This window comes from Notamacropus eugenii, chromosome 7, assembly GCF_028372415.1.
Source record: "Notamacropus eugenii isolate mMacEug1 chromosome 7, mMacEug1.pri_v2, whole genome shotgun sequence".
Lineage (NCBI taxonomy): Eukaryota > Metazoa > Chordata > Mammalia > Diprotodontia > Macropodidae > Notamacropus > Notamacropus eugenii.
Window position 1 is genome coordinate 152,457,793 of NC_092878.1, and position 72,089 is coordinate 152,529,881.

Below are 72,089 nucleotides of genomic sequence, written 5' to 3' on the forward strand. Positions count from 1 at the left end.
ATCAAGGATCCATGATGAAAAGTCATACAGGTCCCCTGGACTCTCTTGTTCCTTATGATGACCATATCCTCAGGTCTGTTGGCAGTTATTACCTGAACAAAGGTGAGATCTGGTCCCCTTAAAAAATTATTGACCCTCTTTCTACAAATTTTCTATCTTCCAAGTACTAGGTGCTATGTTAGCCCAGGCATCACTCAGTCTAAACAGGGTCTTTGATTTGGAGGTTCGTGCTTTTGTATTTCCTTGTTTCCTTTCAACAGGTGTCCAGCCCTCAAACATGCAGTCTGTTGCTCTCGGCAGCAACCCATGTGGATTCTTGCAGAACATGTTTCTAGAAAAGAAGAATAGAGAATCCTACACTTTATTTCTGAGTGTATGCAGAAACTCTGCAAATATTTCCTATTGGCTTACTGTGTGCTGAAAGAAAGACTTTTAAATGGTTGCTGGGCTGGATCTAAGTGTCTATACCAAAGGCAGGGACAGGTCAGATCTCTTACTTATCCCTTCCTGCTGACCATAAATATGACCAAATAAAAAGATGACTCTCAGAGCCTTGGACAGCTAAGAAGGAAGTGCCCCTTCCTCATCTCTCCCTCCAGTCAGTTAATCTGTGGTCTTCTAGGAATAAGGTCAGGAGAACAGAGGACCATGACTGTCTTCAGTGGAGCCAGCCCTTGAGAGCAACTTGCTTGATGTACCCCCGTAATGGATTAGCCCAGTTTGGGGAGATGTCAAGTCCTACAAGTCAAATCAGCAAACTAGCATTTATTAAGTACCTACTACATACTAAGCATTATGGCCTGAGGCTACCAAGACAAAACTGCCTCCATGCTGTCAAAGAGCTCACAATATATAATTAGGTAGAGAAAACACAAACAATTATGTATAAACAATATACAGGGTACATTGGGGGATATTCTCAGAGGGAAGGCACTAAGATTAAAAAGGACTAAAAAAGACTTCCCAGCTTTGGCTAAGTTTGAAGAAAATTTAGAGATTTGTCTATTACCCATGTGGAAAAACATATGTAGCTATCAATTTAAATTTGGGCCTGCTTTTTGCAGGAACCAAAGTGTGTGTGTGTGTGTGGGGGATTGTGCCTCTGTTTTGGGGGCACTTTTTGTACTTTAGTCATTGCTATATCTGTCAAGAAATATTCCTTTATAAAAGCAAATTTATGTTAATTGACTAATGAATATTAAGGAGATATTACTTGGTCAAGTTGATAGGAGGGCACTAATCACTCTAATAATGATAATGAGGAGATAGAAATTAACTGGCACTTGATGACTGATTTTGGAGAGAAAAATACTAGAATGAGATTTTTAACTAACAGTGTAAGAGAGAACCTCACCAATCCTGATAGAGAGAGATAGCCAGTCACCCTTTTGGAATCTGAATTGCTAACCAGTAGGAGAGAGAGTTGGAATAAGGGCTCCTATATCAGACACAGGCTTGCCTAGGAAACCACATACTTGTTGGAAGACAAGTAGGGCAAGGAAGGCCATTTCTCCTTCATATCTCCCATCTCTCCCACTTTGGCCCCCTAGAGCTCAGTATCATTCTGAGGTTTCATGGAGAGCAAGAAGGGAAAAGAGATTCAGTCTACTAGGGCATTTTGTGGGTACACTCAAATGCAGTTCAGCAGCTAATTAAATGGCTTTCTTTCTGCATCTGGTAAGCCAACAGGAAATAGGCACAGTATTCCAATGGGTTTTGAAATGGAGTGTAAGGTTTTTCATTCTGTTTTTCTGAAAGTTAACTCCTCAAGCATGCAAATAGGTTACTATCAGGAAGAGCGAACTATTAATGCTTGAAAGTTTGGGCCCCACTTACCAGTCCTCATTGTATTTATTTAATTTTTTTTTTCTAGACTTCTCCCCTCCTCCTCTTCTTTCAATAATTTGCCTAGTTAAGTTCTTACTATGCCCCCCACCCTTGCAGCATTTCCATATTCCAATTTATATGTAGCAACCAAGACTTAGTTGGGGAAATGGTAGCACTGACACAAAGCCCAGTCAGTACAGCTAGATATGCCTTCACCCATGACAGTTATCATTATCTCATCTACCCTGAGGATCAGTCCTATCCCTTTCTTGAGCTTCCCTTTACCTGAAATAGCTTATTAAAAAAATCCACACCCTTTGTTATACTTAGCTTTCCTTGTCAGTCTTTGGTCCTCCTGATCTTTGACATTCTCTATGACATTCTTTTTCCATCCCATTTTTGTAGTTTTATTCCATTATCTGTACTGGCTTTCATCTTTCCTACATATCTTTTAGAAATCTAGGTTGGCTGGTGAATTCTCTATATATTTACATTTGTTTCTTTAGGTAACAAACAATCCCCGCAGTCAAGTGACATATTGCCTCTTCCAGCCATAAGCTACCTCTCTCATCCTCCACTTCTGCTGCTAAGACAATTAACTTAATACTGAGTCACATTGGGTTTTTGTTTTTACTATGTGGACAGATTTATTGAACAGCTCAGATGCCACTTAGGTGTGCAGACACAGCCTTAGTATAACTGCTAGAGAGAAGAATCACCCCAGTTTCTTCACTGCCTGTTCCACCTTAACCCACTCCCACATCCCAGACCAAGCCCATTTCCGGAGACATAAAAGATAATAAACAACCTCATTTCTGTGAGTGAAAGAGAGCATTGTTACAGTTCGGCAGGCACTAGGACGCTTGCTACATTTCTCTCCAAAGAACAGATACGGTACAGGGGCCATAATGCTGACTCTAGCCTCCATTTCCAACTCTCCTCCAACTCTGCATCTCTTGGACTCCAGACTACAAACTGGTGAAGCATCCATATAACTAGCCTTGACCTCAGCTTAGCAGTGTGTCAATAAAACAGAGAGCACTCTGGGGTAAATGTGCACTCCCGAAACTTTTCAGTTTAACTTGCATAATTAGCATTTTGTCTATCACTTTCTTGTCTAGACAATTAACAAGACAATTAATTTAATATTTAATAACTATAAATCAAACCTTGATTCATAGTGTCTGCCAGTTTGCAGGGTGTAAATGTTCACACTGAAGATTTAACAATTGGCTCTTATGAGCGGTCGTGAGCCAGTGGAAATTGACTCCAGCATACCCTAGCCCTAATGTTACCAAGGTACTGCTCCCTGGTCATCTTCAATCCATATTATCATTGCTGAGTTTTCTCCATCCCTTCTACCTCTAGTTTTGGGAACAGTAATTAAATTCATTCTTGGAAAGTAAACATCAATTTATTGCCCTATAGCTCCATTCAACATCCCTCAGATATTTCTGAGCATAACAATCTCCAAGGCTACCATGCCATAGTTTGTGTTGACTGTCTCTATTAGACTTCAAGACCCTTAAGAAAATGAGTCACCTTGATTTTTTGCATTGGTGTCTCTAGAGTGTGGGCAGCTAGGTGGTGCAGTGAATAGGGAATGGTGCCCAGCATCAGGAGGACTTCTCTGCCTGAGTTCAAATCTTACCTCATACACTTAATACCTGTATGACCCTGGACAAGTCACTTCATCCTATTTGCCTCAGCAACTCATCTGGAGAAATCAATGGCAAACCATGCCAGTCTCTTTGCCAAGAAAATCCCAAATGGGGTCATAAAAATTTGAACCCAAATGAACAGACCATCTCTAGAGATTAGCACAGTGTCTGTCACATAGTAAATGCTTAATAAATATTTTTCATTCATTAAGTTATGGAATGTATAATGCAAAGGGGAAGAGGTCTAAGAGTTCATTTAGTTCAACTCCTTCATTTAATGGATGAATACATCGAGAACTAAAGAGATTAGAGAGTTTGTCTACAGCTTGTTAATAGTCAAGTTATTGAGTAGAAGGCAGACTTCTAACTGTGAGCTTAGTTATCTTTTTTCTCTTGCTGGTCAGCTGGAATATAGATTTTTTTCACCTTTTGGGGACTACACAGGAGTTTGACACTATTACCAAATTCCTGGGTCAAGTTGCAATCTAGGATGTGCCTCATTCATGGAGTTTTCTAGAGCTTCTTACAAACAAGGTCATATAAGAAACTGGAAACTTGGAAAGGAGTCTCTCCCCACCCCCACAACACATTCTCAAAGAAAAGTCCTTCAGGATAGCTGAACTGTTCTTATGCAGCCTTAAGATAGTTATCTTCTCTTGAGTGGGTAGACCAGAGGGAGTGGCCCGACTGGGAAGGTGCCAAGAAAGTTTCATGGACAAGGATTTTAAACTGTCTGCAATTAACAGAAAAAGAATAGAAAGTCACACTTAATCGTCAAGGGACATAATCACATCAGAGGGAAAGGTGAGTTAAGGAGGGTAAATTCCAAGGCTTGGACAATGAGTCAAAGGTGCTGCCGTTTCAGAGCATACCAGGATCATGACGACGTTCCACCGATATCACAGTACATGAAAATGAAAATGACATTTGAAGAGTGTGTCTTGAGAAAAACCAGAAGCAAATGGATGAACTTTACACACCATCCAAATGTGACATGAGAGGTTAACTCATTAGAATGGCTCCTCCTTTTCTGGTCTTGACACATTTTGGAAATCTTTTCGGAATGACTAAAGTGAACTCTTGCCAAAAAGAGTTAGTCTGTCATCACTTTGGAGAGTTTTCATGCCCCAGGAAGCTCAGGGAAAATATAAAAGCTCCCTGTGTTGATGATTCTCAGACTTATTTGTCCAAGCCTAATTCCTCTCCTGACCTCCAGCCTCACTTTTCCAAATGTCTGTTGGATTTCTTGAACTGAATATCTTGTAGATATCTTCAACTCAACATGTCCAAAAATAAACTCATTATCTTTTCCTCCAAACCTTCCTACCTTTCTATCTTCCTTGTTTCATGGACTACCACAATCCACCCAGTCACTCAGGCTCACAATTTATGTGTCATCCTCAACTCTCACTCTCAATATCCTATCAATTGCCAAGTCCTGTCATTTCTTCCTTCATAATACCTCTCATTTACATGCACTTTTCCTCTCTGATGTTGCTACAACCCTACTACAAGCGCTCATTACCTCATGTCTGGACTATTTCAGTAACCTATGAGGCCTCCAGTTTAAGCTCTGAAGATTTTCATTTTTTAATTACAAAGTCTTCATATATATGGGGAAGGTATTCTCCAAGATGTAATCTATAAATTGAACCGTTAGAAGTTTGAAAATGATGCAACTGCCTTATGATATCAGAGCTACAGATAGCACTATTTCTCTTGCAAAGTGAAGTTTTTGATCCTTACTAATAGTGACACGTGTAATAAACTTATTAGATACCACATAAAGTCATCACTCTGCTGTGTTCATCATCACTGAAGTTTGTTCAACTTCTTTATCTTGCATTTGTGGCTTGATTTGAACTTTGTGTTCAATGACAATCATGGCGATGGCTTTGTGGGAGTTGTATTAGAAGATATCCAATAATTTTGGGCACTCCTTTGGATAGCCCATAGTTTGGAAAACTTTGATACTATAACAGTGTGTGGCCAGTGTTTGAATTAGGGGGCACACAGTATGGCTGGGCTGACATAGGTGGGGCATGCTGCACAAGATGCCAGGCTGAACCTTCAATTTGATCATTGCCAGCACACTGAGGGACCAGGCTTGACATCACTACCCTGGAGGTGTTGTAATGGCCAACCTCATCATAATTGTATCCATTCCTAGTTCTGATGAGTCCTGTGCTCAAATTCTTCTCCAGGCTAAACAACTTGGAATCATCCATCCAAAAGACAGCCCAGAAGTGAAAATCAGAGGATAGAGACTGGCTCAAAACATTGGAGCAGTGTACCCCATGCTTTAGCATCTTCCCAAGGGATTTGGGGATCACATGAATTGGATTCAATCCTGTGAAGCTAACACAAGAAGGATAAGTTTACCTAGATTTATGTTATTGTCCTGAAGTAAAACACAAGGGAAATCTTTTTTAAAAAATGCAGATGTGGCTCACATTTAATTTTCTGTCAATGTGAGTGCAAACCAGCTTTAATATAATCTTCCACAGAGTATACATATTGTTGCTGCATTTTTAAGAGGCAGTGGAATTTTGCAGTGACAGTTTGAGAAGTCTGTGAGTTGGCTGAGTTTATTAATTTTTTTTATTTAAGTTTTCAACATTCATTTCTATAAAATTTTGAATTTCAAACTTTCTCCCCATCTCTCCCCTCTCCCACCCCCAAACTCCAAGCATTCTAATTACTCCTATCACCAATCAGCTGCCCTCCCTTCTAACATTCCTCCCTTCCCTTAACCCCATCTTCTCTTTTGACCTGTAGGGCAAGATAAATTCCTATACCCCATTACTTGTATTTCTTCTTTCCCAGTTGTATGCAAGAGCAAAACTCAACAGTTGTTCCTAAAACTTTGACTTCAAACTTTTCTTCCTTCCTCCCTCCCCACCCATCCCCACTGGGAAGGCAAGCAATTCAATATAGGCCATATAAGTGTAGTTTTGCAAATGATTTCCATAATAGTCATATTGTATAAAACTAACTATTTCCCTCCATTCAATCCTGCCCCCCCATTTCTTCTATTCTCTCTTTTGACCTTATCCCTTCCCAAGAGTGTTGACTTCTAATTACTCCCTCCTTCCATTGCCCTCCCTTCCATCATCCCCCCCAATCCTGCTTATCCCCTTCTCCCCCACTTTCCTGTATTGTAAGATAGGTTATCATAGCAAAATGAGCGTGCATTTTATTCCTTCCTTGAGTCGAATGTGATGAGAGTAAGCTTCATTTCCTCTCTCATCTTTTTCCCTCCACAGAAAAGTCTTTTACTTGCCTCTTTTATGAGAGATAATTTGCCCCATTCCATTTCTCCCTTTCTCCTCCCAATATATTCCCCTCTTACCCCTTAATTTCATTTTTTTGATATGATCCCATCCTACTCAACTCACCCTGTGCTCTGTGTGTGTGCGTGTGCGTGTGTATGTAATCCCACCAACTACCCAGATACTGAAAAAAGTTTCAAGAGTTACAAATATTGTCTTTCCATGTAGGAATGTAAACAGTTCAACTTTAGTAAGTCCCTTATGATTTCTCTTTGCTGTTTACATTTCATACTTCTCTTGATTCTTGTGTTTGAAAGTCAAATTTTCTTTTCAGCTCTGATCTTTTCATCAAGAACGTTTCAAAGTCCTCTATTTCATTTAAAGACCATTTTTTCCCCTGAAGTACTATACTCAGTTTTGCTGGGTAGGTGAGTCTTGGTTTTAGTCCTAGTTTCTTTGGCTTCTGGAATATCCTATTCCATGCCCTTCGATCCCTTAATGTAGAAGCTGCTAGATCTTGTGTTATCCTGATTGTATTTCCACAATACTCAAATTGTTTCTTTCTAGCTGCCTGCAATATTTTCTCCTTGACCTGGGAACTCTGGAATTTGGCTATAATGTTCCTAGAAGTTTCTCTTTTTGGATATCTTTCAGGAGATGATCAGTGGATTCTTTCAATATTTATTTTGCCCCCTGGTTCTAGAATATCAGGGCAATTTTCCTTGATAATTTCATGAAATGATGTCTAGGCTCTTTTTTTGGTCATGGCTTTCAGGTAGCCCCATAATTTTTAAATTGTCTCTCCTGGATCTATTCTCCAGGTCAGTTGTTTTTCCAGTGAGATATTTCACATTATCTTCCATTTTTTCATTCTTTTGGTTTTGTTTTGTGATTTCTTGGTTTCTCATAAAGTCATTAGCCTCCCTCTGTTCCATTCTAATTTTGAAAGAACTATTTTCTTCAGTGAGCTTTTGAAACTCCTTTTCCATTTGTCTAATTCTGCTTTTGAAAGCATTATTCTCCTCATTGGCTTTTTGAACTTCTTTTGCCAATTGAGTTAGCTTATTTTTCAAGGTGTTATTTTCTTCAGCATTTTTTTGGGTCTCCTTTAGCAAGTTGTTGGCCCACTTTTCATGATTTTTTTTGCATCTGTCTCATTTCTCTTCCCAATTTTTCCTCTACCTCTCTTACTTGATTTTCAAAATCCTTTTTTAGCTCTTCCATGGTCTGAGCCCATTGAATATTTATTTTGGATGTTTGGGATACAGAAGCCTTGACTTTTATGTCTTTCCCTGATGGTAAGCATTGTTCTTCCTCATCCAAAAAGGTGGGAGAAGATATCTGTTCACCAAGAAAGTAACCTTCTATAGTCCTATTTTTTTCCCTTTTTTGGGCATTTTCCCAACCAGTTACTTGACTTTTGAGTCCTTTGTCAAGAGTAGGGTATACTCTGGGGATCTGTAAGATCTCAGTTCCTCCAAGGTGGCACAATCAAGTGTGTACACTGATCTGGGAGCAAGAAGAGATTTTTGTGCCCAAAATCTTAGTAGAGTTTTCTCTTCACAACCACCTTGCCTCCAGTTCCACCAAGCCAGCACTGAGGGCTGAGATTCAGATAAGCTGCAGGGGCAGGGCTGCCATTCAGTGTGAGATTAAAGATCAGCTGCTTCAGGGCCTCTACACAGGGCTGAGGTAAGAATCAGCTGATCAGTGCCCCCAGGGGTTTTATGATCCAACAAAGGATGCAGGCTGCTGTAGGGGCTGCTGTGGGAATGACTGCTGCATGCCTGATGTGGCTCTGTGGCCGCTGCCTGAGGCCGGAGCTATGGGAAGGCCCTTTTCCCTTCTCGACCAGCTGAAAAAGCCCTGTCACTGACCTTTGGCACCTGTGGGTTGAAGGATCTGTGAACTGCTGCTACTGCAACTGGGGATTCCTACCTCGAGACCTGCTTGAGTCCTCCACCCAGAGCTGCACCATGTGGCCAAGGCTGGGCTAGGCTCCGCTCTGCGCATCCAGTGCAACAGACATTTCCTGTTAGCCTTAAAGGTCACCTTGGACTGGAAATCTCCTCCACTCTGTTGTTCTCCACTTTTGCTGCTCTAGAATTTGTTGAGAGTCTTTCTTTACAGGTATTTTATGGGCTGTGAGGGAAGAGCTAATATACGTGCATCTTTCTACTCTGCCATCTTGGCCCTGCCCTGACTGAGAGTTTAACTGACATTCTGCAGAGACTATTAATTGTGACATTTGAAGAGAAGGCAAAGAAAAAGAATTAAGAGAACTGGTGTCCTGAGAGAGCTGAGTTAGACACTTCTCTTATGAAGAAATGTGAAGAGAAGAGACCTTAACTGGTATCTCCAAGGGATCGAATGAGACTGTGTTTCCAGTATTGAGAGGGTAGAAGTTATAGTGATGGTTCACAGTGATTTTGGTTGTGATCTTTCTCAAAAGTGATTCGTTGAACATAATTATGTTTTTGTTTTATTTTTTGTTGTACTGTTGATAAGTGGTATAGCCAGTAACCTTCATTATTTAGTCTACTGAGATTAGGGAATTTCATGTATACAGAAAGATGAGGAAAAACTTATGGGAAAAGAGGCTTTTCTAGGTTATTAAATGAATAATAATTAGTAAGCCTGAGCAGGAACTCAGATGTAGCCCATTAATTAATAAGAAAAATATTGCAATTTTGGAAATTAATTTGGCAATATCAGAACATAACCCCTGAACAACCTGAGAGCCTGAGATGAAAGTGAATAATGAATGAATGGCCAGTGGAAAGAGAGAGGTAATCACTTATCTCAACTATACAATCCCTTTTTCATTGGTAATATGTTTTCTCCTGATAAAGGTTCTTAACATATAATATAGGTGTCAAGTATGAGACAGCTTTTATTTCATTCACTAAAAGAAATATATAAGACACAAAGGCCTCACAAGAATGAATAAAAATGCCTGAAAAACAAGGTTTAAAATCCATTTTACTCATTTCCTTTTCCAAAGAGTATTGCCAGGAGAGCCCCTCTGCCTGATGCTCATACCACTCCTGCTATGGCACTTCCTCATTTGTGAAGATCGCCATCTCATGGAGAATAGAACCCTTTGTCTACCAGGGGTAGGGAAGTTGTGGCCTCAAAGTCACATATGGCCTTCTAGGTCCTCCAGTATTGCCTTTTGACTGAGTCCAAGTTTTAAAGAGAGGATTTGTTCTGTGAAGTTTGGATCCAGTAAAAAGACTGCACTTGAGAACCTAGAGGACCACATATGACTTTGAGGCTGCATGTTCCCCACCCTTGGTTGCCCAAGAAAGGAACAAAGACAACATAACATAGGGAATCCTCCCTACCATCATTATGATGCTTCCTAAGGATGGCCACACTCTTGATCTCATCATCATTTATCAGGTCAACAACTTGAAAAGTCTTTCATCAGATTATAAACTCCCATTGTTCCATCTTTCTACGTGCCTTACTCCTCCTAAAATTATTCTTCAACCTCACTGACACCTCAAAATACCCCATTCCCCAATATTCGTTCAGAATGCCAAACATCTTGTTCCAATCTCAAAACCATAGTAAATTAATTCACCTCTACAGTATTCTCTCTCATCCCTGAGCATTTCTTGACCAACTACAATGTTGAGTCACTCAAACCATTTGCCTCTTCTATTCCTTATCATGTATTGCTTTGTGGAACTAGAGGACCATATAACCCAATAAACTAACTGATCCACTAACAATTTATACCAATTTCAACAGTTCCTTCTCTATAGCAAGGTATAAATCTTTTATGGTTGCCTAATAAATTCTTTATGCCATTCCCTCCAGTGGCTATTCCAAACTTTACCTTCTCTCCTTAAGCCTCCCACATTATCTCTTTTCCCCACACTGTCAGTTAAGACCCTTGTCTCATATTCTACTGAGAAAATAGAAACCACTCACAGTGGAATCTTTTTCTCTCCCCTTTTCTACATCTGGGCACCTCTTGGCATCATCCACAATTCTATTCCCTTTAACTAGAATTTCTGATGAAGAAATGACCTCTCACCAAGGCCAATCCCTTTACCTTGTCTTGTCTTCTCCAAAAGATTGCTCTTATAACCACCATGCCTCCCTCTCTCATCACTGACTCTCAATACTTTCCTATCTACTGTTTTCTTCTGTGGGAGAACCATAATTATCTTTGTAACATCTTTATGGAATAACTCCCTAGTCACCTGGTGGCTTAATATTAGAAGGCCCCTAACACCTATTGAATGAGAAATAGGGACATGTTAAACATAGTTTCATCCATGCTTGTAATAACAATCTGTCCTCAGATAAGACAACTGTTGGTCATGGAAGAACTGCTGTGGGAGGTATGGCCCCTGTTTGGAGTGGTCTTGAAGACTGGATGATTTGATTTGAGGTGAAATGAGGCACTCTTAAGCCATTAAACAGTTAAGAAAAGGAGATTTATTTTGCCCTAATATAGTAAAGATAGACATGAAGGATATACAGTGACACTCATCTTCGATAGCCTGATCCCCTTAATGTCCATTTAGAAATGCATTTGGTCAGCAAAGCAGGTTATAATGACTCGTTCCTGGTCTTCAGACACTCACTAAGTTGGATTTGCCTGGCTTTCAGAGGTGGGACCTTTCGTATAACTACATGATCATGATACCACATCAACACAACCAGATGCTACCAGGATGGTCCATCAAGGGAGACACAGCTTGAATTTTGCTCCATCCCTAGTCTAGTCAAGTTCTGGTTTTGTCACCTTTCCCAACCCATATGGAGGGAAGAAGACACTATTAGATATTGGACAGTTTGTGCAAAAAATAGAGATGGGAAAGGAAATGTTATGAGTGAGGAACAAAAAGAATGCCAGTTTGACAGGAAGGAGGCATGTGTGAAAGGAAGTAACGTATAGTAAGTCTAGAAAGGTGGTTGTGAAGGGATTTCAGTGTCAACCTGAGTCATCAGTCTACTACCCTAGGGGCAAGAGGAAGCCTGATGAGCAGGGGAAATAACATGTACTGACCCCTGCTTTTGTATCTCTCAACATCTCTTGCATATATAAGGCATTTAATAAATATCTGTTGAACAATGCATATTTCCAATGTCAAAGTGAATTATGGAAATAGGAAATTACTTATGAATAGGGCATCCATATGAAATACATATCGGGATCTAAATAAAAGGATAATATTCTGTACACACTCTTAAAAAGAAGAGTGCATCTGAATTAGTGGGGAATTATCTTCTCATAGCTCTGTGTATAACATTAGAAAGGATTATCACCAAAGAATGAGGCAATTGCTAAGTGGTTTTGAGCAAGTCTCTCCTGCTGCCAAAAACCTGCTGTAGAAGCTCTGGGTGGAAACAAGGTGGGATGAGTGAATAATCTCACCCAAACCTGCACAGGACTCACTCTACCTGCCTACTCACGTAATTCTTCCACCGTGTTGTAACAAAGGGCCTTCTTCTGGTGTGATAATTATGCCCATGTTTTCAAGGACTTCATTCCTACACTCCTCTCTTTTTTCATGTGTATGTGGTAACTAATATCTTCATTGCTCTATTTCTATCTCTAACTTCTGGTGAAGAGTTCAGACATGCTAGGTATGTCATTTTGTTCAGCACTAGTTGCAGATTTGGAGTCAAGAGTTTATGGGTTCAAATACCAGCTCTGCTACTTACTATGTGTAATCTGGGAAACTCTCTTCACGGCTCTGAGTCTCCATTTCCTCACCCATGAAATGAATGCTAGCAATGTCATGCAAACTAAGAAGGTGTTTGTGCATGCTGCCCTGTCTGGTTTCAACACCATGGAACAAGATGCCCCCAGTCCTCAGGGTGCCCTAGCACTCCCTAACACTTTTTTGCCTTCTTTTCTGTATTGTTTTCCTTTTTCAACTATAATCTCCTTGAGGGCAGGGACTGTCTTATTTTTTATTAATTGGATCCCCAGATTTATTCCATAAGTTTTCATGAAATGGATATTTATTGTTCATAGTGAGTCCTCTCTCATGTTCTCCTGTGTATGTGGAAATGTTCTTTTTTTTCTTTTGTCATTTTGTATTTAAATTAAATAAAAATAAAAAATGTATTCCCAGGGCTTAAAACAGTGCCTAACACATAGGAGACATTTAATAATTTTTTATTAGATTAGATTGGATATGTATTGTCTTCTCCACTGAAATGTGAGCTCCTTGAGAACATTCAGGTCTACCTACGAATCATTGCTAAGGAAATTTCTGGAAAATTGGCTATAATTTGAGACTAATTCATTTTCATTTTGCCAACTAAAAAGTGCCTTCTAGCATTATAGAAGCTAATAAAACAACATGGAAGGAGGTGAGATGACCCTTTTCATTGGTCAAGTTAGTTTTAATGGAGAAAATGTTCTGAATTCTCTAGATCCCCAAAATGATACATCAAACTTTCAGTTTAATTTTTTAAAAAGTTTAATGAATTATAAAATAAATATACTTCCATTAAATAATAAATAAACTATTTACAAATGGAAACATATTACTTTATATTCCCATGCTTCTGTATGTACAGAAATAATAAGACTTTCAGCATAAAAACTGACATTTGAAAATCAAAAACAAACATCAGAAAATAACCAGTTTTCTGATGACCCACAAGAAGAAAAAGAACCCTTGGCACTTGTGGTTGTGATGTGGCAGTTACTTCATCTTCAGTTGGATAGCCTGTTGAGAAATAAAATATAGGTGTTATCATGTGAGATCTATGAGTTTCTCTCCAAACTAGCATCAAGAGAAAAATAGTAAAAAAAAAAAAAAATGAAGATTAAGTAAAATTGTTGGCTAGTGGAACCCCCTGGTGGCCTTTCTCCCTACTATTTTGACCTCCATCCTACTACCACAGCTATCTTTGTTGTGATATGTGCCTTCTTCGATAAAAGAACAGCATATGTTTAAATCATCCATCCAACTAGGTCCTCAAGTGTGACCCTATGACTGAATTCAAACTTCACGGAATAAATTCCCTTAATAGAAGGGTTTATTCCATAAAATTTGGACTCAGTCAAAAGGTCTCACCCAAGGACCTAGAAGACCACATGTGGCCTCGAGGTTACAGGTTCCCTACCCCTGGACTAGGGTACAGTAACAAGGTCAGAAGAAACAATTATTTCCATTTTAAAAAAGGAAATGTATTTAATTTAACAGCACAGAACCAGGAGAAAACTACTGAAGTAGCTCTGAATATTGTCAAGTTTATATGGAATTCCCCCACTCCCCATAAGACAGTATTCTAGGATAAAATGGCAGGTCTCACTTTCTCTTCCCACAGTCATTCATTTGTGTCTTATTTCTAGGAGTTTATCCTGGATTTAATTCAATACCATTGTAGTCAAGAGCTCTCCTTCAAAGCTGCTGCTACCCACACTCATCCTCTTAGTTCCAGTCCATGAGAATATAATACTCTATCTGCTGAATCTATCTCAAGTACAAAGAACCAGAGCAATCTTGTTCCTTCTTAAAATTGTGATGAGACCAGAAGGAACTTGCACCCAACCCACCATGGGATGCTCCACTTTGAGCACAGGAATTAGCCCTGACCCTTAGGCCATAGTCAACAACTCTATATGTACAAGAGAACATTTCTTTGTTTAAATGATCACCTTATTAGATACTTCCCACCTTCAAAAAATTATTAAAACTAATGTTAAATATTAAAAAAATATATTAAAAGAAATGATAAAAGCAATCCCACGTAAAAACACAGACCTGGAAGTCACTTTCAGCTATACGATAATGGGCCCATTTCCATTTTCTTGCTTAAGGTGTTTTCTCTCTTCAGCTTCTTGATCATGAGCATTGGAATGTGCTTTACGAAGCCTATGGAAAACAAAAATATTTCATTGTCCTTTAAGGCTTATTCTTCTACTTTTACGTAGTTAATGTGGGCAACTGAATGGCTCAGTAGATAGAGTTCTGGGCCTTGAATCTGGAAGACTCATCTACATGAGTTCAAATCTAGTTTCAGACATTTGTCAGCCATGTGACCCTAGGCAAGTCACTTAACCCTGTATACCTCAGTTTCTTCAACTGTAAAATAGAGATACCAATACCATTTGCCTCCCAGGGTGTTGTGAGGATCAAATACACTAATATTTATAAAGCACTTGGTATAGTGTCTGACATATAATAAATGTTTAAGAAATGCTTGTTTCTTTCTTTCTGCCTCTCAAACCCTATTCATTTTTAAGGTCCTGATCAAAAATTGCCTTCATAATATCTTCCGAGTTTCCCAAAGAATATTTCTTCTCCCTCTTCTTCTCCCTGATTCTACTCAGTTTGTATTTTTTTCGAAGGAACTGGTCAGGTTCTGCCTTGTACAATAAGTATCTGTATACTTATGTTTTCCCTACCCCTACCTCTTCTTGACTCCTTCCCTCATGTAAGTTCCTCGAGGGAAGACACAAGGTTATTTACTTTTGGTACACACTGTCTTAGATATACTAGATGAATAAGAACATAAGCTCTGAGAGGATTGGGTTCATTCTTTTGGTCTTAGCATCTTCAGTGCCTAGCATGCAGTAGGTACTTAATAAATGACTGCTTTATTGAATGGTGGAAGTTGCATATTGCCTTTCAAAATAAGCTCCTATAGAATGGAGTGTGTTAAGTTCCTCTTAGCATAAAGGCTTGAGATTTAAATTGAAAGAATTTATAAGAAATCTGCTATTTCGAGATCTCCCCCCCTTTTTTTTTTTACAAATGAGGAAACTGAGGCATAAGAGAATTAACCATAGCTAAACAGCTGGGAATTAGAATCTGAACTCCAGTATCTGATTTCAATGCCCTCTGTCGCTAAAGTTTTATACTCCTAGAAGGCAAGGACCTTATTAAGAATCTAGCATACTATCATACATAATCAATCAATCATTCAGCAAGTATTAAGCACTTAATGTATGCTGATCACACACAGTAGGTTTTGAGGATACAGAGATGAAAACCAAAATAGCCCCTGCCTTCAAGGAACTTATGTTCTATTAGAGGGCACAATATAGAGATGATTATATGTGTTTATGTATGTATATATATGCACAAAAATATATATGTACATAATATCTACATATAGTCCTAGAAGGTGTATGTGTATACACATATACATTTATATGTAAGTATGTAGCTATGGGGTATTTATTTCTTTACAAAGTCATTACAAGATGCTATGCTGGAGAGAGGTGGGTGAAGAGTTATATGAGACTTCACATAGAAGATCGTTTTTGAGTTCCGTACTGAAGGAACTTAGGGATCATCAGAGGCAGAGAAGAAGCCAGAGTGCATTCGAGACATGCCAACTAGCCAGTGCAAATGCAGGGAGACAGGAAATAGAACGTCATGTAAGCAAAACATTAAGAAGGTCAGTTGGTCAGCGCCATAGAGTATGCGAAAGAGAGTAATGATGAGTAAGTCTGGGAAAGTTGGGTAGGGTCAGATTGTGAAGGGTTTTAAGTGTCAAACAGAGGAGTTTATGCCTGTCTAGAGGTAATGGGGAGTAACTGAAATTTGTGACTTTGGGTAGGGACCTCATTGGACCTGCACTTGAGGAAAATCCCCTTGGCAGCTGCGTGGAGGATGTTTTGATGTGGGAGGGAAGAGATTTGAGGCAGAGAGACAGTTGGAGGTCATTGTAACAGTCCAGATGAGAGGTGAGAAGGAACTGAACTATAAATGTCTTTTGCTAAAGATAAGGAAGAGAATAGAAGGGGATAACGTCCATTTTTGAAGGGAAATAGATTTTTCACTTCCAGTCTTCTCCTTTAAATAAGACCTACTTGCATGGGTGCACCTTGCCTAAAGATTTTTCTCTGTCTGGTCTGAAATAGTAGCAGAAAAAAACCAGACTCTAGATGTCTACACAACAACCTTAGATTGAACCTCTGGTTTGATGTGAATAATAAAACAACATTGGGTGTCATTTCATCATCCTTTGCAATTAAATCAAGATTTGCATATGCAGTAATAATAAACAGTGACCATGAAAGAAGAATGCTTCATTTCCTGAATGGCAGGAGTGGTGTGGTACGAATATACACAATCCACTTGTCAAAGTAATTTCTGAGACTTAAAATTTAGGCTCATGAATCCATAATGTTTCCCAAGCTCTTTTAGCAAGAGCATGAATCACCTTGTTGAATATTTAGCAGCCTGCTTCCCTGACAGTAACTTCCCTTGGCCAGAACAAAAAATGTTGGTATCCCTAAAAACAACTAAGTAGACTCTGTGAGTATGACCCTAACTTGTTATTCAGTCGCTTCTCAGTCATGTCTGATTTGCAACCCCATTTGGTGTTTTCTTGGCAAAGATATTGGAGCGGTTGTTATTTCCTTATCCAGTTCGTTTTACAGATGAGGAAACTGATGCAAGCAATGTCCAGGGTCACATAGTTAATAAATTTCTAAGGCTGGATTTGAACTCAGATCTTCCTGACTTCAGGTTGGGTACTCTATCCACAGAGCCACTTAGCTGCCTGGATGACCCTGACAGTGTATTCTAAGAGTATTCACTGACTTTGGAGAGGACAGCTTCCTAAAGCAAATCTCTTATCTTTTGTAATTGTCAAGTTACTGGAGATTGTAGGATTATAGACTCAGTAATGTGAGGGACCTCAGAAGCCATGTAGTCTAATCTCTTCATTTTAAAGATGACGAAACTAAGGCCTAATAAGACTGTGACTTGCTACTGTGACTTGCCCAAGAGCATACCAGCAACAAGTGCCAGAAATGAGATCTTAACCCAGGCTTTCTTCCCCTTTTGAGTTACAACTCATTCCATTGCACCACAATTAATTTAGAATCAATTAAAACTTTGAAGTGTTAGACCAGCCTCTTAATTTTGTAGATGAGGAAACTGAGATCTACAGAGGTTAGGTGACATGACCAGAGCCACCCAGCTGGTAAGTGTCTAAACTGTTATTCAAATCCAGGTTCTCAGGGCTCTGAGTGAAGTATTAGATGTATCCAGAGAAATGACAGCAAGGAAATTTGTTCCTCACCTCCCCAACCCTCTCTATAAGAGCAAAGGAAATTGACATAGGCTGCATACCTTCCAAAATTGCTAAATAAAATAATAATAAGATAAGTTATGACACACAAACAAATCAGGTGTGGCTCACTAAATTTTTTTAGAGGATGCCATTTCAATAAACCCCTCTGTTAATAGTCATATAAATGCCAGTTTGATACTTTGCACCAAATTTCAGTGTCCTTTACACTCTTCCCCCTCCCCCCACACTTACTGACTGTGTGACCATGGGCATATCACTTAACCCTGTTTGCCTCAGTTTCCTCATCTATCAACTTAGCTGGAGAACGAAAAGGCAAACCACTCTGGCATTTTTGCCAAGAAAATTCTAAATAGGGCTATGAAGAGTTGGACGTGATTTAAAAAATGACTGAACATGAACAACAATACTTAGGAGGACAGATAGATACAGTTGTACCCCAGTACTCCTTCTTCTCTTAGGAGAATAGAATGTCCAGCCTCGGGGTTCCAGAGTCAGACATGACTGGAAAATGACTCAACAACAACATAGTTGTTTGCCTGTTGTCTCTTCTATCCCCTCCCCCACGATTAGAGTATGAGATCCTTGAAAGTCTGTTTCTGACTTTCTTTGTAGCTTAAGTCATTAATACAATTCCTGGAAGAGAGTATGTGATTAATAAATGTTTTTTGACTTGATTCTGGAGAGGAAAAAAATCCCTTTCGATGCTTTCGAAGGTTTTCATGGAAGCAGGATTTCTTTTTTTCAGTACTGGAAACCTTTGTGATCAGAGTGGGGAATAGGTGTATAGCAAGAACCAATCAATTTTCTATATTTCACCCAAATAACACTGTCTACTTTATTTTCACTATAGTCCAAATGTCATTACAACTCATGCAGATGATGCCAATAGATGTTTCCATTTTATATCCAAAGTCATAAAATAGTACTTAACCACTACGATTTACTGAGGAACAAATTTCTGACACAATCCTACAGTAAGTCTTGGAAGTGACTTTAGGAAAAGTGTCTCCTCTTCTAGATGTTCGGAAACAGAAATTTGCATATTGTCATACTTACTGGATGGCAATGATGACAATCGCTGAGATGCAAAGAGAAAGAAAAGCAGTCACTATCGCCAGTACTGTGATGGAGTGATCTCCATCTCCCATGCTATGGGTCTTCATTGACTGCTCCCCACACCGTTCACCAAAGAAATCCGGATGACATCTACAAATAACCCATGAGCATACAACGTCATTCAGATTAAAATGTTCAACTCCATCATATTATCTACAAAGTCTCTCAAGTCTTGGAAACATGAATTCAAGCATAATTTTGAAGGGAAGGTGTGTTACTACCCTACAATGCAATACTAGATATTAGAATGCCTGTCAGTAGTAGAACAAGTTGAGATTAGTTTGGGTGTGATATTCTAAGAAGACACACCTTTTTGTTCTTCATGTTCTATTTTATGACCTACTGATGAGTTCAATGATTTGTTATGCAGCTTAAAAATTGTGTTATCATTTAATTTTCATGACAGACAATTTTTCAATGAAGAAATCAGAAAAGCATGAACAGAAGTAAATTTTTTCTTTTCGGAAAAATATTGACATTAAAGTGATGGACTACTCTGCAAAGCAAAGTGGATAGTCATGGATCTCTGACTTGGTTTACAGGAAATGCAAATATTACCATGACACAGAACAACTTACTTGCAAGTCACTGCTTCTAGGCTTTCAATGTATTTGCATTCACCATGAATGCAGTAAGTTTTGTATTTTTCATCACATGGATTAGCCATCTTTTTGGGTTTTCTCTTTCTGCCTTTATTTTTCTTTCTTCGAGTCTTGGTTTTTTTTCCACTCTCTGTTTCATTTTTCTTGGGTTTAACTAAATGTTCAACTGGAGAAAAAAAGAATATTTTGTTAATGGAAATATTCTTGATTCCATTTTGATGTACAAGAAGGTTCTTTCAGTGGTTCTTTCAAGTGAACAATTTCCATGCCTTATGAAATTTACAATCATATATATATATATATATACATATATATATATGTATGTATCTGAAATATATAAATAATTAGCTTCCCACCCCCCAAAAAAGAATAGGAGCAAAATGTTTTAAAATCATATCTTTATTGTGTTCCAGTTTTACAACCAAGGGATTAATTTTTCTATTGAATACTTTCAATTTTCAGATTACTATTAGTGATACAAATCAAGCTTCTTGACTAAGAGAGACCCTTAAATGATTCTGATAATTAGCAGGACTAGAGGAAGCTCATTCATCATCATGGAATCCAACATCCTCATTTTATAGATGAGGAAAGAGACATTGAGGTGGAAGGTAGTTTGCCCAAGCTCACACAGCTAAAAGTGCCAAGGATGAAACTTGATCTAATTTAGGTCTCTGGCTTCCTGTTCAGTGCTCTTGCCCTTTTATAATTCTTTTTCATGAGTTAGAATGAAAAAAGTTAGAATTAAGCGAATCATTAGAGAATGAAATTGAACTTTTGTAATAGACTTTGTTCCTTACATACAGGACTAAATTGCTCTGGTATAACTGTTTATTGAATTACTTAAAGTCAGCTTTCTTACAGTACCTACACCAAACAAATGATGAAACCCAAAGTAATTGATTTTATCACTTGTTAGGAGTTAGGATTTCCAAAAAATAAAAATGTGATAGGAAAAAAATTTCAACAATGACCAAAATTGAAACTGTCAATGAATTTCATTTTTCCCTCTCCTATGATGCCAGAGAGTTGAGTTTGATTTTTTCCTATTACCGTCCATTCTTTAGCTTTATGTTAAAATTTATTTCCAATTACTTTTCCTAACTCCATCCAGCATAGAAGCAATTCTGTCATGGTGTGTGACTCTCTGGATTTGCCCCCCCCCCAAATGTCTCCATGTGCATACCCCTCCCCCCCCATTTCACCTCCTTATATTTTGTCTTCCTCTATTTGAATGTAAGTTCCTTGAGGCCAGGTACATGTATTTGCATTCCCAGCACTTAGTTCTTGGCACAGATTGTGCATTACTGATAATGCAGAGACAGGGAGAGTAGTATGGTTGATTGTGAAGTGGGGAGGAGAAAGGGGAAAGCAATAGGAATTCTATTTCTATTAGTTTCAGGATCAATGTATTTGTAAAAGCAATAAGTAAATCATATGAGAACAATTAAAAAGGAAAAAAAAAAGAACCCAACATCCCCACCCCTACAGTCAATAAGTTTCACCAAGGCCCCATGTTATACAAAGCATTAGATCAAGCATGTTGGAAATTATACCAAGGAAACTGAAGAAAGCTTATACTTAAGGAGATGACAAATTGACATGTCAGCTATCTCCTAACAGATAAAGTAAATAACATGGAGCCACCAGTCATAAGTTTAACCCTAAAGACTGACTCTAGATGCGTAGAGAGTTGGGCACACAGACCGGGTCCTAGGACACAATTTACAAACCAAAGTGAGTGGACATTGTTTTATATAGCTAACAGATGAAAGAAAAGAGACAGATCATGAATAATTTGTGAGTCACTGAAATGTTGTAAGGGATGGTTAACCCCACAGATATTTAATATAACAGCTTTTCAGTGGTGTTCAGAAAAATGAATAGATCATCCCTTCTATGATAAACACTTCTACTTCATAATAAGCTGCACTTTTTAAAAAATATTGGCCCTTTTCCCACTTTTAATATTTTACCTAGGTAGTTCAGAAGGTAGAAAATTGTCAAATCTGAAGGAAGATTTTTTTATATAATTAATCAGATATCATTTCTCCAAAATCAAATTTCATATAAATTAAAAACAAATTCTGACCCCTTTTACCCTTTATAACATAAACTCTTATCCCCTTCCCCTTATTTGCCCAACCTCCTACCCCTAGGATCTACCAATATACAAACACATGGTCAAAAATGGGATAGCAAGAATGGAATCCCTATCACATGTCTCTGACATATATTTTCCCCCATTTATCTCCAACACCAGCCTTTGTCAGTGCGGTGGTTGTTAGGTACCAAATGGAAACCATTGAGTCAGTAACAGATAATTAGGGTTAAGTCATGGGGAATTGTTAGAAAGCCATAGAAAAGCATGATGACATGGTCTGTGGTGCCCAGGAGCCATTCAAGAACAGGGTGGATAATCTCTTGCTGTGCTCCAGGTCGAGATCAGTTAAAGCAACTGATAAGGTACTTTCAAACTCTAAAAGTTGATGAATCATCATTTTTAAAATTGAAATTTTAGATCCAATTTCATGGCTCCCTATTTTCTCAGGGAATGTAAAAGTGGTTAGGTAGTATTTTATCTCTTTGTCTTTGTTCCTTTGATTTAGAAAAGAAAGTCAAGGGTCAGTATCCTAGGTATGATGCAATTGTAGCAATTTGTAATGATCTATCTGTCCATCCATCCATCCATCCATCCATCCATCCATCTATCTATCTATCTATCTATCTATCTATCTATCTATCTATCTATCCATCTATCTCCATATCTATCATCTATCATCTATCATATATGAAAATCAACTTTTTATCTTTCAGGTATTTACAAGACTGAATTTTTTAACTCAAAATCAAAAGTTTAAAATCTTTTGTAGATTTGACTAGAGTAGCAATTCTATGTTTCACTGGCAAATTCTGCAGCTTGTTTTCTCCAGACCCATTCTCAACATCCCTTGTAGTCTGATCACTGCACTGCCTAGGAACAACATAATTATATTCAGAAGAAAAGTAGAAAAATGAAAGACAGAAAATAGATCACATTTCCCTAGGACCCTTGAGTTTAAAAGGGCTTTCCTAATAAAGACTATGTGAAGTCGTTATTGCAAATAATTTTGTCCCATTTAACACTGAGCAATGAGACTCAGATACACGAAAAGACTCGCCAAAGTCACAAATGCTGGAGGGAAGACTTAAAGCCACATGTTCCCATTTCAAAGTAATTTGTCTTTCTGAAATACAGCACGACTATTCAGAACATAGCAAATAAAGTCATGGGTCAGAATATGGGAGTCAGATATAACAGGGATCTTAGAGAACATTCTAATCAAGTGTCTCCTTTTACACATGAGATAAAAGATTTACCCATAATAAGTGGTACAGACAAGACATGGGAGCCCTGACTAAAAATCACCATACCACACTGAGCACTAATTTCTAAGAAATCGCTGCTGTACTTTGAAACTGACAAAGAAAATGTTCTGTTTGGCATCCAAGGCTCTTCCTGACCTGGCCCCTCCCTGGCTCTCTATTATTCTCACACTTTCCTCCCCTCCCCCTACTTAATAGTTCAGCAACACCTGCCTTCTTACTGTTCCTCCCAAGGGTCACGTCATCTCCTCTGTTTGTACCTTTGCCCTCACGGACCTGCATGCCTGGAATACTCTCCCTCTTTTCCTCTTCGCCTTCCTCCAAGACTCAGTTTAAATTCTATACTCTTTGTGTGGCTTTTGAGAGTCTCCCTCCTCTCTCACCCCTTCCTTGCTAGTGTCTTCCCTCTGAGAATCCTTTGCATCTACTCTCTATATAACTTGTTGGTTACATGTTTTCTCATGCAACAGAAAGAGTTCCCTGAGGATGGGTATCATGTTTTTGCCTTTTTTAAATATCCCTTATCCTTGTTCAGTCATTTGTCAGTTGTGTCTGATTCTCTGTGACCCTATTTGGGGTTTTCTTGGCAAAAATAGTGGAGTGGCTTGCCATTTCCTTCTCCATCTCATCTTACAGATAAGGAAACTGAGGCAAAGAAGGTCACACAGCTAGGAGGTGCTTAGTACATGGTAAGCACTTCCTGAAAGTTTGCTGTCTGACTCCTGTACCAAGCATGGGAGATAGTTAAGTGTTTGTAGAAGGCCCACTAGGAAACCTGGTGTTTGGTTTCTCTTAGGAGGATGTTTGGTCAATCCATACTCCTCTACCACCTTTCACTTGATTTTTTTACTCACCTTTGATTGAATCATCTATGATATATCCAGCCAGTTGTAGGTTTTCCTCATACTCTTCATAGTAGTCATATTCAGTCCCTGAGGATACTTCACTTTCTGAGAATGCTTCAGTCACTGAAGATGGCTGGAACCCATCTGTGCTATGGTCCCCAGAAAACATGTCATTTTTCTCAGAGTAAGTATCATTGGCATCCAATGCAGCAACATGATGGTACACTGTGGAGCAGAACAAGAAAGTGAAGCAGGATTCTGTTTAGTTGATCAGCTACATCAAGTGAAACAGAGGTGTGAGGCTCTTCCTACCCAAGAGTCACAGCATGTGCACTGACTACAACTGAGTCACTCATGAAAGCAGCTTCACATTTTGCTCACAGGTAAATTCCAATGCTCCAATGATCATTCTTTTATTAGTGCTTTCCTTTTTCCCACATAATATGGTGGCAGGAACACTGGTTTGGAAGTCACAGTTCTTAATTTTCTAGTCCTAGGTTGGTCACTTATAGACTATGGTGAAAACACTACTATTTTGAGCCTCTGTTTCCTTATAAATTTCAGTTGAAGCTCAGTTTCATACGAACCTCTTTCCTGTAAAATGGTATCGAGTCTCACTATTACTAGCTATCTCATAAAGAGGAAAGAGTTCCACAAACTACAAAGCCCTATCCAAATATGAGTTAATATTGCAGCACATTTAACTGGAAGAGATCTTAGAGACCATGTAGTTCAAACTTTTCATTTTACAGTTGAGGAAACTGAGGCCTGTAATGTAATAATTTCTATTAAATAGAACTGCTAGAAGCTTTTAGTAAGAACAAAATTATAATAATATAAAAAGCTGTCATCTGCAATGACATTATTTTTTGCCTCCCTTTTTTGAAGAAAATGCTTCCAGTTGTAAGAAAGAAATACTGAAAGGGGTTTAAGATGTAACTGCTTCATCCAAAATGAAATTATTACAGGGAATGGCTCTATATGCTTTCCAATGTCCTTAGTCCTGCCTTTTGCTCTCCGCTAGGATGCTGAGTCCCCTTCTTTTAGGATCTGTACTGAGCTCTGGCTTTTCCATGTTAGAAAGCCAGATCCCTCCCCTGGTTTTATTGGGAAAATGAGAGTTTCCACATGTTGCTAGCAGGTATATGAGTAGTACAAAAAGCAATGGGAACGGAAGTTACAAAATTTCACCTTTACAGGATAATTAGCTCATATTCAATCTAGAACCAGAAAGGACCTCCAAAGTCATTTTGTTCTACACCCCTATTTTACAGCATGGCCTGGTTGACAGTGATGGATTTCGAGATGGGAAGGTAAGTTCAAATCCTGTCTCAGACACTTACTAGCTCTGTGACGCTGGGTAAGTCACTTCACCTCTCTGCCTCAGTTTCTTCATCTGTAAAATAGGGGTAATAGTAGCACCCACCTCACAATATTGTTGTGAGGGTCAAATGATAAAACTGATAACATATATGTAAAGTACATTGCAAACCTTTAAATACTTGTTATTTTAGTAAGAATAATAAGGAAACTGAGGCCCAAGAATGTTAAGCAACTTTCCAAGGCCACCCAGGTAGTCAGCCTCCTGACTCTAGCACCAGGATTTGTTTCACTCTATCAGGCTACTTCCTCAGTTTATTCACCTGTAAAATGGGGATACTGTCAGTCCTAAAACTCTGCCTAGTGATCAGCTGTTATTATTTCACTCTCCAGTTCCATAGTCACTACCTGGCACTCTTTAACGAGGTATCCAACCAGTGCTTGAAAGAAGCATGCCCCGGCTAGGACCAAGGCTAAAGTTAGGAGTCCTCGGAGGCTCTGGGCCAGCTGCCACCTGCAGTAGGTGCGCTCGTCTCGCCAGTCCCGCCTGCCCCCCTGCCCCGCCTGTCCCTCCCTGCCTGCGCTCCCAGGAGGGACCTAGCTAGGGACTAGCCCGTGGGAAGAAGGCGGCGGCTGCCGCGCCCCGCACCCCAGCGCCTCACCTGCGCTCAGAACCAGGAGGTACAGGAATAGAAGCGACGTCGTCGGTGGAGGTGGCTGCGGCGGCGTTCTCATTGGCCTCTCGGGGCGGCGACTCCGAATGTGGACAGCTTAGATGCGCAGTTTGGTGGCGGAGAGCTGGACAGGGTGGCGTCTGAGCGAGACGAAGGAGTGGCGGCCTCCCACTCTAGTTCATCTCCGAGGGCCGTGCCCCTGGTTCCCTGAACGGCCGAGTCCCCGACAGCAGCGACAGTAGGAGGGGCAGCAGAGACAGCAGAAGCAGCAGCTGGAGAAGCCGCAGCTGGAGGAGCAGCTGAGACGGCCGCGCGTAGAGGTGTGCGCATTCCAGAGGTGCGACCGCACCTGCGGCTTTATAAGTCCCTGGAGGGGGAGAACCCCAGTTGGGAGAAAGGGCTGGGCTCCGAACGTCACCCTGCATGGGTGCGGTCAGGGCACTTGTCAGAGAGGAAAGATTGCGCCCCAAAACCACACACAGACCGAGACAAGCCTTTCTCGAGTCGGAAGGAAGTCTCAAGAGAAAGCAAAATCGAATTGTAGAGCTAGGAACCTGGAGACTATAGTTAAAGTTTTCTAGAGAGTTTTATGGTGGGGCAAGCGCTTCACAGATGTTAAACTCATTAGATCAGCTTCTCGGAATGGTTCCCAAGGGCTCTGGGCCCTAGTTTCTTCTGATTATTGGCCCCTAAAGTTTTTTTCCAGGGACACAGCATTGTAGTATAGATGGGACCCTGGACTTGGAGAAAGACGTGGTCCCTGAAACCCTGCCTCAGAGAAGTATTAGCTGTGTGACCCTAGGCAAATCCCTTAACCTCTCTGTGCCTCAGTCTTCTTATCTGTTAAATGAAGGAGTGTTGGATTTCATGGCCTCATAACTCCCTTCCATCTCTACAAGTCTGAGACTTGTGACCCTGGACAAGTGCCTTAACCTATTTTTTTCTGTTTCCTTATTAGTAAAATGATGAGTGGCACTGGACTTGGCCTCTAAGGACCCTTCTAGCTCTTATCTATAATGTTATGATGGATTCTATGACTTTTGTATCCCCTATGAAATTGATTTCCTGTAATTCCTAAAGCCAGAAATACCCTACTAATCTTTTGCTAATAAAAACAAAATTCAAAGCACTGTGAAAATAGATGACTCTAACAATAAGATGAATTTTTTATGGATTCACTAAATTAGAGATATTCAAGGAGAAATAAGATGGCCATTTGTTATGGGGAACATTGAATTAGATCTTTGAGTCTCAAGGATTTTTGTTGTAGGACCGCTTTTACACTGTTAAAAATTACCAGGAACCTCCACCTTCCCCTCCTACACACAATGATTTTTTTCACTTAAGTGACATATTTCTATATATTTTTGGAAAGAATGTTTTATTTTTCCAATTACATTAAAAGATAGCTTTCAACATTTATTTTGTATAAGATTTCAATTTCCAAATTTTTGTCCCTCCTTCCTTTCTCTCTGCACCCCCCAAGACAGCAAGCAATCTGATATAGGTTATATATGTGCAATCATGTAAATATATTTCCACATCAGTTGTGAAAGAAGAACCAGAACAAAAGAGACAAGCCATAAAAAAACAACAACCACCAAGTGAAAATAGTCTGCTGTGATCTGCATTCAGGCTCCATAGTTTTCTCTGGATGTGGGTGGTGTTTTCCATCTTGAGCCATTTGGAACTGTCTTGGATCATTGTATTGGTGAGAAGGGCTAAGTCAATCATAGGTGATCATTGTACAACCTTGCTGTTACTGTGTTTATTGTTGTCCTGGTTCTGCTCACTTCACTTAGCATCAGTTCAGTAACATATCTGTGTTCGCCCTTTGTTGCCCAAGAAGACCATGCCATCAGAGAAATAATGACATGACGGGCACTTGACTTTGTTTTGAGTGAGGGTGGGCTGTGCAGGTCACTAGAGTCCCTTTCAACTTTGTTAGTGTGATTTTAAGGCATCCCTCCACTGGAAAGGGTTAGTCTCCAAATACAGAAGGGACATTCTTCCAGAGAGACAATGTGAATGCTGTGGAAAAGGTGCTTCATGGGGGGGAGGCTGGGTGCCCTGAGGACCTTAGTTTTTCCATTTACTGCTTGATGACTTCAGGCAAACTCCTATGAACCTCAGTCTTCCCTCTTATAATATGAGGGTATTCGATGAAAGACATAGAACTGGTTGGTTTTGCTAAGAAAAAAATTCCCTCTCTTTTAAAATCTTTGTTGCAGGAGTAGGGGAAGTGATATATTCAGAAATGAATATTGTAAAAATGAAGGCATCACTTTTTTGAAAGAAAAAAACCTTTTGGAAAATGAGGGGATTGGAAGACAACCTTTTAAATTCATTTCCAACCCCATATCTGTGACTATAGACCCCACCCCCCCACTCCTGTTCTCTACTGGTGACTTTAAATTGTGGTTGCACCTGAACAGGAGGGATCTTTTTGGACCAAGGACTTCCTAGAGTTCTTCAAGTCACATCTGAGGAGTGGGGAATTTCTTACTCTGTTGACACCTATTGTCATTTCTACTGATGAATTTAGAGTCTATTGAGGTATTTAATTATCAGCCTTTGTCACCTGCCCAGCAGTCTATATCAATACATTAAGAGGAAAAAAAAGGATGAAATTGAATCTGACTTTTTGATCATGTGACTAAACCCTAAATTTGGATTGCTTATTATTTACTCTTTTCAAACTGTTTCCTTGACCTGAAGATCTATATCTACTCCTGATTAGTCCAGTAAAACAACTTTTTTTAGCAATGTTGGCCACTGTGCATCTCCTAATATTTTTGTGAAACTTCTTTTCAAATGGTCTCTTCCAGTAACTGGGCTAAATACCTCACCATTTTAGCATGAAATGAATAAGCCAATGAGGAATTCCTTGAGTTTAAACAGCCCTTCCTTTATGAAGAGCACAGAAAGGTGAATTGGGGACATATATTGTATTCCCCTTTTAACTGGTGAGAAAACTGAGATTGACAGATTAAGTTGCTATTGTACAACAATTTTAGTCATGTATCACCCTTTGTGACCCTATTTGGGGTTTTCTTGGCAAAGATAATGGAGTGATTTGCCACTGTCTTTTTCAGGTAACAAGAAGGTGACACAGTTAGACAGTGTCTTAGATTGGATTTGAACTCAGGTCTTTGTGATTCCAGGCCCACTGCTCTATTCACTGAGCCTCTGACTTGCCTGTTTCACGGTAGAGTAAAAATTAAAACAAGTTTTCCCCTTACCTTCTATAAGTGATGTGTAGTTTAAAAGTTTTGATTTTCAGAAATAGTTCATTGCTCTTGGCCTATCCCTCTACTTTTCTCTAGTTCTCAGTTTTCCCACCTATCAAATGAAGAAATTGGACTTAAATTATCTCTTAGATCCCCTTTACTCTGATAGTCTATGACTTGATGGTCATGAGTTCTTTGTTGTTATTGACTTGGGTACAGGGTAGGTCTCCTAGTGACCTTCAGGACCTGTTGCTATGTTCTAGTTGAAACTGGATCCCTTCCAGTGGGAATGACTTCATTTTTTTCTCTTGTGACATAGGAGATAGAATACTAAACTTGCCATGAGAAGTCTGGAATTCAGATCTTGTCTCCTATGGTTACTAAGTTGTGTGACCCTGGAAGAGTCACATAACTTATGTCAGCATCATTTTCTTCATCTGTAAAGTGAGGATGTTGGTGGTCCCTGATGTATCCTTCAGCCCCACATCTATGTGGAGAATGTTTGCAATGAGTAGGAAACCTGCTCCAAACATATATGGAATTCTTTGCATTCTGCTTGCTGAGCTTAGAAGAAGGACCATTTAAAAAACTTTAGGAAGGATAGCAGACCTCCTTCACTTGTCCTCCTGGAGCTGTGGATGTGATGGGTGGTCAATACAACATAGGACAGGCTTGTTTCAAAGTACTGACAAGTCTGAAGTGGGTGATTCTGTGTCCTTCTGTTTCCCATTTCGTTTTGTTCCATATTTAGAGCTGGAAGTGACCTTAGAACTCATCTTGTTCAGACCCCTCATGGGGAAACTGAGGCCCAGAGAATGACTTGCCCTAAATCACTTGTAAAAAATCACTCATGTGGCAAAAGGAAGGTTGGGATTTGAACCCTGGGGGTCCCATGTCTCCCATCTATGAGTGACTATTTCATTTCAAAGCTTGTGGAAGAGTTTTAAATGAAGCATTCCTCACTAGGCACAAACATAATTCATTTTAAATAAAGCAGTCAATCAATAAACATTTATTAAATGCCTGCTATGTGCTTGGCACTGTGCTAAGGGCTGGGGATACAAACACGAGGAGACCCCCTACAAACAAATATATACAAGACAAACTGTATAAAGGATAAATTGGAGATACTTATCAGAGGGAAAGCTTCCGGTAGAAGGTGGGAAGTAGGAAATTAAAGAAAGCTAGGAAGATCATTAGTTAGAGATCAGGGAGGAAAGCAGTTCAGGTATGGGGAATAGCCAGAGTGAACGCCAGGAGCCAAGAGATGGAGGGTTTTGTTCATGGAACAGCTAGGAAGCCAGTGACCTTACATTAAAGAGTACATGTTGGAAAGTAAGGCATAAGAAGGCTGGAAAGGTAGGAGGAGCCTAGGTTAAGAAGGGCTTTGAATGCTTAGCAGAACATTTTGTATTTGATCCTTGAGGTGATAGGAAGCCACCGTAGTTTATTGAGTAGGGGGTGATGGTGACATGATTGTACCTGTGATTTAAGAAAACCATTTTAATGGCGGAAGGGAGAGTGGATTTGAGTGGGGAGAGACTATAGGTAGGCAGACCCACCATCAGCTATTGCAGTAGCCTAGGCATGAGGAGCTAAGGGCACAGACCAGGGAGGGGGTGGTGTCAGAGTAGAGAAGGGGGAGAGACAAACTGAAAGTGACACAAAAAAGCAGCACATTGGACAAGTCCTCAAATAGCTCCTCGCTTTATTGGGGGAAATAAAAAGCAATTCAAGAAGGTGGGATTTAGGTAAAGATCAAGTTTGTAGGATGAGAAATGAAAGGAGTTTGGAGAAAAATGACATCCATGTGGTCTGGGATAGAGTCATTGAGTACTAAAACTGGTCAGAGCCATCATTATACATGATTCCAGAACTGAGACCCCGAGGGGGCCTTGTAGATAGTTTAGTTGTCAGGAAAGGCTGCACTGAGGAGGTGACCTTTGAACACAGCCCAAAATGATGGTGAGAATTTGGGAAAGGGAAGAGACAAAAAGGATACAAAGATTCCTTTTGAAAATGCATACATACATACATTTTCTTTCTGTGTGTATGTATATATATACACACACATACATACATGTATATGTACACACACATATAATTGTTTTCAGTCATGTCCAACTCTTCATGATCCCATTTGAGGTTGTCTTGGCAGAGATACTGGAATGGTTTATCATTTCCTTCTCCAGCTCATCTTACAGATGAGGAAACCGAGGAAAACAGGATTAAGTGACTTAGCCAAGGTCACACAGTTAGTAAGTGTCTGAGGCTGTATTTGAACTCAGGAAGGTGAGTCTTTCTGACTCCAAGCCTGGTGCTCCATCCACTGCAGCACCTCCTAGTAGCCTCATATGTATATATATAGATGTAGATATAGATACAGTCATAGGTATACATATATATACACACACACATATATATAGCATATATAGTTATATATATTTATACACATATTTGTATATATGAAAAATTTGCATATATGCAAAAGCGTTCACAATAGGGCTCCTTCAAATATTGAAAGTGTAACTAAAAATTATTATATATAACTTCAGGAATGTGTCTTATAAAGACACACTTCAGATCAGTTCAGATAATGGACTCTTGATAAGGGGGTGTAGGGTTGATGATATCACACTCTGAATTTGGCGGCTAGAGGGTGTAATAGAAAGAATGATGGTCTTGGAGCAAAAAAGACTCAAGTTCTAATCTTACCTCAGACGCTTGCTGGCTGCATGACCTTAGGCAAGTCCCTCTACCCTACTCATTCATAAAACAGTAGTGATAATAGCACCTACCTCCCAGGACTGTTATGAGGATCAACTGAGTGTTTGGCAAATCTTAAAATGCTATATAAACACTAGCTATTATACAGTATGTCAGAGATGTTAATATTTCACTCTATGATAGGTTTTAGAGTTTAATGGAGGGGAGAATTATGTGTTTAGAATTTGATAATATGCAGGCAGAGGCATTTCTGTTCAGATATGGATTAGACTAGTAAACACAGCTTGCTTTTATGTAATGCTTTGTGGTTGGGGAAACACTTTGCAAATTTTGATCCTCACAACAACCCTGGGATATAAGGGCATTTATAATCTCTCTTTTACATAGAGGAAACTGAGGCATGTAGAGATGAGGTCTTCTTGACTTAAGGTGCAGCACTCTATCCACTGCAATGCTTAGCTGTGTGTCTATGAGGCTTCAGTTGGAATTCTCTGATCCTTTGTGAGTATTCTTATAGGTAGAGTCTTCTGAAATTATGCTACATAAACCTTCAAATAGTTGTCTTTTAGTTTGCTGAATAATGGCCAAACTCCTAGGCCAGTCCCTCCAGGGGTGGCAGTTCACAATGTGGGGTTCAGTATAAACACAGGCACAGAGAAAGAAGAGGATGAAATGAAATAGCCCTTGGACAGTTCCTTCTCTCAGTTTCTGGACTCAACCCTGAAGCTGAGCTTTCCCTGTTATTGACTAAGCAGGAAAAAACACAGAAAACAAAATAACACTAACCCCCCCACCCCAGTAAGCCCATTACATTTTGCATGCTGCCCTAGATGATGCCACCAACTTTTCCTACTTCCCCACCACTCCACTCAAAATCCCCCAACCATCACTTCTTCAAACCTGTATTCTCCTTCTTTTAGAACATAAAGCTGTTCATTCTTCGGCTGCTCTGTAAAGGACCTATGACAACAGACATCTTGGCTTGCCCATGAATTGCATTTAAGTGAGCCAGAGCTGAGTAAAGTCATAAGACTCACTTTCTCCTCCACAGTCATCAAGGTACAGTGGTGAGAACAACTGTCGATGGCCCAGTATCCAGGGGGTGACCTTGGCCTTTCTAAATTAAGGTCTTCCCCAGGTCTCATGTAAATTCTCTCACAGAATGTAAACACTGTGAGAGAAGGGGCTTTTTCCTTTTTCTAAAATTTGTAACTCCAGCATCTGGCATTCAGTAGGCCCTTAAAAGCCTTGTGATCAAGTACAGCTAGGTTTGGATAGGCATAAATAAGGCATTTCATACTCCCTCCCCGCCCACCCAAAGTGGTTGCATGTATTTAAATTCAAATTATTTAGAAGTTATAATTATGTAGACTATGGTCATGCATTCAAACCCAATGCAAATATGTAGTTCAGATTAAAATAATGCAACAAGCTCTGGGAGATCATTATTCACACTATTCCAGACTTAACTGTCCAACTTGCTTAGAGCATAGAGTTTAGGGGAGTTCCCCTAAATTAAGACTGTAAAGGTAGACTTGAGCCAGTTTGTAGGGCTTTGGATTTATCAGGCAATAAGAAACAAGTGATGGTGAAGTATCTTTCTTTCTCCCCAATCTCTAATAAGGTGTTCATCCTTTTACTTAATAAATGTTTACAGAATGAATGACTGAGTGAGTAAGAAACTTTCAGGAATGCAGGTTATTTGTCATTAGGTATGTTTGCCATGTTTACATGGGAAAGCTAAGTCAATAAAGAAGATTGGGCAAAAAACATTGGGATATGGAGTCAGGAAACTTGGAGAAGTCAGCCCTGCCTCTGACACTGAATAACTGTGACTATGGGGCAAATTGCTCAACCTTTCCAAACCTCACTTTCGTCCTCTGCAAAATGAGTATAATGATGTTGTCAGGATCAGATGAGATGATGCATGCAGTAATAATAGCTAGCAGTTCACAGTTCTATCAATAGTTTATCAACGTATCTACTTTTCCTTATGCCCTTGAACATTTGCCATTTCTAATAGGTGTTTTAATTTTCATTTCCCTAGCTGGTCAAGATTTAGAGCATTTTTTCATATGACCATAGATAACTTGGATACTTCTGAACACTGCTAATTTATATCCTTTGAACATTTATTGATTGGGGAATGACTCTTATTTTTATAAATTTGACTCCATTTCCTATATATTTGAGAGACTAGATCTTTATCAGAGAAACTTGCTGAAAAGTTTTTTTTTCATTTTGTTTCACTGTCTGTGTTACCTTTTCACAAAATGTAGTTTTCTTGAGTATCTCTTTTATGTGGTTCTCTTTTTGCTTTCACTTTGTCTGAGATCATAATTGCTATCCCTGTAAATTTTTACTTCAGCTGAAGCATAATAGACTCTGCTTCAGCCTTTTATTTAAACTCTGTGTTTTCTTCCTGTTTCAAGTGTGACTCTTGTAAATGACATGTTATTTTATTCTGGTTTCTAATCCATTCTGCTGTTTGTTTTCATTTTATGGGTGATTTCATCCCACTTACATTCACAGATTGGATTACTTACTGAGCTATCCATAGTACAACCAGGAAAATAAAAAGGATTTACTTTTAAAAATAATTATGGCATAAAACAAGTATTTCCATGATATATTACAACAAAAAAGATGATTGTACATGAAACTGCAAATCTGCTATAAATAACTTGCTATTCCTTTCAAATATACACAGAAAAATGATCATGTAAATTTCTTTTGTTCCCTCCCTCACCCCGCCCCGCAGAGATAGCTACCATTAGACACACATAGGTAGATATATGTAAAATTCTTCTATACATACTTCTATTTATCAGTTCTTTTTCTAGGTGCAGATAACCTTATTCATATGTCCTTAATTAATTTGGGTATTTATAATAGACAGAATACGCTGTTCACTCAAAGTCATTCTTAAAATTATATTGCTGTTACTATATGCAATGTTCTCTTGGTTCTACTCATTTCACTCTTCATTATTTTGTGAAGTTTTCCCATGTTTTCTTAAAACCATTGAGCTCATCATTTCAAAAAGGAGTCAGCTTTTAGAGGGAGAATGAGCCAAATTGTGATTCCTCAGCAGCAACTAAAAGTGAAGTTAGCGTGTGTAAATCTGGAAGTTGATTCTGAGTCATCATTTACATTTTGAACATTAGAACACCAAATAGAAATATCAGATATTTTCTGGGATGTGCTGGTAAACATTTGATGACTGCCTATCTGGAGAAAAAAAAATCTGAGGGACAAACTTTTAAATTTAAATTGAATTATTGTCATTTTCTCCATCACTTCAAGTCTAGACAGTCCACAAAACAATAAACCAAGATCTGATATGTAGCATTTGCCAATTTCCAAGTGTAAATGTTTGTGCTAAAAAGCTGACAATTTTTTCTCATTTGAACACACACAGCCGAACTTTTACTACTAGCTTTTAATAAGCCTTCCAATAAACCTTTGTATCCCAACTCCAGGGCCAAGACTGTGGACTCAAGGGAAATTTCATTATCTAGTTTTAGTAAATAGACCCTTGTGTCTAATATTTTCTCTTGTGGTAACTTTATTACACACACACACACACACACACACATAACCATTTGTCACATATTATATATATATATATATATATATATATATATATATAATATATATGTATTACATTTATTTACATAGAAACTCTTTTAGCCTCTCACTGTCATCATTACCACAGTTTTATCACAACATACAAACTTCACAAAACTCACGTAATCCATTCACAATGAAAAAAATATATTTTTCTCAATTGATTATGAAATTTATTTCAAGACTTCCTAAGAGAATAGATCTCCATGCCAAAAAAGAGTGGGTACATGCATTAAAATAGTTCAATTATTCTATGTAAATTGGTGGAGTTTTAATTTTAATTATAAAATATGAGAAATTGTCTCAGCATTGCTTTCAGAATTGAAGTTTTATAATTTCATAATGGAAAGAGTTACTAATTTGTTGCTTGGATCTCTCTTAGGCTGAGCAATCTAGATACCATGGGTCAGGAGACAGGTTATATTATGGTCATTCTACAAAAAGAATACAGATGTGCTTAATGACACATAACCAAATCAAGAAAAGGTCTCTGCTTGTTTGGGATAATATCAACAAATACAGACTATGATAGAGAGATTGAAGGAATGGAGACTAAATTACCCCAAAGTCTCAATGTTAGGGAACCCCAAATCTCAATTTTATTGCTGAAAAGCCCACTTCTGACTACTATCTCCATCTATGTAGACAAAACTGGGCTTATCATCATATGCAATACATAGTGCCACCATGAATTCAAATCCAGCTTCAGATACTATGTAACCCTGTGCAAGTCACTTAATTGCTGCCTCAGTTTGCTCAGCTATAAAATGGGAATAATCATAACACCTACCTCCCAGGGTTTTTGTGAGAATTAAATGAGATAATATTTGTAAACAGCACAGTGGATTGATAAACAGTACAGAGAACAGATAGTCTCCCCCCTCTGCTTAATAGTATTTATTTGTTCCAATTCCGTGAAAAGATAGTTTCCAACACTCACTTTTATAAGATTTTGAGTTCCAAATTTTTTCCCTCTTCCTTCTTCCCTTCCCCTCTCCCCAAGACAGCAAGCAATCTGATACAGGCTACACATGTTACAATCATAGTAGACATATTTCCACATTAGTCATGTTTTGATGGAAGACTCAGAACAAAAGAGAAGAACCATGAGAAAGAAACAACAACAAAAAGAAAGAATAAATAGTCCGCTTCCATCTGCATTCAGACTCCATAGTTCTTTCTCTGGACGTGGATAACATTTCCATCATGAGTCTTTTGAATTGTCGGATCATTGTATCACTGAGAAAAACTATCAAAGTTGGTCATAACACGATGTTGCTGTTACTGTGTACAGTGTTCTCCTGGTTCTGCTCACTTCACTTTGCATCAGTTCATGTAAGTTTTTCTGAAATCATTCTGCTCATCATTTCTTATGGAATAATAGTATTCTATTACATTCATACACTACAACTTTCAGCCGTTTCCCAACTGATGGGGAATAGATTCTAATAATAATAATACATAGAAAGATAGATAGATAGATAGATAGATAGATAGATAGATAGATAGATAGATAGATAGATAGATAGATAGATAAGTAGGTAGGTAGGTAGGTAGGTAGGTAGGTAGGTAGGTAGGTAGATAGGTAGGTAGATTCTAATAGTGGGAGATACACATTGGTGGCCAAAGAAAGGTATTTCATCCTTTAAGTCAATTATCATCCTAATTGATCCTCACAACAAGCCTGGGAGGTAAGTGCTAGCATTATCCCCATTTGCATATAAGGAAACTGAGGCATGTAGAAGTTAAACCTCTTGCCCAGGGTCACACAACTAGGATGTTTCTAAGGGCAGATTTGAGTTCAGATTTCCCTCTATTAGAATGTAAGTTCCTTGAGGTTAGGTTTCACTTTAATATTTATATAACCAGCTCTTCAAAAAGTGTCAGACGCATAGTTAACTCAATATATTTTCATCCAGTTATTAGTAAAGATAATATTTTTTACCCAAATGCTTAAATATAACAAGTGAAAAGAGTATAAATCAGAAAATATGTAAATCAGAAACTCAGTTGGTCTGATAAAAATGGCTTTATTTGGGGATATATCTGCAGTCAACACACCCACACCCACATATCAACCCACCTATACCTACACATGCTCATAAATACACTCATAAGTGAGAAGGGGATAGCAGAAACATGTTTACATGTAATATGCAAAAAACAAAATTTTAGATAGGAAACATGGTTTCTAAAGCATGTGGGACAAATTCTGCTTTTGTTTACATTTTGTGGGGAGGGGAGGTGGTTTTCCCTCATGTTCTTATTACTTGTTGGTCAAAGTCAAGAGTGTAGCATAAAGGTTGTATTTTTGAGTATCTGAACAATATATTTCAAAGAGAAATTTCTTCTCCCCCTTTTTTGACTGAGTACATTGATATTTTCCCATTGTATCTTAACCCTTTTCAATTGTTCACAGTTTTGGTAACTGTCCTTTCTCTTTATTATACAAATCAACAAAAAGGATATTAGAGAGCAAAAAGGAGAAAGTTTCTCTAAAAATATTTCTGTGGAATGAGATAACAGATAAATACTATTATCCATGATTTCATCCTATGGCCATTAGTTTACTCTAGATAATAAGACTGTGAGAATCCAAAGCCCATTTAGAATGTCAGAGACAGAAAGTTGGGCCTGTTATCATGAGCCTATTTCAAATAGTCTACATTGTTGAATCCACTTTCCACAGTTCTACTTGGTTTAAAAAAAGACTTGAAGTTTGTTACAAGGGGGATTACATTCCCATTTCAATCAGTCCATCAACAAACACGTTAGATATCCATTGCAAAGACAAAAACAGCCCCTACCCTTACATTCTGTGGGGTGATACATGTTCACAAAGAATTAAATATGAGCTTTATACAAAATAAATCTATAATTAATGGAAAGGGAGGGGGGCACTATCAACTAAGGGAATCAGGAAAGTCCTCTCATTTGTTGGGTGTTCAACCTGCCTTCTTGCTCAGTGATTTGCCATTCAGTTTCTTGAGAATGAAGAGCAGCAAGGTGGTACAGTGGAATCAGGAGGACCTGAGTTCAAATCCAGCCTCAGATTACTAGCTGTGGGTCACTTACTCAGTTTACTCATCTGTAAAATGAGCTAGAGAAGAAAACAGCAAATCACTACAGTTTGCCAAAGAAACCCACTGGGGTCATGAAGAGTCATACACAACTGAATAATAACTTCCGGAACAATGTACTGCCAGCGTGGTTTCTTTCTTCTCACAAACTGATTCATCACATGACGCATTAAGGGTTATTTTCCCCAATCGGTCTTTAAAGCAATAAAGCATTTATTGGGTGAGCAGGCCTTCAATCATCTATTCACAATTGTCAAAGAAGAACACATTGGATGGAGGCAACCTGATACGTTGAAAACCCTGGGAAAAGGACCAGATGAGGCTCTGCCGCCTACTGGCTATGTAGCTTTGGGATAATCATACAACTCTCCGAGCCTCACTTTCCTCACCTGTAAAATGGGAGCAATAGTACTTATATTACTGATTCCACAGGATTTTGTGTATGTGTGTCTGAATGACATAATCAATAATAATAACAAAAACTAGCATTTACGTAACACTTTACAAACATCACATCTGAACATCAAAACAGCCCTGGGATGTCGGTACTATTGCTATCCTTATTTTATAGATGAGGCAATCTTGGTTACTTGAAACATAGGTTAAATGACTTACCCAAGGTCACAGAGCTAGTTAAGTGTCTGAAATGGGACTTGACACTAATTTTTCCAAACATTGAGACCAGCTTCCATCCAGCACACCTTGATGACTTTATTTAACATATTTACAAAACAAATATAAGGCAATTTGGGTGTGGGTGCTAGCAGCAGGGGATCAAAAAAGATCTGAGAGTACAGATTTGGAGGCAGAGCCCAAAGAGGAATCACCATACTGCTCTGAGAAATGGGGACATCATTGGATTAGAAGTGTGATCTCCCTAAAGGATTTTTCTTTTGGTCACAGTTTGTTGCCACTATCACTAAACAGCTATTTGGAGTTTTTCATGAGAGTTCAAAGATAATTCTATAATCCTTTTTGGGGGGTGTATCTTCAGTATAACCATACACATGTAATATACTATAATGCCAATAGCACAGGGCTTAGGGCTAAAGGAACAGGATCTGAGTTCTTTTCTGTTTCCTTCTTGTCCATCCCCCTTTTCCATCTCTCCCCCCACCAGCTGTATAACACTGAGCAAATCAATCACTCTTGTCCTCAGTGTGCTCATTTGGAAAATTAGGGGGACTAAGCTTTCTTCCAACTCTAAATAAGCATAGATTTATGAAAAGGTCTAAAGATAGAAACTTATCCTTTCTCAACCACTTAGAGGCTTTACACTTTTCCATTCCAACCCATATCATCGTCCTCATTTTGAGGAGAGAGCGAGGCTGATGACTTTGTACAGTTTGCCTCACTTAAATTCAATTCACTTGCAAGTCAAAACACCACCCTCCTGATGTCACTGGTCCTCTCCAAGAATGAAAAGTGAACACCAATCTGTGAGTAGTAGCAGCTGCCCCTTGGGGGCCAAACTGGTCATTTCCAGTTGGGGAATGCCACTATTTCTTCTTCTTCTTTTCCTCCTTCTCCTCCTCCTCCTCCTTTTCTTCTTGTTCTTGTTCTTCTCCTTCCCCTCTTTTTCCTCCTCCTTCTTTTCCTCCTGTTCCTCCTCCTCCTCCTTCTCTTCTTCCTTTTCTTTCTTCTCCTTCTCCTTTCTCCTCTTTCTTATCTTTGCTCTTTTCCTTCCTCTCCTTTTTTTCTTCTCCTTTTCTCCTCCTCCTCTGCCTCCATGTGGAGGCTCTGTCCAAAGTAATATAATTTTTGATTGCTTATACCTTGCAATGTATCTTGGGGTTTGGGGCCTAAATTTTTTCTTCCTTGTTTATCTATTGTATCATAAAAGCTGGGACAAGGAGGGTCAGGTGACTAGGCAGGTGGGGTAGTGAGCAAGCCAGCAGACAGCAGCGACAGGCCGGGGCCCCGTGGGTTGGTGTTGGAGGCGGCTGGGGTGCTGGTGTGGGATCAGGGGCTCCTGACCATGGACAAGGCCAAGCCATGAAGGGAAGGCCTCAAGAAGGAGCTGCTCAAGGCCATCTAGCATGCTTTCACCACGCTCAACCTGGACCGCAGCGGCAAAGTCTCCAAGGTACAGTCCCACAATCAGTGTACTGTGCTGAAGGGTCCACATGACCCCATGGACCTGGAAGAATACTTTTGGGATGATGACTAGGAGTCTGTCCCCCATCAGGACTATATGCCGTATTTAAACAAGTTCATTTTCAAAAAGGTTCAAGGAAATTTTGACAAGATTGAGTTTAATAGGATGTGTTGGACACTGGGTGTCAAACAAAATCCCACCGAAAGTCCTTTGCTCCTCAGTGAAGAAGATTCATTTAAAGTGTGGGTTATTTTCAACTTTTTATTCGAGGACAAATACCCCTTAATTAATTGTGCCTGAAGAGACTGAGTACTTGTTTAAGAAACTTACCGAAACAATGGGGGGAGTTTGGTAGCAAGAAGAATTTGAACGCTACAAAATCAACTTTGATGTCAATCAAGATGGCCTTTCTGTATGGGAATTAATTGAACTTATTGGAAGTGGAGAGTTTAGCAAAGGCATGGATCGGCAGACTGTGTCTATGGCAATTCATGAAGATTTTAACAAACTTATATTAGATGTGCTGAAATGGCTATAAAAGGAAAAATTGGACTGAATGTTGGTTTGTGCTGAAACCCAACATCATTTCTTATTATGTGAGTGAAGATCTAAAGGATAAGAAAGAGACATAATGCTGGATGACAGCGGCTGTGTAGAGTCCTTGCCTGACAAAAGAAAAAGAAATGTCTTTTCCTAATAAAATGTTTAGACAAGACATTTGAAATCAGTGCCTCAGAGGAGAAGAAGAAACAATTCAAGTCATTCATTCTATTGTGACAGAAGAAACTGAGGAAGAAGATGATGGTGGAACAGGAGGAGCTGGAGAGGCAAATGAAGGAGTTCCAGGCTGCCAATGAGAGCAGCAGGAACTGGAGCAAGTGAGAAAGAAACTGGAAGAAACTGCATGTCGTGCTGCAGAAGAGGAGAAGAAACATCTTTGGACTCAAGTGGAGCTACAGAACAGGTTTAGGGTTAGGGTTATTCTGGAACAGGAAAGAGAGAAACTAACCTGGCAGCGGATGGAGGAACACGTAGCCCAGAAGTCATCTGAACTTGAGCAGTATCTGCAGAGTCCGAGAGCTTGAGGACATGCACCTATGGCTACAGGAAGCTTTGGAAGATGAAAAGCAAGGTAGGCAAGATGAAGAGACAGTTGGGAAGCTTCAGGCCAGGCTGCTGGAAGATGAGTCTTCTAAGAGAGCTGGGCTAGAGAGGTGGTATTTGGAGCAGCAGCAAGCCATCCAGACCATGCAGGCTGAGAAGCGAGAGCTGGAAAACCAGTGGATGCTCAAGGAGCGAGCCCTCCAAGAAGCTGTGGAACAGCTGGAACAGCTGGAACTGGAGAGGAAGCAAGCACTCGAGCCATACGAGGGAGTCCAAAAGAAACTGGAGATGGCACCAGCAAGACCAGGAGCTGGAAGGATAAGGTGGCCCAGAATGAGGGGCTCATTAGATTGAATCAGGAAAACAGACCAAATGAGAACAGGAAAAATACACGAATGACATGAATTTAGAACTCTCTACATTAATAAAACAGTGGAGGAAAGTATGATGTGTTTCTTAATAAAGAAATATATGCATTAAAAAAATCTGGGACAATTAACCCTTTTGTCTTGAGTAGTTTTCATTTATGATTTCTTGAAATCCAGTTCTGGACAAGCAGGCTTTGACAAAGCTTGTGACTTAATTGGAGCTACCTGATTATGTCTTTAAAGCAAAATCACTCCGGCTTTCCCTGATTGGCCAATAATGTGTCCCAGCCCAACGTTCGCTTGCTCATTGTTTGGGTTTTGCTGGCTGGGAGAGAGTGTAAATAGCAATTGTTTTCTGTTCTGGCCAGAAACTCAGAGGATAGTTCCTTCCTAGATGGCTTCTTTTGTGAAGGTAAACCAGGCCATCTTTTGCCTCCATTCTTACCTAGCCTTTTATCATTGAATGGGTGTTGCCTCAGACAAATTGAGATCTGGGAAAGACCTTAGCTTAAAAAGGCCAAGGTCTCCCACTGTGTCCAGAGCCATTGCCAGTCATCTTTATGTCTTGCCATTGGATTCTAAAGACTTTGTATAACTCTGCCTCCCTTAAATCCAATTCACCTGCAAGTCAAACATCACCCTCCTGATGTCATTGGTCCTCTTTGAGAATGGAGGGCAAACACCAACAAGAGAGAGGTAATGTTTGAGGAAACTAGGAATTCTTAAAGGAGGTGAGAATTCTTTCTGTATTCCAGTCATGGAGAAAGTTCATATGCAGGGAGACAGGAGATGGAATGTAGTCTATGAAGAACAGTAAGAACCAGTTTGGCTGAACCACTGGGTGCATGAAAGTGAGCAGTACATAGGAATATCAGAAAGGTGGTTGGAGCCAGATTGTGAAGGAAAGGAAGAAACATTTATTTAGTGCCCATACTTTGTTCCAGATACTGTTCTAAGTGATTTACACATATTATCTTATTTGAACCTCACAACAACTCTGAGAGGTAGGTACTATTATTATCTTCATTTTAGAGTGGAGGAAAATTAAGCAGATATAAGTTACTTGCCCAGAGCCACATAGTTAGAAAGTGTCAAATTTGAACTCAGGTCCTTTTTACTCCAGGCATATGTTACTGTCGTAGAGAGGTTTACCTTTTCTCCTAAAGGAAACAGGAAGACATTGGAATGTATTAAACACAGACGTAACATGATTAGACCTTTGCTGTCTATCATTTGGGATGTGATGTCAAACCAGGACAGCCTCACAAAAGAGCAGTGACTCCCAAGGTATTAGACAAAAGAGTACCTAACTGCCCCAGGAATCCTACCTGTTTGAAATGTTGAGTTCTATTGCATTTGCTTTCCCATTCCATCATGAGACCAAGACCCTGTGCTTTTCACAGCATAGGCAAGCAGCTAAAATGTAGGGTCAACTGGTGTTATTGGATCCAGAGTACTAATCAAAAGCATACTGAGGTCTCTGTTAATAGTCTTCCTAATGAGTAAAATGAAGTAGATCTGTCTCCAGATGCATGATTGGTGTCTCACCCTTTGAATAACAAAGATTTTTCTTCCTCAATTTCTTTACCATAAACCACAGAGACAGGCCCACAGCCAAAGGACAGGCAGTTTCAGTGGTTCTTCTGGACACAGGACTTTATGACATCATTTTACTTTGTTTTCTTGTGTTTTGAGAAAGACTGTTACCTACCAAGAGAACAAAGTTAGGTGGTTCTGAAAGTTCAGCTGAACGTGAGTCATTCTGTAGCATGTACTTAAGTAACACCTTTCATTTTGAGTTTTCAAAGGTTTCACTGTCTTTGAATTGCACTCATTGTGGAAAGACTAGGACACTGGACACAGCATTTTGGAAGAGTAGTTGATTGGCCTGCCCAAAGAAGAAGGCTTGCAAAGGGACTCTTTGAGGTTTGATGGTGGTAAATAAAATGGTATAGACAAACTTTATAACACTATTAATATTGGAAAATTAATGTATTTCTACTTGAGGGATGAGGCTAGGTTGTCATGTTGTTGCCTTAGAAAACAGGCAGACTTGCCACTCAGCAATCCACGTGTTATATTTAAGTATGAATGATATAGCTGTCACTCAAAAGGAAGACATACTGCTGCCTAGTACGTCATCATCTCTTGAAGTTATTTAGACTTCTTGGATGTTTTCCATTTGGATTTTGTTAGACTCAAACTGCCCAGTTGGATTATAGCCCAAAATAACATAGAGGTAAATTGAAATGGAATAATCCCTGCCATATTCTTGGAAAAGCAACACTGGAACACACCTTTGTTATAATGACCAGATTATTGCTTCCTAACAACCAAAAATACTCCCTTTGAAATGATAATGATTTAGTTATAGCATTTTAATAGTATTTTTAAATGTATGATTTCTTAAAATTAAATATAGAACTTCTCATACCATAGGGGTTTTTAAGTGCTTTTGATAAGGGGACACCAGACCAATTGAGTTCCCTACTCAAATTCATTCCTTGTCAAGGGGAAGAAGGAGTAAGACTTTGATGTTTTCATTTGCATATGATAATGTTAGACTCTGTGGCTGCAGATTGGTAGAAAAAATGTACTTAATTCCAGGTATGGTTTGCTTTTTGGTTTTTCCATCATTGACTCATTTGCACATGCAAATGGGAAAGAGAGAGTTTTAAAAATGGGGCAAATGATCATAGAATAGATTTGAAAAGAGACAGGTCTGGAGCAAAAACCCATCTCTTAAGCTGACTCTTCAGCTCTCCCCTTGTGCATTTGGAGAATATATCAGGGGTAAGGTAGAGAGATTTCTGACCCCTTTGCCCTAATCACTATTGCATCTTACAACAGAAGCACATGGCAATATCCAGTGGAACCGATAGAGCTGCAGAGTCAAATGTCTAATGCCTGGAGCTAATGTCCTGCTAGGGAAAGATCAATTCCCAGAGCTAAGACTTCTCAGGGTTCTAGGATATTGTTCCAGTTCTTTCATAAATGCCCCTTTTATTTATTCAATATCTACATTCACCATCACAGCTTTTCTAAGTTTTTTCATGTCTCCTCAAACTTCCCATAAATCTCTCTCCCTATCCACTCATCTGAAGGCATTGCTTTGTATTTTATTGAAAAACGTGGAGGCCATCTGATGAGAGTTCTTCCTTCTCCCCTTATCCTTATTTCATGTCATTCAGATGTCTTTCACAGCTAATTCTTCTTTCACTTCTTTTTCACAGGAAGGTGGCTCTTCTCACCAGGACACTTCTGCATGTACAAGTGATCCCATTCTATCTCATCACATCCTGTAAATTGCTTCATCATTCCCACTTTCGAACTAATCTTAAATCTTTTCCTGTCTAGTCATTGCTACCTTACTGCTTACAAACATGCCCATATATCTCCATTAAAAAAAATAAAACCCTAACCTGACCTTATCCTTATCCTGTATCCTCTTCTCCATTTCATGGTTAAACTCTTTGAGAAAGTCATGTACAAGTGGTCCCTCCACTTCCTCTCTTGCCATGCTGTCTTCTTAATTTTCTCATCATTCAAATGAAAATATTCCCCCCAAAGTAACGAGTGATCATTTCCAAATCTAAAGCCTTTTCTTAGTTCTTATCTTTTTTTGATTTCTCTCCCACTTTTGATACTGTAGATCATCCTTTTCTTCTTGATACAATCTTCTCTCTAGGTTTTCATGATACTGCTATCTCCTGGTTCTTCACTTATCTATTTCACCATTCTTCTCAGTCTCTTTTGTTAGATCTTCATGTTGGCCAGAATCCCAACCCTTTAACAGTTTTTTAAAAAATTGCATCATTTCAAAAATATAATTTTTTTTAATTTAAAAATTTATTGTAAATTCTTGGATTTTTTCCTACATCAAAATTTTGATGACATGCTATTGTGTCATGTAACTATATAGTATCATATTCTAAATAAGTCTTTACATGCACATATTCCTATTGATGCATGCTGGACTTCCTGGCAATGCATGACATTCTCATCTGCCAACACTTGCTTGTTAAAACTTGTTGACAGACTTGATCACTGATTGGCTATAACTTGCATTTTGTCTGTTTATTTGGAAAATAATGTAGTCACTGTGTCTTTAACTCTGTTACGCAACAGATGAAATGTGCATGAGTGGTTTTTCAATATTTTCTTCTCTTCTTTCCTTATGCTTCCACCACCCCCTTATTTTTATTCAATGCTTTCCCCTCTACAATTGTACCTGAGACTACTACCATTCCCCTGGATCATTCCAGTGCACCCCACGAGGCAACAGTATCTCCCACTTTGGGAGTCTATGACCTATGGCCTACTCTAGGACATGCCCAATCATTATTGGCATCCCCAAGACTCTGTCTTCTGCCCTTATCTCTACTTCTTCTGTATTTGGTGATTTCGTCAGGTACTATGGATTGAATTTTCATCTTTATGAGGTGATTCTCAAATCTTCTCTCCCCCTAACCTCTCTGTTGATCTCTAGTCTCACATCTCCAACTGCCTGTTGAACATCTCAAATGGATGAATATTTTAAATTCTTATATATAAAACTGTGTTCATTATCTTTTCCATCAAATCTCTTCCTATTAATAACTCTCTGTTTATGTAGAGAACACCACTATCCTTCTACGCCATCAATGTTAGCAACCTTAAAGTCATTTTAACTCCCATCTCTCACCCCCTACATCCTATCTATTGCCAAGTCTTGTTGATTCTATTATCATAACACATCTTATATACATGTCGTTTTCTTCTCTGAGATGGCCATCATCCTGATACATGGGATGCTAAGCACCTTTTTTTTTAAATAAATATCCTCTCATTTGATTTTCACCCACCCACACTTCCCTCTGATCCTTCATGTATGTACCATATAAATTGAAGGACAAGTGCTCATTTGCATTGGTAAAGTTTCCCTCACTAAAAGTTCTTTATGCCAATGAAATCATAGGTCTTGTCCAAAAATATGTGGTTGTTGCTCTTACTCATGGCTCCATTTGGGTTTTTCTTGGCAAAGAAAAGACTTAGATGAATAGGGTTAAGTGACTTGTCTGAAGTCATGTAGCTAGTAAGTATCAGAGGCTGGATTTGAACTTACCAGATGAGTCTTCCTGACTCTAAGTCCAGTGCTCTACTGCACCACCTACCTCTTCCTACTTCCAAATTACTCACACAGGAATCAAAAGAATCTTTTCTCAATACATGGTGGTTGTTTGTCCTTCATTTTCAAAGAGGATCAATGACATCAGGGATGATATGTTGACTCCCCTGTGAACTGGAGTTAAGTGAGGCAGAGCTGCACAAAGAGTCAGTCTCACTTTCTCCTCCAGAGTCATCAAAGTCCATTGGCAGGACAAAAGCCAAGATGGCTGGTGATGACCAGGATTCAGTGAATGACACTGGCATTTTTGACACTTGACCAAGCTCTAAGCACTCCACAGCCCCTGCTTCAGCCACCTTCATGGCCATTGGAACAAATTGTTCTTATATGCCCATTCTCCTGGGAAAATCTTCATCTGCTTGGGGCAGACATTTCCCTAACAATTCATCAAAAGGTTTGAGGGCTGTTGGTTACCCTCAACCTGGTTTAGCCCGTCTTGGCAAACGGTTTGCCTGGGTGTGGCTGCTGGGCATGTATAGCTTCTTGGAGCCACAGGTAAGAGTTGGGTGAATCAGGTGGACACCAAAGGCAGAGGAGCAGCCTTGAAAAAGGGGCAAGCTCTCATCCCCGGGATACTAGCCTTCTGAATACCCCATACCTTGTAAATTTCAGTATAGAGGTACTTCTGCACTTCTTTTGAAACATCTATTAATTATTCTTAAATCTATGCTTAGAAAAGAGTGTACCTAGACACTCTGAATCTCTCGAAAATAAATACATGTAAAAGTTCACTTAAATGAATGTAAACCAGTCCTCCTTTGGTTATGAAAGTAAAATTGTATAACTATGTAAATGGCTGAATACCTGTGGGCAGAATCTAGAAGTCCATGTATCTTCATTATATGGGAAATGATTATTCTTTTGCTTCAGTCTTGTTTGTACTTTTATTGGCATAGTGGCTGAAAATCAAAGGAAATTAAGGATGATAGGTTCCTGGGCACATTTTAGCAACATCACACTAGTTTTTCAAATGACTTTCATCATTTCACTGTCTCAGCTGCAAATTCTCCTCTCCTCTCAATACTCTTTTAATAGTCCTCTTCTAATATTTCTACTCACGTAACTCTCATTAACTTCCAAAGAAACTCTGTAATAGCAAAGTCTCAGCTATATTTCCATATTTGGAATAATAGATCACTTTGAGCCTAAGGGCTAAGATATACACTTTCTTTAATAAAAAAACAAATCACTTGATAGGACCAGGTAAAAGTATTCCACCACGTAGTAAAAGTAGAAAAATAAAATCAGATGAGCAGCCCATAAGGAAACTGAAGCAGTCTGTGAGGAAGTTCTTTGTAGTTTTAAGGGTCCTCCTCAAGAAACTTAAAACTTTTTGTACCGTTTTTGCCTCAGAGAGCCCACAGCTGAATCTTAGCTCAATCCAGCTGGGGTCAAAACGAACTTGAATTTCCCCAGGTCTGATCCACAGTATTGTGATTCACAACACCCCCAGTTAGTATTGTACACGTGTCAACTGTAATTCAAGCCAACCCAAATCCCTTATTGGCCTGGACCACAACAATTAGAAGCAGGGATTTAAAGGGATAGTTGACCTTGGACTTCTCAGAAAAAAAATTATGAGTTAGATTTGAGTCATAGCTTTTGTTGACGTTCTGTTTTTGTTGTTGTCAGCATAGCAACAATAACATGACATCAGATCATTACTTTGGATTTTGCTATCCATTACTTTGATTAATTCATGGTAATCAACTCTTGAACATTCAGACATTAATTATGTGGTAAGAGAAGCCAAGTTGGGTCATGAGGCAGAGCATCAGACCCTCCATTAGCAGAAGTTGCATGTTGTCACCAAAGTGTGAATAAGGAAAGAGGGAGAAGGTGAATAAAGAAATTAAATTCAATAATATTTATTAGTGGGATACTATGTATCCAGTACCATGATAGGCACGAAAACTACAAAGAAAAGCATAATAAGGAAGGTTACAGAATATTCAATTTCGGGAAAGAACAAAGGTGTAGATAAGTATAAAGGTACACTCCATTTAGACCTCTGAAAAATTGACGGACAGAAAGGTCAAAAACAGAGGCATTCAACCATAAAGAGCAAAGTCTTTTACATATAAAAGAACCATTCCACGCCCTGGAAAAGGTTTGAGGCTTAAACAGCTCAATTGTAGATGAAAAGGCCAACAAAGACAGTGAACTTTCTCCAAGGCACATACTACCTTCAGATCTTTGTCCTCATTTACTCACCTGGGTAATGCCTCAACAGGAATCTGAGAAATGTAACTGGCTAACTCTGAACTAAAAAACCAACAACTCAGGGCCAAGACCGGAAGAGTCAAAAAGGGGAGGCTTCTAACCTTGTGCAAGTTTGGGACTAAGGGCCACTGCCCTTGCCGAAAGAGCCCAGTAGAATGTCAGCTAAAAAGAACACAGTAACACCTAGCTCAGCTGGAAGCTGGAGGTGAGGGGAAGTACAGCTATCCATCAAAGAGCAAGCCTAAGGATTCTAGTGCATTTACTCATCCAGCAAAGATGCTACACCCTTGTCAAGAGCCCAGTGTCTAAGCAACCTGTTTGACCCAGTCCAGCAACAGCTAATGCCCAGTGGCTGAGTGACCTACCTAGCTCACTCTAGAAGTGGTTCAACTAATCCAGCCAGAGGCAAGTCCAGCTAAGCCTTACAGTTAGCAGAGATATCATGACCTAGAAGGAGCCAGATCAGCCTAGCAACAGAGTGACCCTTTCATCACTGATATCCTGCCCTTCAGTGAATTGAAAAACTCTCCAGAAAAAAGGAACGGACACTAAAACCTTACTGATCCAGAGTTTTGAGTTAAACTGATTTAAATGTGTTTCCAATATTAATGCCTCCCTACCATTGTATTTTAAATCTGTTTTCGTGCTTCACTAACCTTAGATTCTATTTTAGTTAATTGATCAATAAACATTTATATTATATCCTTGTAGGAAAATAAGTCCCAGGTTTTGAGGAGCAATGCTTTGTAACTAATTTTAGCATATGCCTTTTCTAAATGAAAGTTGATAGTATTCTGGCTGAGTATTAAAAGAAATGAACGGGTAGGGGGCATGAGCAGCATTGTGAGGAATAGTCATCCACAAGCTTACCTCTAGAACCCAAGGTAACAGTTTTCCTTGTGGGGACTCATCTTGACAGTACTATTGTGAGTAGGGGGAGTGAGCCCAAAGGGGGTACTGCAGAAGCAAATATACGATAAGTACAAAATAAATGTAAATAAATTTTGGGGTGCTTCAGGTATTGGGAGTGGTCAGGAAGTGTATCATCTAAGTGGCAACACCTAGACTGAGCCTTGAAGGAAGGTTTCTAAGGAGCAGAGGTAAGGAGGGTCCTTCCAGGTGGAGGAGATAGCCTGTGGAAAGGTAGATGTGTGTGAAAAACTCCAACCAGGCCAGTTTGACTGGAAGTCACAAAGGTGGGGAGGGGGTATAACAGTTTTAGAAAGTCAAGTTGGCAGTGTTTCATGGAAAATTTTAAATACCGAACAGAGGAGTTGGTATTTTATTTTAGAAGTATTAGAAAGCCACTAGAACTTTTCAAATAGAGAAGGAGTGGCACGGTCAGATCTGTTTTTATAGTGTCACTTTGGCATCTCTATTTAAGATGTCTAGTTACTTGTGGCTATCAGGTTAAAGGAAAGAATCTGCTTCTTTCAGGAAGGAATTTGAAGAATAATAATAATGATTAAATATTACATAAAGGAACAATATGTAATACATTCTATATCATATCATATCGCAATATATTATATAGGACTATATTGCATTACATTTCATATTACAAATATACATTGTCTCTTTCATCTCTAAGAATCTATGATGTGGTTGGTTAGGATATTATTCCAGAGAACTTCTCACAAAAACACACTGGGAAAACATCTCTCTCCTCTTCTCTTGGATTCACATAGTGAGATGGGTTTATCTTTTGTCTCTTTTTCCTCTCCATTCCGTATCCTCTTTTACCCTCTTCCCTCCACTTGAAGTGTACCCAAGGAGTGAAGGTTATGCTGCTATCTCAGAGAGTGGGAGGGAACAAGGACTTTAAGCAGAGAAAACAGGAAGTCAGGAAAAGCATGAATAAGAATTATTCTGGTGCTATTAGAAAGCTTCAAAGTAGTTTAATTCTCAGCCAGTTTTTTGAGGTGGGTGGGTGAGGTGGGGATGGGATTTAAGTGAAAGGATGAAACAGAAAATGGTCAGTTTCACTTTCCCTAAATGGAAATGCCAAACCTTGGTTTTTGAGAACTTACTAGTTGTAATTCCAGGGCTGACAGTAGTTTTTCACATTAATAATGACTTCTGTGGTGGAGGGAAAAAGTCATAGGGGTAGTGATTACCATGTTGTTGAGAACAAAAAGAACCCAGAAATGTGTAATCCAGCCACGGACTCCTTTGGCAGTCTAATGAAGTCTCTCCATCAGATTATGGGTTCCCTCATAGTAAGAACTATCTTTTGCCTTTTTATGTATCTCTATACTACAGAGAGCATTTCTAGGACTATGTCAAATAGTAGTGTTAATGGACATCCTTGCTTTACTCCTGGATCTTATTGGACAAATCTCCTTTTCCTTGTTACATATAATGATTCTTCTTAATGTTAAGCACTATTTTCAATACTATGTTCACGCCTATACTTTCTTGTGTTTTTAAGACAAACAGATGTTGGGTTTTATCAAAGGACTTTTCAATCTCTATATTACCATGTGATTTTGCTATTTACAAATTAACATGGTTTGTTATATCTATTATTATATTTATTTATATTTATATATATTATTTGTTATTAAATATATATTTATTATATTTATCACCTAAATAATCCAGTAGGTGAGCATAAAATATTCCAATATACTTTAGTAGCCTACTTGCTAATATTTTGTTTATGTTTTTCATTAATATTCATTAAGGGCATTGGTCTACAATTTCCCTTCTCTTCTTTGTATTGCCTAGACTTAGGTATCAAGAACATAGTTGTATTTTAGACTTTGGAAGAATGCCTTCTTTTCCTGTTGATGCAAATAGTTTATATAATGTTGGAATTATTCCTTGAATGTTTGATAGAATGAACGGCTGAATCTATTTGATCCTGAAGTTATTTTCCTTTAGGAATTCATTCATGACTTGTTTAATTTCTTTTTCTGACATTAAGCTATTGAAGCAATTAGATTTTTTTCTTTTTTAGATTTTTAATCTGAATAATATTTGTGTCTGTTGTGTGTGCATATTCTTTATTTCCTCTAACTCATCAATTTTGTTAGCAAATAATTGGCAAGGTAATTTATAGCAATTTTCTTTATTTCCTTTTCAACTGCAAATTCTCTTTTTTCATTTTTATAAGAACAATTTGGTTTTTCCTCTCTTTTTGAAATCATACTTTCTAACTGTCCACTTTGTGGAAACAACTCCTAGATTTATTGATTCAATTTCAATTTTTTATTAATCTTTTCTTTAATTTTCACTATTTCAATTTTACTAGATGTGTCATGTACACCTGATAAATATGCAAACTCATCTCCGTTCCCATTCAATAATCATCTCTAATTTTTCTAATATGATATTCAGGTCCTTCATTTCTCAGTTTTATTTTTGGATACGTTGAGGTCCTCTATTACTGTATTTTCACTATCTTTTTCTCTCTCCATTTCAACTAACTTATCCTGTAAAATCCCATGGTATTCAATGTGTATTACATATGTGTTATATGTATATATATATAAAACTAGGTTATATATATGTATAAATGCATATGCATATATACTATATGCATGTATGCACCCACCTACACACACATATGGGGAGAGAGGAGAGAGAAAGAGAGAAACTACTTATTGATCTATTTGTGGTGTGTTCTTAAACCATGATATAATTTCCTTGCTTATCTCTTATCATGCCTATATTTAGTGCAATCTTACCTGAAGTAATGTTTGCTATCTCAGATGTTTTTTGAAGTTCAGATGAGGCACAATAGATTTTGCTCCAGTTTCCATTTTAGCATTATGTTAACCTTTTTGTTTCGAATATGTTTTTCCTAAACACCATATTGTTGGGTTCTGCCTGACCCTCATGATCTATAAATGAAATGGCTTAGTTCCATATTACCCCCCTACCCCGACTCTGGTTTAGCTCTTCTCTTTTATTTCTCTCACCCCTGATCCCAGGTTGTTACTCTTTTCTCCTTCCTTTTATCCCTCCTTGATTCTCCTTTCTACAACAGTTGAATTTGTCTTGATTATGATTATTCCCTTACCTAAGCTGACTTCATTCTTAAACCCTTCTCTCTCCCTCCCTTGTCCCTGTTCCTTTCTATTTCCCTTTTGAGGCTCTATACTAAGATTGTTATATTTTGATTTTCCTTTTTCAATACAAATGAAAGTGAGATTCATGAGATGTACTAGTTAAACACTCTCATCTAATGCACCTCTATTATGGGAGAGTGATTTTTGTCCCCTCCCTCTTATTTTTTTCCTCGGTATAGTCTTCTATCTCTCTATTATTTTATCTTCTCCTGTGACCATCAGAAACGATCAAAACAGCCCACATGCCCTCTGCCACATTTACCTTTCTCTCTATCCCTTAAGGACTTTCGAGTTGTAAGAAGACATGTATTTCGTATACTTCTATTAATATACAAACAATTCCTGTCCATATATTCCCTTCCAATTAAACAAATGTCTGGATTTTCTATATTTATCTTGGATCTTGCATTTCCATTTCAAAATGTTTACTCAGTTCTGACGTTTTCATCAGGAATGCTAGGAATCCTATATTTCATTAAATATTAATTTTCCACTATAGAATTATACTCAGTTTTGCCATAAGGGTTATTCTTAACTGTAACCCTTTATCTTTTAACTTTTGAAATATTGATTTCCAAGCTGTCTTCTCCTTTGTAGTGGCAACTACTTCAAAAATATAGCAAGAGAAGTTACACAAACATTTTTTCCCCAAACTTCTTGTGGGATGATCCCTGCTTATTTCACCTTAATCTCTTGGAAGGGAAAGGAAACGGACTCACAGTTTTCCTAAGTTGCTACAGGGCATTAGTCTCTATGTGTTCAAGTCCAAAGTTGATAGTTCAGGCTTCTGCTACCACTCAGGGTGAAGTTGCTGTCATGGCTGCACCATCTGTCCTGGATTCCTGGCCTCCTGGATTCCCATGGTTCATGCTTCAGGGTCAGATAAAAGCCTTCTTACCCTTCACCTATAATAGACAAACACAAACAAAATGGCCAAAGCCTCAGGTCCTTTTCTTAGGGTCACATTGAGGAGGCTAGAGTGGATACATGCCTCAGGATCTCCCTCTTTATCTCCCATTGTGAGTAAAAAAATCCTTCACTCTCAGGCATGAAAATAGCAAAAAGACCTTGTTGCACTCAGTCAGGCTACATATACATACACACACACATATATATGTAGGTATGTATACTATACATATATTGTGTATGTATGTGTGTATACTATACATGTATTATGTATGTATACTATACATATGTGTGTATATGTATATGTGTGTGTGTGTGTGTGTGTGTGTGTATAGTTCCAACTATGCAGATAATGGGGGATAAAAAGGCTGCTCCCAACCATCAGGTCGTACAATTCTGAGTACTCAGAATTGTTATAAAAAAAAGGCATTCTGGTAGACTCTTACATCACAAAAGAAAAGACTGAATCCTTATATGATTTCCTAAAGGAACATGAAGGTAAAGAGTCTACTCCTATGGACTTTACTTTCATTTTCCAGATTGAAGTTGCCACACCCTCAACCCCAGAAACATGGAAGGGATAACTGTGATTGTTCATGGGTAGGCAGGGCCAATATGTTAAAAATGACAATTTTACCTCAACTAATTTATATATTCATTGCCATCCCCAAAAGATTACCAAAACATTATTTTGCTGTATTAGAAAAAAATAATAACAAAATTCATTTGGAAAAACAAAAGTCCAGAATATCAAAGGAACTAATAAAAAATGTAAAGGAAAGAGGTTTCACCGTGTCAGATCTTAAACTATTATAAGGCAGTAATTATCAAAACTATCTGGTACTGGCTAATAGATAGAAAGGTAAACCAATAGAACAGAGTAGACATACAATTTACAGAAGCAAATAAATATAATAATTTTGTATTTGACAAGTATAAAAATATTTTGAGATAGGATATCTTTATTTGATAAAAAATTGTTGGGAAAACTGGAAAGCAGTACAGTAGAAACTGGGCGTAGACCAATATCTTACACTATCTATCAAGATAAGGTCAAAATGGATGCATGACCTGAATATAAAGAGGGCTATTACAAGAAAATTAGAATGACATGGAACATACTACTTATCAGGCTTATGGATGGGTGAACAATTTATGAATAAAGAGAGAGAATGAGGTGTAAAATGGATAATTTTGGTCGCATTAAATTAAAAAGTTTTGTACCAATAAAATAAGTATAACAAAGATCAGAAGGAAAGCAGAAAATTGGGGAAAAATTATAGACAGTTTCTCAGATAAAGGTTCACATCTTAAATATATAATGAACTTTGTCAAATCTATAAGAATATTAATCATTCTCCAATTGATAAATGGTCAATGGATTTGAATAGTCACTTTTCCAATGAAGAAATCAAAATAATTTATATTCATATAAAATGCTATAAATCATTGTTTATTAGAGAAATGCAAATTAAAACAACCTTGAGATGTCATTTTGCACCTATCAGATTAGTTAAAATATTTTATTGGGAAAGTCACAAATATTGAAGACGATGTGGAAAAATTGGGACACTAATTCATTGTTGGTGAAATTGTGAACTGATCTAGCTATTTTGGAGAGCAATCTGTGTCTAAAAAGTTACTAAACTGCCTATACCCTTTGACCCACCAATGCCACTACTAGTTCTATTTCCAGTTGATTAAGGAAAAAAGAAAAGAAAAATACATGTTTTAAAATATTTGCAGCAGTGTGGTGGCAAAGAATTGGAAATTACAGGGATTCCCATCAATTGGGGAATGGCTTAACAAGTTGTGGTATATGATTGTGATGGAATACTATTATGATATAAGAAATGATGAATTCAATGATCTTAGAAAAAACATGGGAAGAGTTGCACAAAAAAATGGAGAGTAAAATAAGCAGGACCAAAATGTACGTAGTAATAGCAATATTGTTTTGAGAATAACTTTGAGCAAATAAGTCATTTTGACTATTATAAATGCCCATATTAACTATAAAGGACATATGAAGAAACATGCTGTCTGCATCCAGACAAAGAAATAATAGATGTATAGAACAACTTTATATATACATCCACATTTGTGTCTAATGGTAGCCATCTCTAGGACAAGGAGTGAGGGAGAGATGGAAAAAGTGGGGAAAAAGGAAAAAAAGAAACTTACATGATTATTTTATATTTAAAAGGATAGTAAGTTGAGCATGATGAATTTGCTGTTTCAAGCACAATTCTCTCTTTTTGTTGTGCTGTGTTGTGGAAGCGCTTGTTTTGTTCCATGGATTAAGAAAAAATAAATTAAAAAAATTGATATTCACTGTTTTCCTTGTTTTGACCTCCACAGCCTCAGTAGCTAGTTTGGGAGGGGGGTGGAGTAAAGTAGATTGGAACTCCTGTACTCTTGAATGCAATAGGAGGCTCTGCCTGGTCATGAGTATGGTGACCAAGACTAGACCACTCCTTTCATCTACTTCATTGACACTGGTGGCCTCTTCCTAGGTCTTTCCTCTTGTCACATGGCTCCTGAAACACCCCTATGTTAGCCTTTCCCTGGTATCTTTCCCCACTATGGTAGATCTCAGGGGGTTCTGAGGCTGCTCCCATCCCTGAACTTTGCTTAGACCCTCTTTCTTGCCAGACACTATCTTCATTAGGCTTTATTCCATGTCTCCATGGGCTGCTGCAACAACTCCCACACTGGGCTTCAGTCATTGGGTTTCAGGGTGTTCCATACTGAGCTCTTGCCTTGGGGCTTTAGGGTGGATTCAGGCAGTTTTTTACCTAGGGTCCTTCTCTTGGCCCTGGCCATCCTTTCTCATCTTGTGGCTACAAAGTTCTGGTCCATGCTGTTCTTCTTTAGTGTTTTTGGAGCTATTTGGCCCCATACTCTTCCCCTCGCTCATACTCTTGACCTATTATTGTCTATCTACTTCAGGGTTCCTGCAAGATTTTGGACATCCTTCAATATGCTCTTGGACTGGGTAGAGAAGTCTACATGGGATTCTCCTTATTTTAAACCAGTTAATGGTGTGTTTGTGTGCTTTGTTAGGGTATTTGTGGAATATCTGGGGTTCTCTAGATCATAGCACCATCTCCTCAGAAGCTCCAAGGAAATCATTTTTGGACAAGTTATTCCTCTCTTAATGTAGCACACAATTTCACTGGACTTTTTGACTGCTGGATCACACTACTAATTATGTTGAGCTTGCAGTCTATTAACCCCCCACTAAAGCTCCATTGTGAGATAAACTGACACCTAACTATGTCTTTCTTAAATTGTAATTGTGAAATTGATTTTTTAGACCCAAGTTAAAAACTTTACATTTGTCCCAGTTGAATTTTACCTTATTAGATCCACCTTTATGCCCTAGTCCACCATGATATTTTGGTTCCTGACTCAGTCTAACATGCAATTCTATCCATCACAATCAACCAATAATCAATCAAGCATTTCATCTTGATATCTGATTACTTGCTACTTCTGCTGTAGCTGGGCAAAGTTTTGGGGTACCTAAGCTTTACTTAACAATAGAAAACAATGGTCACTGGGACTATGAAAATCCTCAAGGAGAAGGACTTAATATCTCAGAGTTATTGTCTTTCCTCTCTTCCTATAAGGGGAAAGAATTAAAGGAGAAAGAAGCTGATTTTGCCTTTATGATCAATTGTGCAAATACTAGATTCTTATTCTCCAAAGTAATTTTTCTTTTAATTGCTCATTGTCCTTTTGCTACTATAGTTTTACTCCCCCTTCCTTTTTCATAAAAGAAAACCTAGCATCTACTAAAATTTTGTGTAATTGATACTAATATAGATAAAGATTTGGGGAAAAGTTCGGATTTCCATAGGAGAAACATTATTCCTTCAGTAAGGCTGAGGCATAGAGGACAGGATGAGAAGAAAATGAATCCATTTGGAAGTCACAAACACAACAGAAGCTCCTTAGACAGGCTAAATTTTCTTTAAACAGTAGAACTGACAAGCAGAGAGATTAAAAACATTCATTGAAATCAATCGCTAGGTCCAGTAGAGATGAGCTCTTGAGAAAAGGGGAGGCAAGGCTGGAAAGCGAATATCTGCGGTGAATGAGACACTCTTAGTGGTAGTACTTAAGGTAATGGATCACCCCGAGTGCTACAAAGGATATGATACCACAGAAATGGGAACCATATAAACCTGGCAACATAGGTAAGAACACCCCTCTTTCTAATTCCTTATTCTTTACACTTGAAAAGTACTTTTCACCTTCTATTCTCTGTTTTTAAAGTGATATGCCCTTTTACAATTTGGACATATATCCAAGATTGATTTTTTTAAAAAATAATTTAAAATTCTTTTTTCTTCTCATATCACCTAAACTCTCCCCTATATCTTTCCCCTCTCTTCCCTCCTTATAACATAATTTTTGAAAATAAAAGGAAACAGAAGTAGAAGAGAAAAAATTCAGCAAAATTGACAAATACATTTTAAAAAAGATCTGATTGTATAGGCAATATTACACACCTCTGTATCTCCGATCTCTGAAAAGGAATGGGGATAGTGCTTTCTCATATCACTTCTCTGGGACCAGATTTGCTCTTTGTAATTTTGTAACATTCATTTTCAGTGATTTTGTAGTTCTTTTCATTAACCTCGGTTGTTGTTATCATTCATTCCTGCTTACTTTATTTTGTTTCAGTTCATGTAAATCTTTCTTTTGTATTTATTGTATTCATTTTTTTAACAAGTATGTTTTATTACATTCATGTATCACAACTGATTTAGTCATTTGCCAATGATGGACAGCTGTTTTGTTTCCAATCTTTGCTACCACAAAGAAGTTCTACTAAAAAATATTTTGGTGTATTTGAAGCCTTTATTTAGCAGTGAAGTCTCTAGGTCAAAGGGTAAGGCCATTTTAGTCAATTTATATGCATATTTGCAAATTGTTTCTTCAGAATGGCTGTACTACTTCATAGCTTCATTGACAATGCATTAGTGTGCATTTCCAGAACCCATAGTGACTTTTTTTTTGTATTTGTCAATTTACTGGACGTGAAGTGAAATGTCAAGATTTATTTGCAGTTCTCTTATTTTTGGTGATTTGGAACATTCTTTCATATGACTGTTAGCAATTTGAAATTCTTCTTCTGAGAACTTTGTCCATGTTTTTTGACCACGTAACAAGGCAATGGGCATGATTGATTTCAAATAAAGTACTATCTGAGACTATTTAAACTGAAGAAAGAGCAGGAAAGAGCAAACAGATCAAAGTAGGAAAAACTTTGGTTAGAAATTCCTTCCATGTCTCTGCTGGTAAGAAGCTAAGGGAATATTAGCATGGTCTGGGATAGACTGACCCAGGGGTAGAGTGCAAATAAGCTCAGAATTGTAAACCAAGTGGGAAAGTGACTGAAAGTGAAGATACTCTTCAATTGGCATTCAGTGTATCAGTCATCCATTCAACAAATATTTGTTAAATTACTTGCCATAGGAAAAGATGGGAGGAAGGGGGAGAATGTAGAACATAGTGAAACAGGATAAGAAAACTGAGAGCTGGAGAATTAATATTTATTTTTTTTGAAAGAGTCATTGCAATTATTTGCTTGAGAAATATTGATCTGTCTGTGCCATCTGTGATTAGATGCTCCACTTTTCCAGTGAATGGAGAAGGAGAAAGAAGTGTCACTGTGTTTAAAGAAATGAACTTGTGTCCCCAAGCTTCAGAAAAGCTTGGATGATTTGCTCTGTAATTTTATGTATCTTGTTCATCATATTTATTTTCTGATTGCCAATACTTCTCTGAATTTAGGTAAGAACTTTCTTCCTAGGAACACAGAAAGCCACAGAGATAAATTCTTGACTCCTTTTCTTGAGGCGGTCTTTGTATCTTGATGTAAAATATGAAGACATTGATAAGATTTTCTTTCCTGTTCCTACCCATGCTGCTCCATGTCCAGTGTTTGGTGTTTTTGTCCTGGCTTTCCCTCAAGCCAGCAATGCTCTTCCTCCTCACCTCCAACTCCTGGAATCCCTGCACCATTTCAATACAGCTATGCCATTTTCCTAGTTTTCTACTTCCTGAAGTAAACTGATGTTAGATTTGTATAGACCTCTTGCATATAGATATATACATATACACATGTATACATGCATACATATACACACATGATCAAAATAAAAAAACTGAGCACTTAGGTGGCACAATGGATAGAGTACAAGGTTGGGAATCATCTTTCTGGGTTCAAATTGGGTCTCAGACACTTATTAGAGGTGTGACCCTGGGCAAGTCACTTAACCCTGTTTACCTCAGTTCCTCATCTGTAAAACTGAACTGGAGAAGGAAATAGCAAGTTTCTCCAGTATCTTTGACAAGAAAATCTCCAATGGGGTCCCAAGGATGGATAAATGACCCAGTAACAACAATACCACCTACCAGCAGGGTCTCCTTCAAACCAAATATTCTATCTTGACTCTGCTCCTGACACAGCTCCTTTTTCCACTGCTGCATTCTTCCCAGAAGTTCCATTTTAAGGAAGGGCTGAAGATCCACCATCTTCCAACCTTCTGAGTTAGCCACCATGTCTGCCTTCTGGGTATCACTTGCCTCATCCCTCTGTTTTCCAGTTTCCCCTTTATGTGTTGTTTCACCCCCATCTCCCCCCATTATAATGTTAACTCCCTGAAGGGAGGACTATGTTTTTTCGCTTATGTTCATTACCCAAAGATTTATTCTAGTACCTGGCATATACTAAGCTCTTAAATGCTTGTTTACTGACTAATTTACAGATTTGAATTGTGAGAAACAGGGAAGTTCTGTTTCCACAGAGTTGTGACCTAGCACTGTCAGGTAGAGAAACTTGTGCATAGGCTTGAAGGGCTGTTTGAAGGAAAGCCTGTCAGAAAGGAGAACATGACGTCTTGTGGCTAGGGGATGGTAGGGCTCAGAGTTCAAAATTCGGAACAGGATAAGAAACTGAAATTAGTCTGAATAAGTTTCAGTCTTCTGTAGCCTTACTTGGAAGCTACCTCTTAATTCAAGGGAATGAACATAGACGGCACTCCCTCTTCCTGAAAATGGGGGAGTCAGCATTGGCCAAAGTGTTCAATTTCTCTGAACTTTACGTTAATAAAGTTTCATTGATACCTTTTTGTGTGCCAAGCCCATCTCTAATAGAACTATACTAAATGCTTTTCATCTTTCCTTATTTGGGATCTTATGATTTCATTGGTATATAAATGGATGTATGATCTTAGATATAGGTTATTTTAAAACCAAAGACAGCACTATTAATCATTGTTTATTTTTCTGGGAATGGCAGATTGACCTAATCTGAGCAGGAAGGAGCCAGTTTGGGACCTGGCCTGAAATAATAACATTATATAAGCTATTCAAATTCCAAGTAGCTTGACTGACCCAAATTTTAAAATTCCAATTACCCCTTCTCATTTCACATCAGGGTATAGTAGGCTGTAATAAGTTCATTCAAATCCATAACTTGAATGCAGCCCAATGGACTTTCATTCCGAAAGAATGTTTACCTTTTACTTACTTTAGCAGACTATTAATTTCTTATTGATCAAGATGAAAAAAAAAAACAAAAAACCTCATTGCTGTAGACAATTTAGGTATTCCAGGATCAGTAGGCTACATGTCATGTCATTTATGGTCATATGACTTTGTTTCAAAGCAAATTGTATTGCAAATCCCAAATCTGATTTAGCAAAAAATGAGACCAACATAAGCAAAACTCTCCCTGTTGAGGCATGTTTTAGCTATGTATTAGAAAAGAAGGATTAGTTCTAGCCATCTGGACATTACTGGCAGCTTCCTAATCTAATACAACTCTAACTTTTTGGCAAGAATTCCACACAGTTTAGTGATGTCCCCACTCCTACTCTAGAAACTCCACTGGCTTCCTATCACTTCTAGGATAAAATGTAAAATCCTCTGTTTGGTATTTGATATCCTTTATGACTTGCCTCCTCCTCAACCTTTCCAAGCTTCTAACACTTTATGGCCTTTTTCTAACCAGACCCCCACACCAATACTCTGCAATTGAATGAAACTAACCTCTTTTCTGTTCCATGAAGAGGATGTTCCCTCTCCTGATTTGGGACATTTTCACCAACTGTGTCCATGTTTGGAATTCTTTTTCTCCTCATCTCTGTGTCCTGTCTTCCTTGACTTTCTTTAAGTCCCAGATAAAATTCCACCTTCTACAGGAAACCTTCACTGATCCACATTCCTCTTATGACCTTTCCTCTGTTAATTGTTCTCTATGTATCTTGTACATGCCTTTTTCACCTATTGTCTCCATCATTAGACTGTGAACTCTTTGAGCTTTAGCACTTAGCACAGTTCCTGGCACATACTAGGTACTTAATAAATGTTTGCTGATGGATTTTAGACAAATTGATTTTGTAGAATGTCAGACTTGATCATCTAGTAATAGTTAACATTTACATTTGAGAATTGCAAAGTGCCTTATGTGCATTTTTTTGAACCTCGCTATAACATGAGGCATGTACTTCAGTTATTATAGCATTCTTTTACAGATGAGCAAACTAAGATTCAGAAAGGAAAAATGATATGCTCATGATCAAGTCAAATTATACCAATGAGCATTCTTCATTTATTATTTGTCAGGCCCTGTTAGATGCTGAAGATACAAGAAAAGAAAGAAAATCCCAGGGAGTGTGCAGTTTACTCTCTAGAGTCTACAACCTGTAATAGTCCTAGGTGTAGGGGATTGGGGGGTAGGTCACTCCATGCCACTCTGTGCCCCTTTACACTCTAATATTTGACTCTCAAAATGAAAATTCTTCCTCCTACATCTTATTGTCAGAAGTCTCTTTCACAATACAAATTTTGGCCACCAAATGAATTCTGGGAGCTAGTTCCTTCAATGACTTCCTTAGTTTCACATCTCCATAGCAATCCTCATGAAGCAAATGCTAAATTTCTCCTCAGGGTCAGAATTTTTGCAATCCCTGACAACTGCAGCTGGGATACACTTGAAATTTGCTATCATACTTCACAAACATCAGAAGAAATGCCAACTTCAGGGAATGGAGCCAAGATGGTGGAATAGAAAGATGGACCTGTAGAAGCTCCCCCACATAGCCCATAAAGCACCTGCAAAAAATGACTCTAAACAAATTCTAGAGCAACAGAAGCCACAAAACAACAGAGTGAAAGAGATTTCCAGCTCCAGAGAGCCTGGAAGACTGACAGGAAAGGTCTATAGAGAGCAGAGCACAGCCCAGCATGGGCTGATGGTGCAGCAGGGACAGGACCTGTAACAGGCTTCAGGGAGTCACCAGTAGCAGCAGTTCCCAGATTGTTCAATCCACAAACACCACAGACAGCTTCAAAGGTCAGTGAGAAAGCTCCTTCACCCAGGAGAATGGAATGTGGTCTGGACCACCTGCAGCAGTCACTGCAGAGGCAGTGCCCATTTTTGGAGCCCTCTGCCTAAAGGCCCTGGGGGAATTGAGAAACTGATCTGAATCTTAGCCCTGAGCATGGCCCTGGGGTGAGGAGGAGGGCTGTTGTACTGGAGCTGGAGGCAGCTGAGGAGAGAGAATTCTATTCTCAGATTCTGGGCAGAAAAGTTTTTGGTTGCTCCCAGATCAGTGAGAAGACCAGGAGAGGAGTAAACTCCTCTCTGTTGATTGTGCCACCTTGGAGGAACTGAAAACTTGCAGGTCTGCAGAGTATACCTTCTTCTTGACAAAGGACTGAAAATTCAAGTAACTGGCTGGGAAAATGTCCATAAAAGGGAAAAAAAATAAGATTGTAGAAGGTTACTTTCTTGGTGAACAGGTATTTTCTTCCATCCTTCTGGATGAGGAAGAACAATGCATACTGTCAGAGGAAATCAAGGCTTCTGCATCCAAAACCTCCAAAATAAGTATTAAATGGTCTCATGCCATGGAAAAGCTCAAAAAGGATTTTGAAAATCAAATAAGAGAGATGGAAGAAAAATTGGGAAGAAAAATGAGAGCAATGCAAGAAAATTATGAAAAGTGAATGAACAGCTTGCTAAAGGAGACCCAAAAAATACTGAAGAAAACAACACCTTTAAAAATAGGTTAACTCAATTGGGAAAAGAGGTTCAAAAAGCCAACGAGGAGAAGAAGGCTTTAAAAAGCAGAATTAGCCAAATAGAAAAGGAGGTTCAAAAGCTCTGAAGAAAATAGTTCTTTTTTTAAATTTTTTTTCCTTTTTTTCTTTTTTCTTCTTTTTAAAATTTATTTATTTAACTTTTAACATTCATTTTCACAAAATTTTGGGTTCCAAATTTTCTCCCCATTTGTCCGCTCCCCCACCCCATAACACCAAGCATTCTGATTGCCCTTATCACCAATCTGCTCTCTCTTCTATCATCCCTTCCTTTCCTTGGCCCCATCTTCTCTTTTGTCCTGTAGGGCCAGATAGCTTTCTATACCCCATTACCTGTATTTCTTATTTCCTAGTAGCAAGAACAGTACTCGACAGTTGTTCCTAAAACTTTGAGTTCCAATTTCTCTTCATCCCTGCTTCCCCACCCATTCCGTTTGGGAAGGCAAGCAATTCAATACAGGCCATATCTGTGTAGTTTTTCAAATGACTTCCATAATAATCTTGTTGTGTAAGACTAACTATATTTCCCTCCATCCTATCCTGACCCCCATTTATTCTATTCTCTCTTTTGATCTTGTCCCTCCCCAAGAGTGTTGACTTCAAATTGCCCCCTCCTCCCGTTGCCTTTCCTTCCATCATTCCCCCCCCACCCTGCTTATCCCCTTGTCCCCCACTGTCCTGTATTGTAAGATAGGTTTTCATACCAAAATGAGTGTGCATTTTATTCCTTCCTTTAGTTGAATGTGATGAGAGTAAACTTCATGTTTTTCTCTCACCTCCCCTCTTTTTCCCTCCACTAAAAAGTTTTTTGCTTGGCTCTTTTATGAGAGATAATTTGCCCCATTCCATTTCTCCCTTTCTCCTCCCAATATATTTCTCTCTTACCACCTAATTTCATTTTTTAAAGATATGATCCCATCCTACTCAATTCACTCTGTGCTGTGCTGTGTGTGTGTGTGTGTGTGTGTGTGTGTGTGTAATCCCACCAACTACCCAGATACTGATAAGTTTCAAGAGTTACAAATATTGTCTTTCCATGTAGGAATGTAAATAGTTCAACTTTAGCAAGTCCCTTATGATCTCTCTTTGCTGTTTACCTTTTCATACTTCTCTTGATTCTTGGGTTTGAAAGTCAAATTTTCTTTTCAGTTCTGGTCTTTTCATCAAGAATGCTTGAAAGTCCTCAATTTCATTGAAAGATCATTTTTTCCCCTGAAGTATTATACTCAGTTTTGCTGGGTAGGTCCTAGTTCCTTTGACTTCTGGAATATCATATTCCATGCCCTTCGGTCCCTTAACGTAGAAGCTGCTAGATCTTGTGTTATCCTGATTGTATTTCCACAATACTTGAATTGTTTCTTTCTAGCTGCTTGCAATATTTTCTCCTTGACCAGGGAACTTTGGAATTTGGCCACAATTTTCCTAGGAGTTCCTCTTTTTGGATCTCTTTCAGGCGGTGATCAGTGGATTCCTTGAATACTTATTTTGCCTTCTGATTCTAGAATCTCAGGGCAGTTTTCCTTGATAATTTCATGAAATATGATGTCTAGGCCCTTTTTTTGATCATGGCTTTCAGGTAGTCCCATAATTTTTAAATTGTCTCTCCTGGATCTATTCTCCAGATCAGTTGTTTTTCCAATGAGATATTTCACATTATTTTCCATTTTTTCATTCTTTTGGTTTTGTTTTGTGATTTCTTGGTTTCTCATAAAGTCATTAGCCTCCATCTGTTCCATTCTAATTTTGAAAGAACTATTTTCTTCAGTGAGCTTGTGGACCTCCTTTTCCATTTGGCTAATTCTGCTTTTGAAAGCATTCTTCTCCTCGTTGGCTATTTGAACCTCTTTTGCCAATTGAGTTAGCCTATTTTTCAAGGTGTTATTTTCTTCAGCATTTTTTTGGGTCTCCTTTAGCAAGGAGTTGACCTGTTTGTTCATGCTTTTCTTGCATCTCTTTCATTTCTCTTCCCAGTTTTTCCTCCACCTCTCTAACTTGATTTTCAAAATCCTTTTTGACCTCTTCCATGGCCTGAGCCCATTGAATATTTATTTTGGATGTTTGGGATACAGAAGCCTTGACATTTATGTCTTTCCCTGATGGTAACCACTGTTCTTCCTCATCCAAAAGGATGGGAGGAGATAGCTGTTCACCAAGAAAGTAACCTTCTGTGGTCTTATTTCTCCCCCCCCCCCTTTTCTGGGCATTTTTCCCAGACAGTTACTTGACTTCTGAATTTCCTCTTCACACCCACCTTGCCTCCAGTTCTGCCCAGCTAGTGCTTGGGGTCTGAGATTCAAATGCTGCTTCCCAGCCTTAGGGCTTTGGCAGGGACAGGGCTGTTATTCAGTGTGAGATTAAGTTCAGCCGCTCAGGTGGGAGCAGAGCTGCCTCATGGGGTTCAGTTCCCTCACAGGGTTTATGCAAAGACCTTCAACAATGGATCCAGGCTCCTGCCTGCTTTGGGAGTCCTTGTCTGCTGCTGCCTCCACTGCTGCCTCCTGAGGGGGCCTGAGTCATGGGGACATCCTGCTCCCCTCTAGACCAGCCAAAAAGACCCTCTCACTGACCTTTGGCACCTGTGGGTGGAGGGACCTGTGCAGCTGTTGGAGATTCTGTCCCTGGAGCCTGCTCGGATCTGCTCCTCTTGGTGTTGCCTGGCCAAGGCAGGGGTGGGCTCTGCTCTGGTGCACGATGGACCTTTCATGTCAGTTTTTCAGGTCTCTCTGGAACAGAAATCTTCTCCACTCCATTGTTCTGTGGCTTCTGCTGCTCCACAATTTGTTGGGAGTTCTTCTTTACAGGTATTTTATGGGCTGTGGGTTTGGAGCTAGCATATGTGTGTCTTTCTACTCTGCCATCTTGGCTCCTCCCCCAAGAAAATAGTTCTTTAAAAATTAGAATGGAGGAGATGGAAGCTAACAACTTTATGAGAAACCAAGAAATTACAAAACAAAGCCAAAAGAATGAAAAAATAGAAGACAATGTGAAATATCTCATTGAAAAACAATTGACCTGGAAAATAGATCCAGGAGAGACAATTTAAAAATTATGGGACTACCTGAAAGCTATGATCAAAAAAAGAGCCTAGACATCATCTTTCATGAAATTATCAAGGAAAACTGCCCTGATATTCTATATCCAGAGGGCAAAATAAATATTGAAAGAATCCACTTATCATATCCTGAAAGAGAACTGAAAAGAGAACATTGCAGCCAAATTCCAGAGTTCCCAGGTGAAGGAGAAAATATTGCAAGCCATTAGAAAGAAACAATTTGAATATTGTGGAAATACAATCAGGATAACTCAAGACGTAGTAGCTTCTACATGAAGGGATTGAAGGACTTGGAATGATATTTCAGAAGTCAAAGGAACTAGAATTAAAACCAAGAATCACCTACCCAGCAGAAATGAGTATAATACTTCAGGAAAAAATTCTATTCTTATTCTTATTTATTTAATAGATGAAGTAACAGAGGCAATAGCTAGGAAGTGTGAGACTGGATTTGAACTCCTGACTTCAGATCCAACTCTCTATCAAGCATTCTTGATAGAAAGACCAGAGCTGAATAGAAAATTTGACTTTCAAAGACAAGAATCAAGAGAAACATGAAAAGGTAAACAGGAAAGAGAAATCATAAGGGACTTACTGAAGTTGAACTGTTTACATTCTTCCATGGAAAGATAATATTTGTAACTCTTGAGACTTTTCTCAGTATTTGGGTAGTTAGAGGGATTATACATGCATACACATACACATACACACACACACACACAGTCACACACATAGCCAGACAGCACAGGGTGAGCTGAATAAGAAGAGATGACATCTAAAAAAATAAAATTAAGGGGTGAGAGAGGAAAATATTGGGAGGAAAAAGGGAGAAATGGAATGGGGCAAAATATCCCTCATAGAAGAGTCAAGAAAAAGCTTTTTCAATGGAGGAGAAAAAGGAGAAGGTGAGGGGGAAAAGGTGAAACTGACTGTCTTCACATTTGACTTAAGGAGGGAATAACATGCTCACTCAATTTGGTATGAAAATCTATCTTATACTACAGGAAAGTAGGGGAGAAGGGGACAAGTGGGGTGGGGGGATGATAGAAGGGAGGGAAAATTGGAGGAGGGAGTAATTAGAAGTAAACACTTTTGTGGAGGGACAAGGTCAAAAGAGAGAATAGAATAAATGGGGGGTAGGATAGGATGGAGGGAAATATAGTTAGTCTTATATAACATGACTATTATGGAAGTCTTTTGCAAAACTACACCTGTATAACCTATATTGAATTGCTTACCTTCTCAGTGGGGATGGGTGGGGAGGGAGGAAAGGAGAGAACTTGGAACTCAAAGTATTAGGTATGAATGTTGAGAATTGTTTTTGTATGCAACTGGGAAATAAGAAGTACAGGTAATGGAGTATAGAAATCTATCTTGCTCTACAAGAAAAGGGGGAAGATGGGGTTAAGGTAAGGGAGGGATGTGATAGAAGAGAAGGCATATTGAGGGAAGGGGTAATCAGAATACAAGGAATTATGGGGTGGCTGGAGGAGAGAGATGGGGAGAAAATTTGGAACTCAAAATTTTGTGGAAATGAATGGTGTCAACTAAAAATAAATAAATAAGCATTAAAGTTAAAAAAAGAAATGCCATCTTCAGAAACTACAAAAATGAATATCGCAGGATCCCAGAAATTCATCTCATTATACTATTCATTGCTACTGAATATCAATAATATATACAACAGACATGGCACAATACAAAACACTGCTTGACAGGCTGTTTTATCAATGTCTGAATTATATTCAGTAAAAATAAGCATCTCGAATATATGCCTACAATACCTAGGCCAATAATTCTAAATAGGAAAAAAGAATAAGAATAAATAAAATGCAATAAATAATACATCAGTAGACATATATTGCACATAAGAGAAAATGCATAAATGGAAACATTAGCACATGTTAGCGTAAAAAGAATAAAACCATATATTGCTAATAGACAGATATTGTGATACTATACACATAACATATGTGTTATACACATAACACAGTCACATAGCCAGATAGACATAATAGCAATATGAAAAAGAAAAACTATAACCCAGGCAGGACTCAAAATTTTCAAAAATGGAAATGTGATTATATGCAAGGAAAATGTTACATGATCTGTCTTTAATATTCTGATATAACTGCATTGAAATCTCTTATAGAGAAGTAATGATTTCTCTAGTTCCACCTGTAGCATCCTAAGTTAAACTAGTCACAAGTTGTGCGACTGTAGTTCTTTTTGTGGTCTACTGACTTTTCTGCCGCTATACTTGAGGTGATGGTATGGGCCATTTATTGTCCTGATCAATCAAAACCATAAGTCTACCTCCCTGAACATGAACTTGTTGAAGGGTCAGACTGGCTAACAGTATTCTTAGATCTGTAACCTAAGAGTCTTTGTGTCTGGTGTTCTAGGTGGGAAAGGTTATATCTGTGGATTAAGTCCATTTTATTTACCTGAATTGGGATTTTCCTGAGTTTGAAGCAAGATTGCTAGTTTATACCACCATCACCACCACCACCCCTACTACTACTACTACTACTACTACTACTACTACTACTACTACTACTACTACTACTACTATTACTACTACTACTACCACTACTACTACTACCTCACATTCATATAGCATCTACTAAGTTCCTGTGCTAAATAATGTACAAATATCTCATTTGATCCTCACAGTAAGTCTAGGAGGAAGTCACTATTATTATTCTTATTTATTTAATAGAAGAGGAAACAGAGGCAATAGCTAGGAAGTATGAGACTGGATTTGAACTCCTGACTTCAGATCCAACTCTCTATCCGCTGTGTCATCTAGCTGCCACCTAGTAAATAATTTCTTCTTTTCCTTAAGTCTACCTTCTCAACTGAAAGGGTTAAATTAGATAATATTTATAAAGCATTTATTATAGTGCATGGAATACAATAAGACCTTACTAAATTATTTTGCCCTTCTTCCCCTTTCCTCTTGCAGAGAGGAGAACAGGAACTTGATTGACATTGTGTGATTAAGGTGAAGTAAGAACAAAAATATAGGGAAATCTGATCAAAGAGGGGGACTGTCAGAAGTCAGGATTTTGAAAATACAGCATTTTTTATTTATGGCAGCATCTAGTGTTTGATCATACTATGTTAGATGGTAGCCTATTTTGGGAATATGAAAAAAAAAATTATCTTTGTCACATTCTTCATCATGGCTGTTCCAAACACCCTTCCTGTCCTTTTCTCTTCCTATCCCTTTTCTGTGTCCTCATCATGGGCTCCAGTATTTTTAGTACTACTTATCTCAGGTCTTCCCAACTTCAGAACCGGTGCTGTAACCACTGTGCTACCTAGCTGCCAAATAAGAAAAGCTGGCAAAACACTCCCTTTAATACACACAGAATTCATGGGTGGAATGGGCTCAAGCTTAAAGTATAAATGGTAGTGAGGTACCTGTGCAGGATTCAGGTGTGGCAAAATAGCTCACAACTCCTGGTATTTTAAATCATTTCTTTCTTTGCAGAATCTTCATGCAAGTTTTCTTATGTGCACCTCTCTGTTTGGTGGAAGGATCAACCAACCAGACATCCAGGGTCTTTTCTTTTTGTGAACCCATAGCCGACATTCCTCTCTCCAAGGGATTACAGTCCTCGAAGCTGCTTCTTTCTTTTAGTACCTGTATGTATTCATGTCTGATTCCATTTGTATGCATTGTCTCCAGGGACCCTAATTGCATGGTCTATGGATGGACAAAAAATCCCTTCCTTCCCCCTGAATGGTTGTCCCCCACAAAGCACTCCTGACCCTTAACTCTTCAACTTTTAAACTAGAGTGACTGAAATTTATACAGTTGTTAAGCCCCCAGAGGTGTGACTAAGCTTGTTTGCTCAGCCAGTACTTCCCTCTTAATGCAATCAAAGAGCTTTGACCTCATAAATGGATCATAGGGCAAGGAAAGATGTGGATTACTCATCAAAACCTCATCTTGTGTGACCACATGATCTAAAGGAAGAAGGGGAACTCCTTTTCTGACATCACAGTGAATAAAAACAACCAAACACACAAGGCTGGGTTGTAATCTGCATTAGTGGAGGAATTTTCTATACTAAGAAGATAATGAATTCATTAAATAGGGAAATACTTGCACAGAATTTTCTTCAGGATCCTGGGAAGATTGGATGTTGTCATGGTGAGCATCCATATACAAGGCATTTCTTCTGTCCATATGAATTGGATGAGATGATCTCTAAGGTCTCACTGAATTCTGAGATTATGTGATTTATGTCGGACTTTCAATTTACAGATGTACCAAGTATCAACAAGTTTGGACTGATGAAATGATGGAAAGATGAACATCCACTATGCACTGTTTCTTTCCTTATGTATCAATATTTGTCAAGTAAAAAAAAAATTGTTGCCCCAAATCAAGGGATAGAGAGATAGGTGGACAGGAAAGAAAGATAGACCTTGACTCTTGTCATTTATTCATTTCCCTTATTTTTTATGACAGATACACAGAATGAACCCTTATTACTTTCACCTTTCATTTAGTTATTGGGGAATGACCAACATTGTCTGCCATTCAACCTTCCTGCCCTAGAATCTCA

The 72,089-nt window shown here is 38.6% G+C and overlaps 1 protein-coding gene and 1 pseudogene across 1 annotated transcript; one reads left to right on the forward strand and one right to left on the reverse strand.

Annotated features, from left to right (window-relative positions):
* Positions 1-13,197: 13,197 nt before the first annotated feature.
* AREG (amphiregulin) lies at positions 13,198-26,226 on the reverse strand. Its single transcript, XM_072624249.1, has 6 exons — positions 25,709-26,226; positions 23,736-23,951; positions 19,492-19,681; positions 18,854-19,003; positions 14,509-14,619; positions 13,198-13,467 (listed from the first exon to the last, which is right to left on the reverse strand). Exons 1-5 carry the CDS (start codon positions 25,779-25,781, stop codon positions 14,526-14,528), a joined length of 723 nt encoding a protein of 240 aa, XP_072480350.1. The 5' UTR covers positions 25,782-26,226; the 3' UTR covers positions 13,198-13,467; positions 14,509-14,525.
* Positions 26,144-41,993, forward strand: LOC140514781 (switch-associated protein 70 pseudogene; annotated as a pseudogene).
* The last annotated feature ends 30,096 nt before the right edge of the window (positions 41,994-72,089 follow it).

Bases quoted from the DNA above. Each gene is read 5' to 3' on its own strand.
- AREG (XM_072624249.1), bottom strand. From the start codon at position 25,781: ATGAGAACGCCGCCGCAGCCACCTCCACCGACGACGTCGCTTCTATTC. The intron at 23,952-25,708 runs GTGAGGCGCTGG...TCTGCTCCACAG, and splicing joins CCTCCTGGTTCTGAGCGCAG to TGTACCATCATGTTGCTGCA. The intron at 14,620-18,853 runs GTAAGTATGACA...TGTTTTCCATAG, and splicing joins ATTGTCATCATTGCCATCCA to GCTTCGTAAAGCACATTCCA.